This window comes from Arachis hypogaea, chromosome 14, assembly GCF_003086295.3.
Source record: "Arachis hypogaea cultivar Tifrunner chromosome 14, arahy.Tifrunner.gnm2.J5K5, whole genome shotgun sequence".
NCBI lineage: Eukaryota > Viridiplantae > Streptophyta > Magnoliopsida > Fabales > Fabaceae > Arachis > Arachis hypogaea.
In genome coordinates, this window is record NC_092049.1 from 122993571 (window position 1) to 123065659 (window position 72089).

The window sequence follows — 72089 nt, forward strand, 5'->3', positions numbered from 1 at the left end:
TGCATAAAGCTCTAATTCTCATTATTCGAATAAGACTACCTAAACACTCAGAGTATGCAATTGAAGCATAATCGGTCCATTCCTCAGGCTTTATAGAAAAGGTCGCTCTGATACCACAAATGTAACACCCTCACTATCAGAATGTGGCGCTTCCAGCTGCGCTACTCTGATAGCTTGAATATTACGACGACTCTAAACATATTTAATATAAAATATGAGTCTATTTAAGCTTAAAATCGCATAACTTTTCAAAACCCTTTTTAATTGAAAACATATACATATATATGCATACAGACCAGATACAATATATATATATATATATATATATATATATATATATATATATATATATATATATATATATATATATATATATATATATATATATAACAATAACTTACAAAATATATAACTAGGATAATACAAAATATCGAATAAACAGAAAATGAATAAAACTCTTCTGAAGCTTCATCGCCCATATCCTGAAAAGGAAAAACTCTTCTCGCTGGTTCTCACCATGGGGTTACAGAATTGCTATAATAAGATACGTAAAATAAAACTATTTTTTTTGTAGAGTGATCATTGCTTGTCTTACGTGCCTTTTTGAAAGCCAAAGAGTTAACTCCAAAAATCCGTTTCAAATGAGAAAATAAGCTAATTATCCAACATTTAGAAAACCTTTTCCTTTGTTATAAAAATCTTAAAATCTTTTTTAGACAGTATGAATAACCAACCTATCCCAAGTATAGGTTCATTAAGTCTATGCTGAACTAGTTTGATTTTTCATACAGAATTAGACCTCAAGCATACCAATCACGGCCTCAGATTGAAACAACTCAATCAGCATCCAAATCACCACAGTCCAAGTAATTTTAGTCACAAACACAAGTAGAGAGGTTCAAACACAATTAAAGCAATTACATCAAGTATGACAATTAGTAGTTAAACATAATTATTCACATAGGCAAACCAATTACAATATGCACACCCGAACAATGTCACATAGATGCATATGATGAATGCCTATCCTACTGGATGTGATATCACATTGTCGGTTCAACTGCCAACCCGACACATTCTCATGGGAATGTCGCCTTTCAATCACGAATATAAGTGGGATCCCCCCCCCCAACAGATATGCCGGGCACACTACCCACGGATATAGTGTCGGGCACACTCTTGTGATCCGAAAGGATGTGAGCAGGATTATCTGTCTCCGACCTCACATAACCCACAGATATAGTGCCGAGCACACTTCTCACGGATATAGTGTCGGGCACACTATCCACAATCAACCAGGCTCAAAATCTTATTTCAAAAATCATTCTTATCCACGGATATAGTGCCGGGAACACTCTTGCAATAACCAACAAGTCCCTCATTCATCTCCAATTTCCAAAACTCATCATCAATTTTCAAGTTCTCAAATCAATTTCCTTTAAAACCAAAAATCCATTTCTTTGGTAACACTTTCCGATAACTCCAAACATTTTAAAATCATATCAATGTAATTCTCTTCCAACAGTCATCAAAATCATTCATTCTAAATCAGGATTTGGTGATAAAATTTCTCATCAGAGTCTCAAGACTTTAGGGAAGAATAACCTAACTCATTACCTAATCTCATTGAAAACCTCTAAAACCTTAGCTTCTTGATTTGAATAAATAAAATAGAATTTAAACCAAAACCACGTCATATATCCAAATATTCCGAACCAATTTCAAAACCAACTTACTTAAACTAAACCAAATCATTTAAACCGAAAACTAATTTCAATTTCATTTTAAAATCTGAAGCATTTCCAGAGGGGCTCGGAAATTGTTTTAGTTTTGCTACATCAAAATTTCAAAGAATACTTCAAACATTTTCTAAATTGTCGTAAAGTGAAATTAGTCAATCGAAATTTAAGTTTCTTTTAAATCCACTAGAACTCTTCAAATTCTGTTTATTTGATCAAATTCCAAAATACAAATAATTTCATCTTTAAATCGACTTTAAAACATAATTCTTTTCCTAAATAAATTACTTTCAAAAATATAATAATTCTCCTAATAATAAGTTCAAACATAATACATTTATCAATAATTCGATTCAAAGTATAATTCATTATTTTCAAAATAATGTTTCAAACAAAGTCTCGAATTTTATAGAAATTTCGGCAGTATCTCTCCTAAAACTTGGACTTTGCCACCCTTTTCGGGTTCCAACCAAACCAAACCTCAACCCTTTCTAACGGGTTCAAAACCAAATCAGTTTCCAACAAAACAAAACTCAGAATTTCAAACTATCAAAATCATTTCAAATCAAACCAATCATAAATCTCCAATTTAACAAAATCAGTCAATAGTGAAATCAAACAAACAACCATATCCATCCAAGACAAACCAAACAACTCATAAGACTTGCATAATCACCAGAAATGTATTTTGCACATCATATCAATTTATAACAACTCCAATTTAAATAAATTAGTTTTTATAAAAAGCCCCTACCTTGACTCGTGGAAACCATAACCCAAATGCGTCAACAGAACTTTTTCTCTCAACCCGAAACCAACGGCAACCGAAACCTCAGTCTCTGTTCACTTTCGCAACAATCACAGCAACTTAAAAATGACATGCATTACTCTAAACACGAACCTACATTACCAAACCTCAGAGTTTATAACCAAACATAACAGAATACTAACGCAGAGATTTTCGAAACATAAATACTTACTGTAACAAGAAAAAAATAGCATCGGTCTCTAAACTAATCTGACGGCAGCCTCAGCAGCAACCCCAAGTGGCAGCGGCTACTTGAACAACATGCAATGACAATGAAGTTCCCAGAAACTCAACCGAAAGGAAAACCGACTTAAAACTCTTACCGGCAGTGGATCTCAGCGGTGGCAACTGCGTTTCTTGACGGCAGAGGTGCGGCAATGGCTGAGCACGGGTCTCCCCTCTCTCTCCTCTACTCCCAAGCTCTCTCTCTCTCTCTCTCTCTCTCTCTCTCTCTCTCTCTCTCTCTCTCTGACTCCGCCATAAGTGACGGCGACTGACTCTACGACGAGGACGACGACGGTGCGGGTACAACAGCGGCAGCGACGAGCTTCACGGCGAGGGCGACAACGGCAACACGAGCCCCGCGAAGATGACAGCAGACGCGACTCCCTCTCCTCGTAGCTCTGGCGGCGGCAGCAGTGCGACCCTCTCTCTCTCTCTCTCTCTTTTCTGTTCTTCACGCGCTCTCCCTCCTCGGTGCAACACGGCGGCGCCGCGGTAGTGACGCTCGCCAGCGCCGTCCTTCCTCTTCCCCCTTCCTTCCCTTTCTTTCTCTTCCCAGTTTCCCTTTCTCCATTCTCCCTCTTTTTCTCTGCTGGTGGCTGTGTGTGTGTATCAATTTTGGGGGAGAAGTGTTTGATGACAGGGGTGGCGGCTAGGAAGGAAAATTAGGGTTAGAGTTGTGTGTGTTGAGTTTTAGGGTTAGGGTAAAATTAGGTATAAGGATAATTTTGTAATTTTTTATAAAACTAGGGATAATTTAGTAATTAAAAACCAAATTAATCAAACAATAATCATATATAAAAATATTGTTTATTCATCAACGTGTAAATTATTTTTAATAAGCATCCTAATTTAAAATATAAGATAATATACCTAATTTTCTTTATTAACAAAACCTAAAGTATTTATTTATAAAAATATTAACATATAAAAATCTTATTATTTTACAACTACTAATTTTATAATTTAAATATAGAAAATAATTCAATAATTATTAAATTTGATAAAATTCTAATTTAAATAGCCTAACCTCATTATTTTTGAATTTCTAAAACTGTAAATCGTAAATAGAAAAATAATCTCTAATTATAAAGTTTAAATAAAAAAAAATCTTAATTCATTTCAAATTCAATTAATCAAAGTTATCTTTACTTATTTTTAATAAAACAATTTTTAAATTAGAACTGTAAATAAATATATAATTTAAAATTAGTCCATAATAAGACTTTTCAAAAACTTTGATCTTATTTGTTAATATAGAAAGACCAGAGCGCGTGAATTACTTTTCTATTTGTGTTTTACTTTAACCGTTGATCTGTTGCAGTACATGAAAACGGAGGGTCTTAAAAGGGTCAAATTTTCAACCAAAGTTCATTTAACAGTAGATACTCTTCATATGGATAAGCTATTTTAAAGGGGAAGAAATTGATAACTAATTAAAAATAAATTAATAAAAAGCTAATATTTTTTAAATTAAGAGAATGATATTTATGTATGATAAAAGCAATATATTTAATATTAATTAATATTTTATTTTATTAATTTCTACACTTATTTTTATATTCTTTATCACTTTTTTGTTGAAAAATATAAATATATGTATCTATTCTATATAGTGGTGAATATAAAAAAACACTCAAATTAATTTTTGAAGAATTTTAAATCGAAAATTTAATATTTAACAAATTTTTTATTATTTTAGAAGTACTCAATATTAAATTGACTAATTTATCTTATAATAAAATTTATTTGTTTAATATACATATATTAAAAATTTTATTAAATTTAACAAAGAATCAATTTATCTAACAAAAATAATTATCGATAATTTTTAAAATCATTTGTAGGCTTATATGTTGAATGAATTTTGAATTTAAATATTTTATTTTTATAAAAAATTCCATTTACAAATTCTTAAAGTAAGTTGTAAGACACTCGTTAATAAATTAAAATATTTACATTAATCTTATATCAAAATGGTTTTCATGTTGTTTCTTTACAATGAATTAAATTAATATTTTCTCTCCTAGTCAAAAATAAATCTCAATAAATATTTCTTTAATTTTATTGTAAATAAAATAGATATGAACAAACAAAAAAGTGTATACATTAAAGTTCTAAAATAATGATAGTTTTGAATGATTTTGTTGAATTTTTTTGTGGAATTAATTTTGTTGATGAAATTTTGAGTTAGGATTGATGATTGATTTTAACAGTGGTTGTTAATTTTGTGTTCTGAGTTAAAAATTGTTGGTGATATAATTCTGAATTTAATTTGGATGCTGAGTATGAATTCTTTGTTTATTTTTTCTGTTTTTGGATTTTCTAACTTTGGATACTAAGTTCTCAATGTTTGAATTCAAGTTTTTATTGTTAAATATATTTGATTAGAAGTTTTTGTTAAAATTTTTGTGATTCTAAATTTTTTTGTTGTTGGTGGTTTGACTTTTCATGTAAATTTGTTATTCTGAATTTTTTTTTGTGATTCTTAAACATGATCTTTTGGGTTCTGGCCTCCAAAAACAAGAAGTATATGTTGTTGCTAAAGATGTGATTAAAAAAGTAAAGAAATTGCTCTGAGATGATGAACCTAGATAAAAGAATTATGTAGCATCAGTTTATTGTTGTGCAAAAAGTCAGAGAGTGAAAGAAAATTTGAAAATGAAGAAAGAAATTAATTTAATTATGATGTGTAGGTTTTTTTTATACTAAAATGTACAAACATTTATAATAAATAAATTGCTTTAATTTCTATAACATTTACCTGTATATTAAATTTTAATAATTTTATTATATATTTAATTAAAACGATTTAATTACAATTCAATTTAGATTAAATTATTAAATTATTGAACCGATCACTTGACCGATTTAATGATCGGTTCGATTCTCGCCACCTTGGTATACACAGACGCATTCTAACATATTTTCAACACTTCAAATTAAATGGGGGCACAGTGTTGTTGAACGTAAATCTATTGCTGAACTGTATAGTATTTATATATGAACCTTTTTTTTGTAATTATTATTGATAAGTCTTTTATGCAGTATCTTTATGTAAAAACTGATTTTATTGTATTTATATTATTACTTAAAAGAATTTTCGAACATATATTAAATCATTTTACGATTAAACGTTTGTTTGAAAAACTTATAAAATAACTTGGACTTATATAAAAGATTATCAAATACAATACAAGATAGATAATTATAATCTTTAACGACGTATTTATGATCAAATATTTAATCTTTTGGAGAGCTGCATGTTGTCCATAGAGATTAATCACTGGTGTTTAACTTGGACTTACATCGGATCGATGATCATATTTGCGGTATTTATCTGAATTCGATCTAAAAACTGTGATTATGAATCTGATTCGTAAGGTTATTGGATCGGATCAAATTAAATTCACATATTAATAGGATCAGATTACAGATTTTAGGTAGGTATCCGTCAGTAGCGGAGCCACATAGTGAGAAAGGAGGGCAATATTCTCCCTAATTTTAATTTTTTACATATAAATTAGATGTAAATTTCAATTTAACCCCTCTTCAAATTTTATTTATTTTAGTATTGTTTTATTGTGTAAATATTTTTGGCCCCCTTTAATATTTCATCTAGTTCTGCCCTGGTATCCGCATATCCGCAAAAATAAAGAAATAAATAAGTAAATATTTTTTTATGTTTTATTTCAACTAATAATTATTTTATATGTTGTATTATATTAATTTATTATTTAAAAAATATGTTTAATATTATTTTAAGAGTAAACATATTTAAAATAATAGAAAAAATGAATTGTATTAATATTTTTTAATAAAAATAACCTTTTAAAAATATTTTGTATTTCATGGATATATCCGATATCCGATCTGATCCACAAATGTGTGAATTGGATTCAAGATAAAAAACTGCGGATATTGGATCCGATCCGATCCGATCCATTATTTTAGGGCAAACAGAAAAGCTCTGCATACAAGCGATTAGGGCTTGTAAGCATTACAAGTCAATTAACCCCTAACCCCCAAAGCGCATTGCAAGTGCTACGTCCCTTACATGCGCTATATATAACTACCAAATTTAAAAGATTTGTTTCCTTCTTCGTTCTCCTTCTTTCCAAATTTGCTCGTTCTTCTTCTCGCGCGTCTTCCCCTGCTTTTTTTGTCGTTCTTTTCCCCTTCTTTCTCACTGGTTTGTTCTTCGTCATTGACGTTATTTCCTCTCTCTGTAACTCCAGCTTCGTTTTCTTTTTGAATTTCTGGTTTCTGAAATCAAAGTTTGAACTCGTTTTGAAGATAATGGATGATTCAAGCTCAGATTGTCAGCTGAATCAGGGCAAAGTAGATTATGAATTTGAATCTAACGTAGTTCCTGAGGTTTGATTTACATACGATAACTCTGAATTTTGTTGCAGTTATTTGTATAGCATTGTGTAGCTGAATAATTCGTGAACATTGACTGTGAAACTAACGCGTGAACATAAATCTGTGGATTGAATCTAATGTATTAGTTTTGATTAATTATCTGCAATTTTATAGCAGACGCTCGGGTGTAGATCAGATTTTTTGGGTGTATTTTTGGGGGAAGTGTGGGTGTATTTACAGTTTATGGCTTTTTTTTTGTTATTTTAGTTGAGTTGCTGTCGTTCGGGTGTATTAGATCAGACATGATTGGGTGTATTTTTTGTTTTTGACATGGTGTATTCTGCAGCCTCTCTCTGTTGTTGATGACCAGTTTGTTCCCAAGGTTGGAATGACCTTTACCATCCTTGAAGATGCTGGAAAATTTTACAGGAACTATGCCAAGGCTGCAGGGTTTTCTACAAGAGTTCGGAGCACAAATAGGAAGGGAAACGAGATTAAGAATCAATTGATTACATGTAGTAGAGAGGAAAATGGAAATCTAAAAATATCTCCGACCGAGAAGACGAATCCGACAGCCGGTTTAAACTGTCCTGCAAGAATTTATATACACACATTGAAGGATGTTAGTGCCTGGATCATTTCAAAGGTTGTGCTGGATCATTCATACCCTTGCTGTCCAAGTAAAGCAGAGATGTTCAAACAGCACAGGGAACTAAGCATGTCCATTCGTCGTACAATAGAGAATAACGAGGAGGCTGGTATTAGACCAAGCAAAACTTACCAATCATTTGTTGCGGCTGCCGGGGGTCATCGCGAGTTAAATTTTATTGAAAAGGATGTGAGGAATTACATTACAAGAGAAGTGCGTAATGTTTCTGAACAAGAAGATGCAAAGGAATTCGGGAAATATTTGTTAAGAATGAAAGAGAAGAATCAGAATTTCTTTTTTGAGCTTGAACTCGAGGAGGATCAATCGATTAAGCTGGCTTTGAGTATTTTGGAGATGTTATTTCATTTGACACCACCTACAATACAAATAGGTAACAAACTGTCCCTGTTTATGATGCTAAATTAATGTATTTTTATGAATCTGCGGCAGAGGTGTATATTGGGTGTTTTTGGGTGTATACAAAGCATTTGTTGGGTGTAGTTAATGATTTTCCATTCTGCAATATGGTAATTTGTTTCAGGTATAATTTGGTTTGTGGTTCTTTTGTCGGGGTGAATCACCACGGTCAGTCAACACTTCTTGGATGCTCTTTGATGAAAAACGAAGAAATTGAATCATTCAAATGGTTATTTCAATGTCGGCTTCATTGCATGGGAGGAAATGCTCCGAAAGGGTTTCTCACCGATCAATGCGCATCAATGAAAAGGGCTTTAGAGGCCTGTATGCCAACAACAATTCACCGTTGGTGTATTTGGCACATCATGAAGAAGATTCCAAGCAAATTAAACGGGTACAAGGGACATGCAGAAATTGAACAAGAAATGAGCGAAGTTGTTTGGAACTCTCATAGTAAAGACTCATTTGATAAGAATTGGAATGATTTTCTGTTGAATTTTGGTCTTGTGGACAACAAGTGGCTTTCAGGTAATGTTTGTTTAAAATCTGCAGCAGAGGTGTAAATTTAATTTCTTTCGGGTGTATTTATAGTCTGTGTTTGGGTGTATTCTACAGATCTCTATGAAGACCGTCATATATGGGTTCCAATCTATCTGGATCACCACTTCTGGGCAGGTATGAGAAGCATACAAAGGAGCGAGAGCATGCATTCATTTTTTAACAAGTTTATTACCCGGAACAGCTCGCTTATTCAATTTGTCAAACAATACGATAATTGCCTCGGAAGCAAGGAGCAAGCAGAGAGAGAATCAGATGCTGCAGATTTTCATACGGTCATACCATGTGCAACCAAATCCTCCATTGAAGCTCAGTTTCAAGATGTGTACACTCATCAAAAGTTTAGGGAAGTCCAAGCACAATTCAGAGGAAAGGCGAATTGCATAACTAGATTAATGAATTCTGCTCTAGGCTATTCAGTATACGAAGTTGGAGAACAAGTTTCCAGCTCAATATTTAACAGGTTTGTGGTTACTTACGACTCAGTAGCAGCCGAGGTAAAATGCCAATGCTTATTATTCGAGTCAAGAGGGATACTGTGCCGTCACGCACTAAGCGTGTTAAGCTTTGAACAAGTAAGCCAAGTGTCACCTAGATATATATTGGAACGATGGAGCAAGAAGGTAAAGAGGCGACACACACACACATCAAGAGCAGCCACGACGAGCCACTGTTGGAGCCAAGAAGCAAGAGGTTTGATGAATTGGTTTTTCGTTCGCAAAATATTTGCGAATTTGCATCAGAATCGGAGGAGCTGACTGCAATTCTGCACCGTGCATACGATAACGTCATGGTTGAGATGGAATCATTGAAAGCCAAAAGGAAGGGCACATCTTTTTTATCTCATGAAGACGCCAACTTGGAATCCGTTAACGAGCTTCAAAGCCCTCCAAGGATTCGAACAAGAGGACGTCCAAAAAATAGGCTAGGTTCAAAGTTGGACAAACATATTACAAATGCCACAAAGAAGAAAACGAAAGGTTTAAACGAGGTAAAAGTGATGTTCTTTAAATATGTGGTGATTGAGTTTATTTTTCTCGTTAATAGTTTAGCTAATACGTGAGTTTGTTATATTCAGTTAAACCTCTTTGATGCTGCATCAGTGGTGCATTCAAATTCCAGCCAATATCAAAGACGTGTTATGAATTATCAGTTCAGGATACCAGCAGCAGCGGATAACTCTTTGGGTGTATAGTTACAGAATATGGGTGTAAAAGCAGTTTTCTTTTGGGTGTATTTTTGAATTTTTTTGCATTTCACATTTTACATATATATACATATATATACTTCAGAATCTTGTTTTTATGTTATAAAATACTGTTTGTTTTTTTTTTACAACGGTTTAAGGGTTTTAGGTATTAGGGTTTAGGGTTTTAAGGGTTAGGGTTTAGGTTTTAAGTGTTTAGGGTTCAGGGTTTTAGGGATAAAGCATCAGGGGGATAGATTTTTTGGGTATATATTCAAATTTCTTTGGGTGTAAAAAATGGCATGTTATGGGCGTATATTTGGTTTGATATTTTCCTTCATATTATAGCACCTGTAATTCATACATTTTGAATACAGCAGAGAGAGTTTAATTATTGAAAGAAATTTTACAATAAACTGGATTATAATTGGAAAATTTTTATAGCATGTGTTCAATTTGTTACAGGACTATATAACATTTACATTAATCAGTGTCAATATCCTTAGAATCCATCTGACAATATGGACTTAATAACAACGAAGATGGCTTGGACAGTCTTATTGCATTACTTCCTCTAATGGCTTCAGCTTTGTCTAGATTCATGTCATGGAATAGAATCCGGGAAGCATATTCCACTCTAAAATGGTCCACTTCGTCCTACAGTTAAAAAGAATATTCTGTTTAATCAACCATGTTAATTGAGAAATGTAATTCAGAGTTATTTAGTTTTAAACACATTTACTTGGGTCCAATTTTCGCACTCATACTTCCGCCTTTTAATGTTTGCTGGCTGAAGTATCTCAAGCCACTTCATTACATAGATAGCACAGTCATAGCTGAAAACAAAGAAAATAAATTACAAATTACATATAGGAAAGTTTAATTTTCAGAGTGAAAGATTTATACCTTGCCTCTTGGCCCGAGATGTTAAGGTATGGTGGTTCAATTTCCTTGTCCTTGTCCCTTGTCTTCAGAGGTGCCCCCCAGCATATACTTTAATTCATGAAATTACATATCCCTTAAAGTACAAAACAAATCAGTAATACATGAATAATTTCAATAAAGGGATACACCCAAAGGAGCACAAAGTTACACCTTATATTGAACAGAAATACACCCAACTTACAATGAATGTATTCAGGGAAGTTCTCTCATCGGATGGAGATTTCGTGTAATATGGGTCGACTATATAAAATTTTCGCTTTCTTGTATCAGCCAACCATAACCACCAATGTTGTGAATGGCAAACAGGTGCAAAAATCTGAAATATGTTCAGATTGAACACTGTTTTAGTTTATTTGGCACATAAGTAAAAAATAGTAATAAGAATTTTAAGAAATGAAAACTTACATAACGATGCAATGCTAATTTTTTAAGGTCCAAGAAGGGTATGAACATTGGGTAGTCTTCCACCCTGAACGGCTTATTGTTTTTAGGCTGTAAGAATACCCCTTTTGGATGATTTGCAATGGCCATGTTCTGCAAAAATTGTGAACCACCAAATGAATACAGAAAATACACCCAAACGAATCCAGAAAATACACCCAAATGAATAAACAACTAACACCCGATTGAACATAGAAAATACACCCAAATGAACACATTAAATACACCCAATATAAGACAGAAAATACACCCGAAGGAATGCAGTAAATACACCCAAAAATCGTTGAAGCAACCCTTACCACAATATCAAGTGGGAGACATTATACTTCTTCTTGAAACCTTTTAATCTTTTGTTGGTTTAGGATGAAGCACATGGCAAAGACAATCTAGAAAAAGATGCCGAAATCAATTTTACATCAATCAGCATTGCAGTTAATTTTGGAGATAAAAACATTAATATTATTGTAATGTTACCTCAGCTTCTATATGCGTTTCACGTGCGAGTGATGCAAGGTGGACTTTTGACAAAGTGTATATATCTTGGGCTTGGAGTCTGCGGACGTTGTCAAACTCATTACTTCGCCCATCTGCGTAGGTCTTCACTCGTATAGCCCAGAGGTAGTATTTCTCTTTCATCTCAGAACTATTTTGATTCGTCCTTGCAAGAGTTTCAAACTTCTCGAAACTCCCTGCCCCACTTTCCTTTGGAATCTGCGGACTTTTTTCTTTTGTTGACACCTCACCACTTGCAATTTTTTGTACCAGATCCCCTAATTGTTCTAGCAGTTTTGGGGTTTCTGGAGTTTTTGCCCTGCCTCCATCTTGTGTTGACGCTCCCTCCTGTGTTGCTGTTTCTTCTTGGCTTGAATCAGTCAAGCCAAGGCTGAATGATGGCATCGAATCTATTTTAGGAATATACGATGCTGTTCGTGCCATCAACATCAGCGCAGCAACGTCTTCTGGGGCTGGATTACTGCGTGATCATGTATAACGTATTATAAGAATTAGAATATACGGATGATAACCAAACATTGGTTTTACTCTGATGAACTTACATTTTAGATGGAGCTGGGGGAAGCGTGTGTGTGCTTTCTTTAAGTTGTTGGGGGGGTTCAGGAGTGCTGCACGGTACATAAAATTAATCATGTCCCCAACAGGGGCAATATACACCCAAACTGTAACCAAATATACACCCAACACTATTTCATACCTTTTTGTAGTTCCTTCAATTTGTAGCAGAGGGGTTGGTTCATTTTCTGTCTCAGGTGTTTGTTCATTTTCCGGCATAGTGGTTGTTTGGGACAGTGGTAGACAAACTTGAATCGGAAATCTAAACAAGAAGAAAAACAAAAGGTTAACAATGCCTTTGAAAATAAAAAGGTTATAAGGTTGAAATATTTTTGAAAAAGTTACATTGCAAGCCCTTCGGACGGTGTCTCTTCCCTCATAACCATCATATTCTCTTCAGCCGGCTCACTGGCTGACTCTTCAACCAGACTCAACCTAAAATACACCCTAAGAAAGTCAAAAATACACCTGAACAATTCAAAAGAAAGACAGGCTTTGTTTTTTGAGAACTTACATACTTGCAGTTTTTGCTTTTTTTTCCTGCCTTTTTTTCTCGAATAAAACAATAAAGGGCTTTTTTTTCTAAAAAAAATATATACAGAATTAGAAGTAGAAGGTAATAAAAGAATAAAATCAACGGTTATTTGAAAGAGAAATTACACGCTCTCTGCCAGTTTGTTTATGCTACTTTGTTCTGTGTGTCCTTGAGAGGAAGGATCATCACTTCCCAAGTTTACATCCGGTATTCTAAACATAATAGAGTACATGTTATTCACAAAAAATACCATACTGTTAAATCATGATAACAAGATTTTATCAAATAAAGCTTCTTACATTTCAGATGAGACATAGTGACCTTCCGTCGATCGCAGGTCAGCTTCCTTCTCCTTGCGAAACAAGAAACAATTATTAGCAAAGAAAACACCCCTAAAATCTGAAATATACACCCCAACAAGACATACCCCTTTGCAGCAGATTTTTCATTGTTTTCCATTAAGAATTCATCTAAATCTTCAGTTCCAATTTCAGATCTGACAGTACATGCATAAAAGAACATGTTAACAAATATACTTTTGATGATAGACGGTAATATAGGTTACAAACTACTGTACCCATGATAGGTTTGAGCTTGCTCAGGAGATGAATCCTCAACAACGATCTTTTTCTTTTTGGATTGTGTCATGGGGGGAAAAAACAAGTATGAATCAGAAATACAAAGTTAATTTGATCATAAAATACTATCCAAAGAAGTGCATACTTTTTTGGTGTTCTTTGAGTTTTTTTTCTTTGTTTTTTGTTTCTCCACTGGCGATGATTCTTCGCTTCTATAAGTTAATAAGAGACACTCTGTTAATACATGAAATCTTGATAATAAACCCAAAGGAAAGGAGTAATAATTTCAGAACATTACTCATCAGTTGATTCAGATTCTGAATCAGAATCTTCCTGAATCTTCTTTCTTTTTTTGGACTCCATTCTGGAAGGCAAACAATCATTATTTTAAAACATTCTAAAAGGGATAAAATACACCCAAATTAATGCACAAGATACACCCAAATGAATGCACAAAATACACCCAATTTGATAAACAAAATACACCCAAATGGAGAAACAAAATACACCCAAATGGATAAACAAAATACACACAAGTATGTTACTTACTTTTTGGCTTTTCGGGTGTGTTGTTTTCTTGTTGAATCCTCTAAGTCTTCTTCAGTCTCAAACTCAGAGGTAGAATGGTCACTTTCAGTTGTTTCAGTCTCAGATGATGATGTTGAACTTGCCTTTCTTTTTTTTGTTTTTTTGGTTTCTTCTTTTTTTTTTCTTTTTGCTTTATTTCTTTCATTTTTTTTCTTTGCTTCAGCCATTTTTACAATCCCCTAAAACATTAGAAATTTTAGTTAGCAGCATTCAGGTAAATAAAATACACCCAAGATATTTTGTTCACTTACCATATGTTCCTCCCTTTTTGCACTCATTCTTTCGACCAACTGCTCCTTAGTCCAGTTGGCAATCCAGGGTTCTGGAGGTCTTTCTGCCATTTTCTTGTCTTTATTTTTTGAAAGATGAAAGTAAATTATCATCAGGGCAAAGAGGTAGCCATCAATTGCCTTTTTCTTTTTCAGCTTGTAATCTGTTATGCCCTTGATGATAAAACTCAAAACATGTCCTCCCCAGTTCCGCTCTGTTATTGTGTCCATCTCGAAAATTAGGGCCAGGTGCACAGGTGAGATTTTGTTTATTGTCGTTGGTAGCAGGAATGCCATCTGTATATAGAGGATGAAAATCCTCTTGAACATGAGGCGATCCTGTTCATTATCAACACCAATAGCCATCATCTCATCTGTCAGATTTTTGAGGGTCTTACTCTGGAATCTTCTAAAAATTTGTTTGTCATCTTCAGAAAGATCCTTATAATTGATTTTCTGACGAAATAGATCTCCTACAAAAAGGAAAACAACACAGTATGAAAATCAGTTCAAATACACCCAAGCATAAATTGAAATACACCTGAATATGGCTCATATACACCTATGTTTGTAGCGAGTTACCTGACGCGTTGATGCCAAGCGCAGCCCCTATTATTTTTGGTCTTATTTTAAATGAACCGTAGCTGGTTTCCAGTCTGTTTTCCCCTAATTTGAAGGAGTTAGCCAACTCCCTTAATATTTGGTGATGCACCCTTAGCGGTGGAATGTGCATCAGGCCACCAAATCCCAATTCCCTAACAATTATTTTCTTCTCCTCGTTCATGTTTCTGAATTTCTCACTTAACAAATGTGTTGCATACTTAAGATCTTTGGTTTGCTGTAAACAAAGCAAAATTATAGTCAGATATATTTGTATTATATAAAATTGATTTCATCTAAGACATATATTTGTTCTTACATTTGTTCCGGCTTGGTTTCTGCCTGCCATTTTTTCTGAAATGAAAAATACACCCATAAATATCAGTAAGATACACCCATAGATATGAGTCAGATACACCCATAGATATCAGTCAGATATCACTCAAACATGCATTAATATACAAGGTCAAGCAACATTACAAGGTCAAGCAATATATACCCATGGACAAGCAAGTATTAGAACAGTTGCAACTATTGACTATATTACAGTATATCAGTTCAGAAATATACACCCAACAAATTATGTGATATACACCCAACAAATTACTCCATTTACACCCAGCAAATTACGCAATATACTCCCAAAAATCAGTTACCAGAAGAACTAGAACAACAAGAACAGTAATACCTAGAACAACTAAGAAGAACAGTATAACCTAGAACCAAGATTAACAGTAAAACCTAGAACAAGTAGAACATTAAAAACTATAAAATGAGACCTAGAACAAGAAGAACAGTAAAACCTAGAAGAACGTAGAAGAACAGTAAAACCTAGTTCTTCGATTTTGAAATGTGGAAAATATACAAGATGAGTAAAATAGTAACGTAACGTACCTTGAGTATTATAACTTCATTTTTTCTGGAGATTCTTGATGGAGAGTTCTATGTTGTGTTGATGGAGAGTTCTAATCTGCGCGACGAGTGCTATATCTGCAGTTTGGAATGTTGCTCAAAAATAGACGGTTTGTGTTTTCTTCGAACGGCTTGGAGAAGTGGAAGAGTGCGCCATTATGGAGCGTTATTCGCGAAGAGCAACCGTTGAGTGGGGCGCGTGTAGTTACGCTCCATTCAAAGTGAGTCAGTGCGCGTGTGAATGAAGTGTGGGCTGGGAACTTGTAAAACTTGTAGGGCCTTTTTGCTTGTATATGTAGCAAGCCCATAGTGTAAATTGAATCGAATGGTCACATCCAATTCAATTCGATCCAATCCGCGTTTATCCCTGCTAACAAGAATTTAATACATATGTATTATAAAATTAATAATTATTTGTTGAATTTTATAAAAGTGACAACATAAAAATCCTTTGAATATAGTGTACTTTTTTCAAGAATAACGGTATCTGAAAAATTAAATAAATGGCTCTATTTGCATATATTAAAAAATATATATTTGGGTCTTGTGGTTTTTGGTCTGTGACTTTTCCATGTTAAAAAGAAGCAAAATTAACTAGATTTTTTTTTGTATTTTTTTTTCAAAATCCTCCCCTCTTACTGTTGGCTGAGCGTTACACTTAGAGATGTTAATGGAGCAAGGCGGGGGCGGGGGATGCCTCCCTGCTTCCCATTCCCGCCCTCATATTTGCTCTCCATCCCCATCTTCATTCTCCACCGTGGGGGAATATTGCTCTCCATCTCCATTTCCCACAGGGCTCCATTCCCCGCGGATACCCCATTCCCCATCTACATAATAGTTCTAACTAAATATTAATTTTCATATGAATAGCACTGCAAGTATCTATCTTATACAAAAATTGCAAGATTTTATACAAAAAGTCTAAATGACACGATGGTGACTTCTTTTGAAATGATGCAATGGGGGGACGCAACGACGAGCCAAAGGACAAAGCAGTGGACGAGGTGGGAGACGCGGCAACAGAAAGGAGAATGGACATGACGGCAGAGTTACGAAAAGGAACGCGACAAATAGAAATTATGACGCGGTAAGGGTGATGGCACGGTGAGGTGTGACGATGCGGTGAGAAGGGTGGCGAGGGAGTGGCTGCAGAGAGGTTGGATGGAGTATGGACAGTGTTAGGATCTCTGAATTGAAGAAGGGTTATGCAAATAAAGATTAGGAGTTTTGGGTTTCTATATATATGTGTGTGTGAGAAATGACTAAAAAACATATATGAGAAATAAACTATTACGGATAATTCAGGAAATTCTTAAATTTCGGGGAATAGCAGGGATGGGGCGGGGATCCCCGCTCGGGTCCCCGCACCTGCTTCGGGGGAATTTTATCCCCCATCCCCATTCCTGCGGAAAAAATTCTCCACAATCGGATTCCCATTCAGGACAGTCCCCGCAGGAATTCCCGCGTCTCGGGAAGTTTTGCCATCCCTAGTCACACTATTTTGTTTTCTTTAGTTTTTTTTTTTAAATTGGGAGAGAATATTTACTTATTTTGTGCCTCCAATCATGCCCTTTGCTTGTTGTGTTCCCTTTTTTATGAATTTTTTCCCCATTTTCATTCATTATTGACCATTAAAACACAAGAGGCGAAGATATATTAATAAATTAGATTAATAAAAAAGAAAAAGAGATATATGTTTTGACCATTTTCTTAAAAGAATTTTCAAAGCAATAATAAATCAAAAGGAGAAGATTATGGGAAATCAATCACTCGTGTATTGTGTATCTTCAAATCCACTAATATTGCGTTTCGATATTTCTTTGTTATTAATATTGGTAGGAATTGAAAGTAGTAAATCCATTACACAAGTCTAATAATACTTTTAATTTATATGATATATATGATAAAGATATACAATTTTAAGTTTAATTTTTGTGGGCTAATTAACCAGATACAAATATGCTTTAATATTAGTTTATGCTAGTATTTTTACCATAATAACATTACGAAAATATAACTTTTTAAAACTACAGTCTAGCTACTTTGTCCTAACAATATAGATTATGTATGACACAAAAGATTTATCGAATCAAACTACTTTTACAAAAAAAAATCGTAGGTTGACAAAAGTCTCCGACTAAGAAAACCAAGGTCTCTGTAGATAAAAAAAATCAAATAATAAAATTTTTAGTTATTATTTTTATATGAAAAATGTAATAGCCCAAACCACCCACTAGCACGATATTGTCCGCTTTGGCACACAAGGCCTCACGGTTTTGCATTTGACGATAGGGATGATAGCCGAAGCTCCCCACACTCGCTCGTCAAAACGCGTCATGCTAGAAAGAGGTATCCACACCCTTATAAGGCATGCTTCGTTCCCCTCCCCAACCGATGTGGGACCTTACAATCCACCCCCAAAAGGGAGTCCACCGCCCTCGCTGGCACATCGATTCGGGCTCCAGCTCTGATACCATCTGTAACAGCCCAGACCACCCGCTAGCACGATATTGTCCACTTTGGCACACAAGCCTCACGGTTTTGCCTTTGACGATAGGGATGATAGCCGAAGCCTCCCACACTCACTCGTCAAAACGCGTCATGCTAGGGAGAGGTATCCACACCCTTATAAGGCATGCTTCGTTCCCCTCCCCAACCGATGTGGGACCTTACAAAAAGTATAATTTTTTGTTAAAAATTAATTTTAACATTCGTTATCTAAAATTTGAAATAATTTAACGTGTATATTTTTACATTTAATTAGGTGTTAAATCTGTTGCATAAATAGAAATAATTAATTTTTATACTTGCTATAAAAATAATATTTTTTCTCTCTATGTATATAAAAATATAATTAGATATTAATATAAAAATTATATTGATAGTTATAAAATTAATTCAAAATTAATTTTTTTTAAACAATTGAATCTTGATTCTAACTTTTAATTATAACCTTAGTATTTTTTCTAAATTTTATGTAATAAATATTTGGAAAAAGAGAAATAAAAATATAAATTAAAAAGATAAGCGGTGAAAATTTAAAACTAAATAAAAATTAAAAAAATATGTATATAATAATATTTTTTATTTGAATTATATTATTTTGCTTATTTTGTGTTTTGTAGAACAGAAATGTGGAAAAAATAGATAATGAGAGAAAAGAGAGAGAAAGATAAAAATGAAGAATGAGAGTGAGAGTTTGTTAATTTTGGAGAAAAAATTTATTTTAATTGTAATAAAAAAATATCGGATGACATATTTTGATTTGTCTAATTACTAATCTAAAGTATAAATTATATATAGAGTGAAAATGGTAGAGAGAAATAGAAAAATAGAGAGGGGTAGATGAGAGAATTTAGGAAGGGAGTTTATTAGAGTTGATACTCATTTTGGCCCCTGAAATTTTCGAGGGGCCTCAATTTGGACCCCGAAATTTATAGTTGCCCAATTAAAACCCTCAAATATTGAATCGTGACCCACGTTTGTCCTTGTAGCTATCTCCATTAACGGAGATCTGATGTGGCACGTTAAATTGACACGTAGGAAACCCTAAAACGACGTCGTTTTATGTTCTCTCCCAGTTTTAACTCAATGTGACGTCGTTTAAGGGCTTCGTTCGGTTAAAAAAGTTAGGCCAACATGTACATGAAGATACAGATGTAACTTAGCCCTTCTTCTTCCTTCTCTTTTTCTTCTATTCCTCTTCTCCACGTTTTTGTTCTTCTCGCATGCTTGACTGTGAGAAAGGAGAATCAGAGTAACATTAGTGGTGTATTACACTGCTGGGTGAGGCTGCTGACGAACTAACATAGGAGCGGAAAGAAACGACGAAGATCAGGTTAGGAAGTGAAGTTTTATTTTATTTTTTCACAAATTTTTTAATACTCTGTTTTTGGCTTTTGTTTAGGTTTTTGTATTGCATTGTTATTGTCGAAGCAAGGTGCTGGTTATATTTAGGGCATTGGAAATTGTTGCATGTGAATGATGCTAGGGTTTTTTTTTCCTTGTTAAAGAAGAGAATGTCGATTTTATCTTTTGCTGTCTGTGGAAAAATGTTATTATGTGTGTGTTATTGCTTGTTTTTAAAAAATTTATTGTTTTAAAATGAATGATGACCTATTGTCCTGTTTGGAGTTTGAAGTCATTTAAGTCAGTATGTTTTATTTTTTAAAATTATTGTTGAGATTTTTGTTATTTTGCAATGTAGATGGATGATGATATAACAATTGTCATCCACCATGGAGGAAGTTTTGAGACAAAAGAAGATGGAGAAGTCGTATATGTCAGAGACCAAATTGAACAGTTATTTGGACTAGAAAAAGATACATTGGATGTGTTCTCAATAAGAAATTATTACAAGGTTCTAGGATATGACAACTTGAAGGAGTGCTGGTAGCTAGCTCCTGGGAGGCCCTTGAAGACTGGATTGAGAGCACTGTCACATGACAAGGAGCTCTTGGAGATGTGCTTTCACGCAAAGAATAATGAAGGTGTAGTGCATGTGTACAGCATGAAAATTCTGAACGTGAAGGTGACGAGGTTCCACAACTGGTCCCTATGACCCCCAATCCAAAAATCATGGTATCTAACACCACCTCAAATTCATCTTCATGTATTCTAGACACACCCCTTGAATAAAATACAATCACATTTCCTGAAGCAAACTCTGCACTCCCAGGCCAACTGAACTCTGCTCCTCCAACTCAACCCCACTCTAAACCTCAAACCAAACCCACCTCAAATCATCCAGCCCAACCCACCTTTGAACCTGTAGCCCAACCCAAGTCAAAGCTTGCAGCCCAACCCAACTGTTCACCTGCAGCCCAGCCCACGTCCACACCTCCAGCCCAGCCTAAACCAATGCCTCTTTCCAAGCCATGTTCTTCTAAACCAAAAACCAATAAATCTGAGAAGTCTATTCCACCCACCACTACAAAGAAATCCACAAAAAGTGTCAAAAAGAATTCAAAGTCTACCCCAAAGAAAGGTGCTGTCAAAAAGGTACCAATACCACCACCAAAACTAGTGACATGATCAGCTTCAAGATTTGCACCCAAAGGGAAAAAGGTTGTTGGTGAGGCCCCATCCGTGACATTAAGCAGTGACAGTAGTGACTCATATGAGAGTGCGGAAGATGAACTCTATAGGCCTGGACCTGAGGCTTTTGAGAATTCAAGTGATGATGATTCTGATTCTGAAGTTGCTATAGCAAGACCCAGGGGGTTGAAAATGAAAAAGAATAAGGCAAAAGGTAACATATGTCTCGAAGACTTGAGTGAAGAAGATGAGCTGATTGTTCAGAATTCTGATGAGGAAGTTGATCTGGGCCAAGTGATTGGAAAATCTACTGACGTCCAGCCACCATATGACGCCTTTGATGCATACCACGATGATTCTGATGGAAATGACTCATAGAAATCTGAGGAAATGAAGACGCCACCTAATTTGGACGAAGAATCTGATGCGGATGATGACGATGCTTTTCCAATGTTCATGGAGGGAGCAAGATTTGGAGAGCTAAAGTTGGAGGTCAGGATGAAGTTCAATAGCAAACATGATTTTATTGAGGCGGTAAGAGAGTTCACCATACAAGAGGTGAGGCAAATTAATTTCAGAAGAAATGAGAGTTATAGGATGAGAGCAATTTGCAAGTACAAGAAGGAGGGTTGTAAGTGGGTTGCATATGCCTATATGGATCATGAAAAGACTTGCTGGCAGATGAAAACATTCAACAACAACCATATATGTGCAAGGAGGACTAAAAATAGGGCAGCAAACAGGAAGTGATTAGCCTCAAAGCTGGTAAAGAAAATAAGAAAATACCCTAACCTGAAACATGGAGAAGCGTCTGATTACTTCAAGAGGAAGTGTGATCTTGACTTGAATAAATCCTCTCTGACTAGAGCCTTAAGTGATGCAAGGAACATTGTATATGGAGATGTGGCAGCATAATACACACTTCTCAGAGACTATGCAGAGACACTTGGTGCACGAAATTGCAATTACACTTTCACAACTCCGATGCAACTAACCAGCAAATGCACTGGGTCGTCCAAGTAATACCTTACGTGAGTAAGGGTCGATCCCACGGAGATTGTTGGCTTGAAGCAAGCTATGGTCATCTTGTAAATCTTAGTCAGGCGGATTCAAATGGTTATGAGTTTAAATAATTAAAAGATAAATAAAATATAAAATAAAATAAAGTTACTTATGTAATTCCTTGGTAGGAGTTTCAGATAAGCGTTTGGAGATGCTTTGTTCCCTCTGAATCTCTGCTTTCCTATTGTCTTCATCCAATCATGCATACTCCCTTCCATGGCAAGCTATAGGATCCTCTCAGTGAAAATGGTCTGGCTACGGTTTCTGTACGGCTAATCAACTGTCGGATTTCTCGTCTCGGATGAAAAATACCAGGCACAGCTACCGCAGAGCTAATCATCTGTCGGTTCTCGCTAGTGTCGGAATAGGACCCTTATCCTTTTGCGCACTGTCACTGTGCCCAACATTCGCAAGTTTGAAGCTCTTCACAGTCATCCCTTCCCAGATCCTACTCGGAATACCACAGACAAGGTTTAGACTTTCCGGATCTCAGGAATGCTGCCTATTGGTTCTAGCTTATACCACGGGGATCCTAATCACAGATTCAGATGCTCTGTTGTCAGGAGAGACGATGCGAACCCATGGGTTAGAGATCCAAGAGATTATACTCCAGCTGGCGTCCAATGACTATGTTGAACATCATGTAGACCGCTTTGTGGTTGTCAGGCACGCAGATCTTGGCTAAGCGAGTAATGAAGATTGGGTGATTGTCACGGGTCACCTCTTCATTCTGAATTAACTGAATTAAGTACAAGAATATATCTTAGAGAAGAAGTAGAAGTGAATTGAATAGAAAAACAGTAGTAATTGCATTAATTCTCGAGGAACAGCAGAGCTCCTCACCTTAATCTGTGAGGAGTAAAAACTCCACCGTTGGAAAATACATAAGAAAGAGGTCTCCCTAACAGCATAATAATTCGAAAAAGGGTTCAAAGACTAAAAAAAGCTCCTTTTACAATAGTAAAAAGTTCTATTTATACTAAACTAGTAACCTAGGTTTACAGAAAATAAGTCTAAGTGCAAAAATCCACTTTCGGGGCCCACTTGGTGAGTGTTTGGGCTGAGCCTTGAAGCTTTCACGTGCATAGGCCCTTCTTGGAGTTAAACACCAGCTTGAATGCCAGTTTCGGCATTTAACTCCAGCTTTGGTGCCAGTTCTGGCGTTTTTACGCCAAAAAAGGGTCTCAGGATGGCGTTTGGACGCCAGTTTGGGCCATCAAATCTCGGGTCAAATATGGACTATTATATATTACTGGAAACCCCAGGATGTCTACTTTCCAACTCAATTGATAGCGCACCAATTGGGCTTCTGTAGCTCCAAAAAATCCACTTCGAGTGCAGGGAGGTCAGAATCCAACAGCATCTGCAGTCCTTTCTCAGCCTCTGAATCAGTCTTTTGCTCAGATCCCTCAATTTCAGCCAGAAAATACATGAAATCACAAAAAAACATACAAACTCATAGTAAAGTCCAGAAATGTGATTTTTGCATAAAAACTAATAAAAATATAATAAAAAGTAACTAAAACATATTAAAAACTACCTAAAAATAATGCCAAAAAGCGTATAAATTATCCGCTCATCACAACACCAAACTTAAATTGTTGCTTGTCCCCAAGCAACTGAAAATCAAATAGGATAAAAAGAAGAGAATATACTATAAATTCCAAAACATCAGTGAAACTTAGTTCCAATCAGATGAGCGGGACTATTAGCTTTTTGCTTCTGAACAGTTTTGGCATCTCACTTTATCCTTTGAAGTTCAGAATGATTGACATCTATAGGAACTTAGAATTCAGATAGTGTTATTGATTCTCCTAGTTTAGTATGTTGATTCTTGAACACAGCTACTTTTATGAGTCTTGGCCGTGGCCCTAAGCATTTTATTTTCCAGTATTACCACCGGATACATAAATGCCACAGACACATAACTGGGTGAACCTTTTCAGATTGTGAGTCAGCTTTGCTAAAGTCCCCAGTTAGAGGTGTCCAGAGTTCTTAAGCACACTCTTTTTGCTTTGGATCACGACTTTAACCACTCAGTCTCAAGTTTTTCACTTGGACCTTCATGCCACAAGCACATGGTTAGGGACAGCTTGATTTAGCCGCTTAGGCCTGGATTTTATTCCTTTGGGCCCTCCTATCCATTAATGCTCAAAGCCTTGGATCCTTTTCACCCTTGCCTTTTTGTTTAAAGGGCTATTGGCTTTTTCTGCTTGCTTTTTCTTTCTTTTTCTTTATTTTTCACAAATTTTTTTTCGCAAGCTTTGTTTTTCACTACTTTTTCTTGCTTCAAGAATCAATTTTATGATTTTTCAGATTATTAATAACATTTCTCCTTTTTTATCATTCTTTCAGGAGCCAACAATTTTAACATTCATAAACTTCACTATAAAAAATATGCACTGTTCAAGCATTCATTCAGAAAACAAAAAGTATTGTCACCACATCAAAATAATTGAACTATTTTCAAGATAGAATTTGAAACTCATGTACTTCTTGTTCTTTTGTAATAGAAACATTTTTCATTTAAGAAAGGTGGAGAATTCATGGAATTATTCATAGCTTTAAGACATAGACACTACATACTAATGATCATGTAATAAAGGCAAAAACATAGTCAAACATAAAGCATAAAAATAAAAAATAGTAAAGCAATTAGACAAGGAGATTAAGAAACGGGTCCACCTTAGTGATGGTGGTGTCTTCTTCCTCTTGAAGAACCAATGGTGCTTTTGAGTTCCTCTATGTCTCTTCTTTGCCTTTGTCGTTCCTCCCTCATGGCTATTTGATCTTCTCTAATCTCATGGAGAATGATGGAGTGTTCTTGGTGCTCCATTCTTAGTTGCTCCATGTTGGAACTCAAATCTTCTAAAGAAGTATTGAGTTGTTCCCAATAGTTGTGTGGGGGGGGGGGGAATGCATCCCTTGAGGCATCTCAGGAATCTCCTGATGAGGGACTTCCTCATACGCTTGTTGAGGTCCATGAGTGGGCTCTCTTGTTTGCTCCATCCTCTTTTTAGTGATGGGCTTGTCTTCTTCAATGAGGATGTCTCCCTCTATGACAATTTCAGCCGAATTGCATAGGTGACAGATGAGTTAGGAAAAGCTAACCTTGCCAAAGTGGAGGGCTTGTCAGCCACCTTGTATAGTTCTAGAGGTATGATCTCATGAACTTTTACTTCCTCTCCAATCATGATACTATGGATCATGATAGCCCAATCCATAGTTACTTCGGACCGGTTGCTAGTAGGAATCATGGAGCGTTGAATGAACTCCAACCATCCTCTAGCCATAGGCTTAAGGTCCGGCCTTCTTAGTTGAACCAGCTTGCCTTTGGAATCTCTCTTTCATTGGGCTCCTTCCACACAGATGTCCTTGAGGACTTGGTCCAACCTTTGATCAAAGTTGACTCTTCTAGTGAAAGGATGAGAGTCTCCTCTCATTATTGGCAAGTTGAACGCCAATCTCACATTTTTCGGACTGAAATCTAAGTATTTCCCTCGGACCATTGTGAGCCAATTCTTTGGGTCCGGGTTCATACTTTGATCATGGTTCTTAGTGATCCATGCATTAGCATAGAACTCTTGAACCATTAAGATTCTGACTTGATGAATGGGATTGGTGAGAGCTTCCCATCCTCTTCTCCTAATCTCATATTGGATCTCCGAATATTCACTCCTTTTGAGCATGAAGGGGACCTCGGGGATCACCTTTTTCTTGGCCACAACTTCATAGAAGTGGTCTTGATGGACTTTTGAGATGAATCTCTACATCTTCCATGAGTCAGAGGTGGAAGCAATTGCCTTCCCTTTTCTCTTCCTTGAGGTTTCTCTGGCCTTAGGTGCCATTAATGGTTATAAAAAAATAAAAAGCAAAGCTTTTTTTCTACACCAAACTTAAGAGGTTTGCTCGTCCTCGAGCAAAAGAAGAGAGAAGAGAGTAGAAGAAGAAGAGAAGTGGGAGATAGAGGCGTGAGAGGGTTCGGCCAAGGGGTTGAAGAAGTGTTTGTGATGTGTGAAAGTGGAGGATTAATTGAGGTTATTTATAGGGTAAGAGGAGGGGGGGTCCGTATGGATTTGGGTGGGTTTGGGAGGAAAATGGTTTGAATTTGAATGGTGGGTTAGGTGGGGTTTTATGATAGGAATAGCAGATGGATGTGAGTGGTGAAGAGAATATGGGGGAGAGGGTAGGATTTGATATGTGAGTGGTGTTTTGGATAGAGTGTTATAGAGATGTGTGAGGAGGAGAGAGAGTGAGTTGAGGTAGGTGGGGATCCTGTGGGGTCCACAGATCCTGAGGTGTCAAGGATTTCTCATCCCTGCACCTCCTTGGCGTTAAACACCCTCTGTATGCCATTCCTGATGTTAAACACCAGGTTGCTGCCTATTTCTGGTGTTTAAACGCCAGTCTGCCTGCCAGTTCTGGCATTTAAACGCCAGACTGCTGCCCATTTCTGCCGTTTAAATGCCCAGAATGGTGCCAGGCTGGGCATTTAAACGCCCATTTTGCTTCCTTTACTGACGTTTAAACGCCAGTTTGCCTGCCAGTTCTGGCGTTTAACGCCCAGAATGGTGCCAGGCTGGGCATTAAATGCCCATTTTGGTATCGTTACTGGCATTTAAACGCCAGTAAGCTCGTCCTCCAGGGTGTGCTGTTTTTGATGCTGTTTTTTTTTTTTTAATTTTTGTAGTTGTTTTTGTGTCTCCACATGATCATGATCCTAAAGAAAACATAAAATAAGATAGATAAATAAAATTGGGTTGCCTCCCAATAAGCGCTTCTTTAATGTCAATAGCTTGACAGTGAGCTCTTTACAGAGCTTCACAGATGTTCAGAGCATGATTGTGGCCTCCCAACACCAAACTTAGAGTTTGAGTGTAGGAGCTCTGCTTGACTCTGTATGGAGAAAATTTGATGAAGCTTTTCATGCTTCTTCTCCATGTTTACAGAGGAAGATCCTTGAGTTTTAAACACAAGGTAGTCCTCATTTAATTGAAGGACTAACTCTCCTCTGTCCACATCAATCACAACCTTTGATGTGGCTAGGAAGGGTCTTCCAAGGATGATGGATTCATCCTCATCCTTCCCAGTGTCTAGGATTATAAAGTCAGCAGGGATGTAAAGGCCTTCAACCTTCACTAAGACATCTTCTACAAGTCCATAAGCATTTTTCATTGATCTGTCTGCCATCTCCAGTGAGATTCTTGCAGCTTGTACCTCAAAGATGTCTAGTTTCTCCATTACAGAGAGTGGCATGAGGTTGATGCCTGACCCCAGGTCACACAGAGCCTTTTCAAAGGTCATGGTGCCAATGGTGCAAGGTATTAAGAACTTTTTGGGATCCGGTTTCTTTTGAGGTATCTTCAGCTGAACCAAGGCGTTTAGTTCATTAATGAGCAATGGAGGTTCATCCTCCCAAGTCTCATTACCAAATAACTTGGTATTCAGCTTCATGATTGCTCCTAAATACTGAGCAACTTGCTCTTCAGCAATGACTTTATCTTTTTCAGAAGAAGAATATTCATCAGAGTTCATGAATGGTAATAGGAGGTTCAGTGGAATCTCTATGGTCTCTGTATGAGCCTCAGATTCCTTTGGTTCCTCATTAGGGAACTCCTTAGTGGTCAGTAGACGTCCATTGAGGTCTTCCTCATTGGGAACCACTGCCTCTTCTTCTTTTCCAGGTTCGGCCACGCCAGGTATGGTTATGGCATTGCACTCTCTTTTTGGATTCTCTTCTGTATTGCTTGGGAGAGTACTAGGAGGAGTTTCAGTGACTCTTTTACTCAGCAGACCCACTTGTGCCTCCAAATTTCTAATGGAGGACCTTGTTTCATTCATGAAACTGAGGGTGGCTTTAGATAGATCAGAGACTATGTTTGCTAAGTTAGAGGATTTCTACTCAGAATTCTCTGTCTGTTGCTGAGAAGATGATGGAAAAGGTTTGTTATTGCCAAACCTATTTCTTCCACCATTATTATTATTGAAGCCTTGTTGAGGCTTCTGTTGATCCTTCCATGAAAAATTTGGATGATTTCTCCATGAAGGATTATAGGTGTTTCCATAGGCTTCTCCCATGTAATTCACCTCTTCCATTGCAGGATTCTCCGGGTCATAAGCTTCTCCTTCAGAGGAGGCTTCTTTAGCACTGCCGGATGCAGCTTGCAATCCAGTCAGATTTTGAGAAATCATATTGACTTGCTGAGTCAATATTTTGTTCTACGCCAAAATGGCGTTCAAAGTGTCAATTTCAAGAACTCCTTTCTTCTGAGTTATCCCATTATTCACAGAATTTTGTTCAAAAGTGTACATGAATTGGTTATTTGCAACCATCTCAATGAGTTCATGAGCTTCTTCAGCTATTTTTAGATGAAGAGATCCACCAGCAGAGTGATCCAATGACATCTTGGATAATTCGGACAGACCATCATAGAATATGCATATGATGCTCCATTCCGGAAGCATGTCAGAAGGACACCTTTTGGTTAATTGCTTGTATCTTTTCCAAGCTTCATAGAGGGATTCGCCTTCCTTCTGTCTGAAAGTTTGGACTTCCACTCTAAGCTTGCTCATCTTTTAAGGTGGAAAGAATTTGGTCAAGAAGGCATTGACCAGCTTGTCCCAAGAGTTCAGGCTTTCCTTTAGGTTGTGCATCAAACCATGTCCTAGCTCTGTCTCTTACAGCAAAAGGGAAAAGTATAATCTTGTAGACCTCGGGATCAACCCCATTGGTCTTAACAGTATCACAGATCTGTAAGAATTCAGTTAAGAACTGATAAGGATCTTCTGATGGAAGTCCATGAAACTTGCAACTCTGTTGCATTAGAGAGACTAATTGAGGCTTAAGCTCAAAATTTTTGCTCCAATGGCAGGAATTGAGATGCTTCTTCCATGGAAGTTGGAAGTTGGTGTAGTATAATCACCAAGTATCTTCCTTGCATTGTTGTTGGGTTCGGCCATGTCCACTTCTTTCTCGAGATTCTCTGTAAGGTTTTCTCTGGATTGTTGTGCTTTAGCTTCTCTTAGCTTCTTCTTCAGAGTCCTTTCAGGTTCAGGATCAGCTTTCAACAAGGATGTCTTTGTCCTTGCTCCTGCTCATATGAAAAAGAAGAGAACAAAAGGGAGTAATGGAATCCTCTATGTCACAGTATAGAGATTCCTTAATGTGTCAGAAGAAAAGAAGAATAGAGGAATGAGGTAGAAAGAGAAAAATTCGAACACAGAGAGAAGAGAGAGAGAGAATTCGAAAATTGTTTTGAAAAATTGGTTAGTAATTTTCGAAAATTAGAAGTGGAAAAGTAGTTAAGTGGTTCTGAAAAAGATTCGAAAATAATTTTTGAAAAGATATGAAGTTAGAAAAAGATTTTGAAATTAAATTTTTGAAAAGATATGATTTTTAGAAAAAGATTTTGAAATAAAAATTTTTTTTTGAAAAGATATGATTTTGAAAAGATATGATTTTGAAAAGATATGATTGAAAATTTATTTTGAAAAAGATTTGAAGAGGAAATTAAAAAGATTTGAATTTTAAAATTGATGACTTAACTAACAAGAAATTAAAAGATATGATTCTAAAATTCAAATATTGAACCTTTCTTAACAAGAAAGTAACAAACTTGAAATTTTTGAATCAAATCATTAATTGTTAGCAATGATTTTCGAAAACATTAAAGGAGAATTGAAAAAGATTTGATTTTGAAAAAGATATGATTGATAGAAGAAGATATGAAAAAGATAAGATTTTGAAAATTTGTGAAAAAAATTGAATTTGAAACAAAATTACCTTTCTTGTGTAGTCCTGGCGTTAAACGCCCAGAATGGTATTCATTCTGGCGTTTAACCCCTCTTGGTGGCCATTTTGGGCGTTTAAACGCCCAGCTAGATACCCTGACTGGCATTTAAACGCCAAGAATCCTTTTTTACTGGGCGTTTTTCTAAACGCCCAGAATGCTGCCAGTTCTGGCGTTTAACGCCCATAATGATATCTTTACTAGCGTTTAAACGCCTAGAATGATACCCATTCTGGCGTTTAAACGTCCAAAGTGCCTCTTACTGGCATTTTAACGCCAGTGAGCTCTTTTTTCTTTGTAATTTGGATCAAAACAAAGAAAACATGCAAGAACACCTTGAATGTCAAGATGAACACCAAGAACATTTTGAAAAATTTTTAGGAAAATAAAGACACACAAGACACCAAACTTAGAATTTGGCACTAAAATCAAACAAGAAACATAAAGTATATTTTTTTTGGTTTTATGATTTTATTGATTTTTTTTTGTATTTTTCGAAAATATTTTCGAAAAAGAAAATAAAGAAATTCAAAATTTTTAATAAGAATTCCAGGAATCATGCAATGTTAGTCTAAAGCTCTGGTCCAAAAAAGTAGGCATGGCTTAATAGCCAGCCAAGCTTTAAGTAAAAGCTTTAGTCCAAAAGTTTAGACATGGCTTGATAGCCAGCCAAGCTTCAGCATGAGGAAGACATACAACAGCCAAATTGATGGGAATCAACATCCTCCTACAATGATAGGTGGAAGCCTCGGTCCAAAAGAATTAGACATGGCTTAATAGCCAGCCAGGCTTCAACATATCATCTTGAAACTCTCGAATTCATTCTTAAAAATTTTATAATTTTTTTTTCGAAAACTAAAAATTTTCTTGAAAGATCTTTGAAAAAATTTTGAAAATAAAACAAAGAGAAAATTACCTAATCTAAGCAACAAGATGAACCGTCAGTTGTTCAAACTCGAACAATCCCCGGCAACGGCGCCAAAAACTTAGTGCACGGAATCGTGATTCGCACTTTTTCACAACTCCATGCAACTAACAAGCAAGTGCACTGGGTCGTCCAAGTAATACCTTACGTGAGTATGGGTCGATCACATGGAGATTGTTGGCTTGAAGCAAGCTATGGTCATCTTGTAAATCTTAGTCAGGCGGATTCAAATGGTTATGAGTTTTAATAATTAAAAGATAAATAAAACATAAAATAAAATAAAGTTACTTATGTAATTCCTTGGTAGGAGTTTCAGATAACCATTTGGAGATGCTTTATTCCCTCTGAATCTTTCTTTCCTATTGTCTTTATCCAATCATGCGTACTCCCTTCCATGGCAAGCTGTAGGATCCTCTCAGTGAAAATGGTCCGGCTACCATTTCTGTACGGCTAATCAACTGTCGGATTTCTCGTCTCGGATGAAAAATACCAGGCACAGCTACCACAGGACTAATCATCTGTCAGTTCTCGCTAGTGTCAGAATAGGACCCTTATCCTTTTGCGCACTGTCACTGCGCCCAACATTTGCAAGTTTGAAGCTCTTCACAGTCATCCCTTCCCAGATCCTACTTGGAATACCACAGACAAGGTTTAGACTTTTCGGATCTCAGGAATGCTGCCTATTGGTTCTAGCTTATACCACGGGGATCCTAATCATAAATTCAGATGCTCTGTTGTCAGGAGAGACGATGCGAACCCATGGGTTAGAGATCCAAGAGATTATACTTCAGCTGGTATCCAATGACTACATTGAACATCATGTAGACCGCTTTGTGGTTGTCAGGCACGCGGATCTTGGCTAGGTGAGTAATGAAGATTGGGTGATTGTCACGGGTCACCTCTTCATTCTGACTTATTTGAATTAAGTACAAGAGTATATCTTGGAGAAGAAGTAGGCGTGAATTGAATAGAAAAACAGTAGTAATTGCATTAATACTCGAGGAACAGCAGAGCTCCTCACCTTAATCTGTGAGGTGTAGAAACTCCACCGTTGGAAAATACATAAGAAAGAGGTCTAGGCATGGCCGAATGGCCAGCCTCCCTAACAGCATAATAATTCAAAAAAGGGTTCAAAGACTAAAAAAAGCTCCTTTTACAATAGTAAAAAGTTCTATTTATACTAAACTAGTAACCTAGGTTTACAGAAAATAAGTCTAAGTGCAGAAATTCACTTCCGGGGCCCACTTGGTGAGTGTTTGGGCTGAGCCTTGAAGCTTTCACGTGCATAGGCCCTTCTTGGAGTTAAACGCCAGCTTGGATGCCAGTTTGAGTGTTTAACTCCAGCTTTGGTGCCAGTTCTAGCGTTTTTACGCCAGAAAAGGGTCTTAGGATGGCGTTTGGACGCCGGTTTGGGCCATCAAATCTCGGGCCAAGTATGGACTATTATATATTTCTGGAAAGCCCAGAATGTCTACTTTCCAACGCAATTGAGAGCGCACCAATTAGGCTTCTGTAACTCCAGAAAATCCACTTAGAGTGCAGGGAGGTCAGAATCCAACAGCATCTACAGTCCTTTCTCAGCCTCTGAATCAGTCTTTTGCTCAGATACCTCAATTTCAGCCAGAAAATACCTGAAATTACAGAAAAACACACAAACTCATAGTAATGTCCAGAAATATGATTTTTGCATATAAACTAATAAAAACATAATAAAAAGTAACTAAAACATACTAAAAACTACCTAAAAACAATGCCAAAAAGTGTATAAATTATCCGCTCATCAACACTATTGAAAAGTAACCCTGGATCAACTGTTAAAATAGGAGTGAAGACACAACCTGAAGGAGAACCAACTTTCGAAAAAATGTACATATGCCTCGATGAATGCAAGAAAGGATTCAAGGCTGGGTGTCGGCCTCTAATTGGGCTAGATGGAGCCTTTTTGAAGACACACTTTGGAGGACAAATACTAGCCGCAGTAGGAAAAGACACCAACAACCATATATATGTCATCGCTAGGGCCATTGTAGAGGTTGAGAACAAGAAAAATTGGCGATAGTTTCTGGAGCTTCTGTTAGATGATCTAGGTGATGTAGCTTTTAACAACTGGTGCTTCATGTTCGACATGCAAAAGGTAACATTTAAGCTTTAAAAAATTTAACTGCTACTTTCGAGGACTCTGTTGGGACATAATTTAAATTTAAAGGTTCAGATAGAGTCATAACTGTTTATTTGGGGGACTTAATTGGGGCTCGATAACAGTAATTGCTAACTGTGCTGCATATGATGGCAGGGGTTAAGTCCAGCAGTCCGTGAATTGATGCCTGGAGTGCACCATAGGTTTTGTGTGTGGCACCTGTGGAAGAACTTTAACAAGCAATGGAAAGATCAAGAGTTAAGAACCATGTTATGGGAATGTGCAAGAGAAACAAATAGGCATGGCTTTGAACAGAAGATGGAGAAAGTAAAGAGAAAGAATGAGAATGCCTGGGCCTACTTGAACAAATGGCCAAAGGAAAGTTGGACGAAGGCATACTTTAGCCATGATCCGAAGCTGGATAACATTTGTAATAATGCGTGCGAGGTCTTCAATGCAAGGATAAAGGAGTATAGGGCAAAGCCTATACTCACTCTACTAGAGGAAATACGCATGTTCGTGATGAGAATAATTACAAAAAATAAAGTGAAGCTGCAACACCACATTGGTAGGTTACCTCCTATTCAGAGGAGCAGACTAGAGAAGATAAAGAAGGAGTCACAAAAATGGCGTCCAGTGTGATATGATGATGATGGCTATCATAGATTTGAGATTCATGAGTTTCCAACAAACATGGCTGTTGACTTGGAAAAGCATATATGCACATGCAGATTTTGGCAGATCACAGGTATAAGATTGTTTTTTTTTTCTTACTTGGTAGTAGTTATAAAATGTTTCAGAAGTACATATGAGGTCTCATTGGCAACTTTTGTAGAAAATGTAACGTTGATTGAAATAAAATATGTTAGGCATACAATTTAGTTTTGAACAAATTCTGATCTGAATGAATATAAACTGTTTGTGGCTGAACCTCCTCTCTGATTGAATATAATCTGGATTTCAGGCATGTCATGTGTCCACACATGTGCTGCAATAGCTAGACTCGATGGGAATCCTGAAGACTATTGTCACAAGTGGTTGATAATGGACTCATATAGAGAAATATATAAGCATTCCTTAAATCCCATCCATGGACAAGTAATGTGGGAGAAGTTTCAGTATAGTAGGCCCCAGGCTCCCAAGATTCAGAGGAAGCCAGGTCCTTTGAAGCAGAAACGACAAAAGGATGCATATGAAGAGCCTTCAGGAAGTAAGAAGAGTAAGACAGATGCAACAAAACTACCTAGAAAGTACAAGGAGTTTTCTTGTGCTTACTGTGGGACAAAAGGTCACACGAAGAGAAGCTGCTCCCACAGAAAAGCTAATGACATTGCAGCTGCCCTTGCTGCTGTAATAGCTAAGGAGAAAGAAAAGGGTTCTAATGCAGCAACTAATGTTGCCACTTCTGCAGCAACTAATGTTGCCACTTCTGCAGCCTCAATAAATGCTCCTTCGGAGATTGTGCTATCACAGACACCTTTTTCACAACCAGATAATGGAGATCAGGAACAAGTAGAAATCCAATATGTCCTATTATTTGTGTTTTTAACGTTTATTTTAAATATCTGTTTAATTTAATTTTTACTTTGATTGACAGGGACTTGTATTCTGCTCATGCAACCATAGGTAACTCCTGTAACGATGCCCGACAAATTACAACCTAAGAGGAAAGCATCTCCAGCCCCAGGATCATCAAGTGTTGACCCATTGCAAGGAGCAAGTGCTGGAACATCTTTAAGGATGGCTGAATTCATGAAATTTGTCCCAACACCAGGAGTGAAGCCAGCATTCAAAACTCCTAAGAAGAAATGAATTATATTTAGTTGTGATAGACTATTATAGTTAGGGTAGTTGTTTTCTTAATTATGTTTATCTTGTGTCACTGGAACATGGTTATGTGTGTCCAAATACTTGGCTATTTTGTTAAAGAATTTCTGGATGTATTTTGTTCATGACTTTCTGGATATTTGTTCAGTTGTTGGCAAGTAATGCTTTTGGATATTCACTAAATATAGACACTTTATTTCAGGTTTATGAATGATACCAATATGTTTAATATTTAGCTTTCCTTCTTTACTATTGCAACATGACATATGTACCAGAGGAGCTAACACCATGCTTCTTTTTCATGAAAATTTGAATACAATGCTTTCATTCACCTTCAGAGTACACACCTTCAGGTGCACACTTTTAATCAAAATTTAATCATACTTACACCATACATGACAGTCAGAAACACAACTAAACAAATAACCAAACTTAAAATACTAATCCATATTTTCAAACACCTAATTCAACTTCCATTGAAGTAATTCTCCATGCTAAATTCATCTTCCAACTATCATCACTGCTTGTAGGTTGTGTTTTGCCCACTAAATTTAGTTCTTCTTCACCGTCTGCCCACATAAAGAAATCACATACCACATTCTCGCAGAAGTTGGAGGGAATGAAAGAGGAAGGAAGGGAGAACTCTTAAATTTTGGAAGGAATGATTTGATTTCAAATGCAATGAGGGAATGACATGTGGTATATTTTGGGGTTGGTTGTAAAATTAGTAAGAAGGAGGGAACAATTCTTTAATTTTAGAGAAAAAAATTTAATTTTAATTACAATAAAAAAGTGATATATGGCATATTTTAGTTGTAAAATTAGTAATAGATAATAAATGTTTTAATGGCACTTGACAATTTCTATTATTGTACATTACTACTATGGCACTTCTTCTTGAAGGAAATAAACATTAGTAATGGTCATAATTAATATAATCTACACTTTTAAAAAATTCATATAAATAATTATAAAAGATAAATCATCACTTATTATTTAAAAAAAAAAAAAAAGAAAAGCTCAAATAATAGACAAATAAGTGGTTTACATTGATTGAACTTATGTCAATCTATGCATAGCTTTAATTTAACGGTGAATAAATGAATTTAAATTATTTCAAGAAAATATACATCCAAATTTTTTTCTTTTTTTTCTTTTTTTTTTTTTTTTTTTTTTTTTTGTAACATCCTGCATGATTTGTGTTAGTCCTATTTATGGAAGCCCTCACTAATCCTATTTATGTACCTTCATAGAATATAAAACATCCATGCACTAAATTAAAAAGGGTTGTTTGGGATTAATATTAGTGATTGATATATTGGACAACTGAAATGATCTTGTAGTATACATAACATTTGAAGCGTGTATTGGCTAAAATAAAAATCAACAAAAAATTAAAAGCTACAACGCTTACATTGTGTAGAAGAAAAATAGAAAAAAAGAAATGGTAAAAAATTATATTAGCTTCAATTTAAGGCTGAAAAGCAATTTCTGAAAGGTTAAGATCTATTGTTACTGTTTTAAAGTCTAGCCGGTGGCAAGAATTGTTAAAATGGAACTGAAATTAGAATTGAATATTACTAAAATTTATTTCAACTATTTATAATTAAAGAACTTTGACAACAAAATCGACTTCCTTCTGTGACAATTTACTCAAATTTATTTAATTAAAGCAAGATAATTATTTTATAAGTCATTATAATTTTATCAAAATTTCAATTAAATTTATAATTAAGTTTTTATATTAGAAAAAAATTTTGAGTTAAATTTTTAAGGACAATTACCACTAGAAATGAAAGCAGATCATGTTAGGACAAACTTCACAATTAAAAATGTTGAGTTTGAAAAATAATTTTTTTCCACGGTATCTTTAATCCTACAAGTTAAGAATTAATTTGTTGCGGTACTCAGTTCTATTTAACGATTTATCGCTGGCCAATGGGTTGTTGTATACACAAGGCGGGATTCAAACTCCCGACATTTACTTAAGCGAACTAGTGAGCTAACTAATAGACTAACCCAACTTAGTTAAAAAACAATTTAATTTATTAATGATGACAAATATGAGTTTGGTTGGGTTAAAAGCCCAATTTGTGTTTGATTGTTGTATAGTTGTGCAGGCCCAAAAGTCATTGGTGCAGCCCAAACAATGGAACCACAAGGCCAAAAAATCAGCAAGCCGAATAACAAGAACAATATGTACAAAGAGTTCTTAACAAAGACCAAACCCACAAGCCTCAAACACAAACTCCATCAGCTGCAATGTTACACACTTCCGGTAAAGCTTAAGATGAAAAATGGAGTTCACTTCTCAATCCATCATCGAAGAAAAAAGAGGAAAAAGTCAAATCACATTGGAGCCATAAATCAAATCTAGGGAAGATCAAGCATAATTAGAAAAAAAAAGTTAAAAGTTTTCCATAAACATACAAATCAATTACTTGCTTAATCTTCCTTCCCTCTGTGCATACATTTCGAATAACAAGAAGAAAAAGGATTAATTATTCAAATACTTATTATGTTAACTAATTGAGTTGTGTAATTAGAAATTTTATTTAAAGAGTTAATAGTCAAAATCGTCGTTGAAAGATACCCGATTTTCATTTTGGTCTTCGAAAGATAAAATTAATAAAAATTGTCTTCGAAAGATACATGACTTGGTCACGTTAATCCTTCCGTCAGTTGGATGATGACGTGTCACGTTAAGTGCCACGTGGCATGATGACGTGGTGGGTTAATACCACGTGTCACAAGATGATTGGTTGACGTGTGAGTTCAGTGACACCTGGCACGCCACGTGTCACTTGACATGTAAAAAAGTTATTTATAATCAAAATAGTTCTTGAAAGTTCAGACGTAAGTCATTTTCATCCCTAAAATTTTAAAAATTAATCAAATTAGTTCTTATATAATTTTTTTTAATTTTTTTTATAATATTAAATTTGAAATATTTTTTGATACTACTAATTTTAATAGAAATGTAATTGACAAACAAAAAATTAGTAATTGTATCTTTTCTTCTTAAAAATTTTTTCAATAAAATTATCTCTCTCCTTTAATTCTTCTCAAAATCTCTCTTATTCTTTTCTATTCTAAAACATTTTTCTTACATTATTACATTTTGTTTGAATATATATATATATATATATATATATATATATATATATATATATATATATATATATATATATATACTCAAAATTAAAATGTATGTATTTGCTAACCTAAACAAAGTTATATGCTCAAAATCAAAATTTATGTATGTTAACCTAAACAAAGGTATACCAATATTTTTTTCTACCACATATTTTTTTTCATTACAGTATTACTTACATATGAGAAGGAAAAACCCTAATATAGAGGTGAAGATTAAAGAAAACATCCTACGAAAAGTTAAAAGTTTTAAGTATCTTGTGTGTATCATACAGGATAATGGAGAGATTGAACAGGATGTGAATCATAGGATCCAAGCAGGTTGGTCAAATGGCGGAGTGCATCTGGTTTTATATGCGACAAAAAAGTGCCTTTAAAACTTAAAGGTAAATTCTATTGCACCGCTATAAGACCGGCTATGCTTTATGGTACGGAGTGTTGGGCGGCTAAAGGGGAGCACGGACATAAGCTGAGTGTGGCAGAGATAAAGATGTTGAGATGGATGAGTGGTCATACGCGATTGGATAAAATAAGGAACGAAGATATAAGGGAGAGAGTTGGAGTAGCACCCATTGTGGAAAAGATGGTTGAATCGCGTCTCAGGTGGTTTGGACATGTGAGAAGAAGACCGATAGAACATCCAGTCAGGAGGGTGGATGAGATGGAAGATGGATAAGGGGCGAAAGGCAGAGGAAGACTTAAAAAGACCATCCATGAGGTGGTCAAACGAGATCTACATGTAAACGGTCTCTCTGTAGATATGATACATGACAGAGCACAATGACGTCGTTTGATTCATGTAGCCGACCCCACTTAGTGGGACAAGGCTTTGTTGTTGTTGTTGTTGTACGGTATTACTTACATATAGGATGTAATGGTAGTGATATTAAAAGAAAAATTATATAATCTATCTCAAATATATGAAACACACAAAAAAAAGTTATAATCTTTGCATGTAGTACGCTTAAGAAGCAATTCCTTTAGCATATATAATAATAATAATAATAATAATAATAATAATAATAATAATAATAATAATAATAATAATAATAATAATAATTAAGCAACAAATTTTTAATATTTTGTAAAGTTTAAAATTGAAGCAAAATTTGTGAATCTTCTTGAATTTTGACTTTTAATATCACTACCATTACATCCTATATGTAAGTAATACCGTAATATAAAAAAAAAGATGTAGTAGAAAAAAATAGTAGTATAACTTTGTTTAGGTTAACATACATAAATTTTGATTTTGAGCATATAACTTTGTTTAGGTTAACAAATACATACATTTTAATTTTGAGTATATATATATATATATATATATATATATATATATATATATATATTCCAGGAAAATGTAATAATGTAAGAAAAATGTTTTAGAATATAAAAGAATAAGAGAGATTTTAAGAAGAATTAAAGGAGAGAGATAATTTTATTGAAAAATTTTTAAGAAGAAAAGATACTATTACTAATTTTTTGTTTGTCAATTACATTTTTATTAAAATTAGTAGTATCAAAAAATATTTCAAATTTAATATTATCAAGAAAAAATAAAAAAATTATATAAGGACTAATTTGATTAATTTTTAAAATTTTAGGGATGAAAATGACTTATGTCTGAACTTTCAAGCACTATTTTGATTATAAATAACTTTTTTATACACCACGTGTCACTGATCTAACACGTCAACCAATCATCTTGTGACACGTGGCATTAACCCACCACGTCATCATCCAACTGGCAGAAGGGCTAACGTGACCAAGTCGTGTATCTTTCGGGGACGATTTCGATTAATTTTGTCTTTCGAGGACCAAAATAAAGATCGGAGTATTTTTAAGGGACGATTTTGACTATTAACTCTTTATTTAAATTAGTAATTATTCATTTTTTTTCCAAAGAAATTTATATTTTTAGAGCTAGCCAACCCCTTTTTTTCACCTTGAATTGGTCAAAGCCAATAATCTAATAAATAGAAGGCAGAGAGATCAGAAAGATACGCGGACGACTTGACTATAGTATAGGTCAGATGTTTCCGTGAGCAGTAAGCAGCAGATCTCCCCTCATTGATTTTGGGAAAGCAGGTGGTTGCCTGTGAATTCTTTCAAGGCAAAGGGCGGCCTGATTCGACATTGTTGTTTACTCTGATTCGGTCGAGATGGTTTTCGTTTACCAGCGCGTAAGCGGTCTAAGTTCCTATGACATATTATTCTCGTTTCTTTGTTTAATTTCTCAATATATTATTTAGTTTGGTAAGAAAAAACTAATCTGTCGTAAATCGAAACTCTATTTAAAAATTTGTTTTAGCCAACAAATTGATATATACACAAGGCGATATTTGAACCTCTCGACACTTGTTTAGGAGCAGGTGAGTCAACCACTCGACCAATCCGAATTGATTACTATTCTCATGAGCAAAGTATATTTTTTGTCCCTGAATTTTATTAAAAATTTTAAAAATACCTCCAAATTTTATTTTATTTTAATTTGCATCAAATGTATCCCTAATAATTAGTTTTTTCATAAATTTAAAATTAATTTATCAATAATTTTACAAAGACAACTTTTAACAGAAGTGAAATGACTTCTAATTGTCAAGTATTATTAATACACAAGTCCTAAAATTTTTAAAAAATTAACTATAAAGATACATTTGATGTAAATAAAAAAATTTAAAAAAATTAAAATAAAATAAAACTTAAAAATATTTTTCACAAATTTAGAGAAAAAAACTTTTACTCAATTTTTGACTTATTTTTTTAACATGAGAGATTTGATATTCACGAGAGGCTGTGTTATTGAGCTGTTGTTCACAGTTAGTGATTTACACGCATTCTTCTTATTGAGTGGGAATTCTGGAGAAAGAGCGTGAGAGTGCATGTTAATATAAAAAGTTAAAGAGTGCGTGGATAAAAGAATCTTAAAAGGGTCAAATATATTAAACAGAGTTAGAATTTAACGGTAGATAGTAGATACTAGATACTCTTCATATGGATTAATGGATAGGTTATTTTTAAAGGGAAAGAAGTTGATAACTAGAAAAAAATTAATAAGCTAATCGCTTTTAAATTGAGAGAATGAGATTTATGTACGATCAAAGCAATACATTTAATATTAATTAATATTTTATTTTATTAATTTCTACTTTTCAAGTTTTTTTTTTACTTTTATATTTTTATCATTTTTTTTGAAAAATATAAATATATGTATCTACTCTATTTAGTGGTAAATATAAAAAAATACTCAAATTAATTTTTGAAGAATTTTAAATCGAACATTTTAATATTTAACAAATTTTTTATTATTTTGAAAATATTCAAGATTGAATTGATCAATTTATCTTATGATAAAATTTATTGGTTCAATATACATATTAAAAATTTTATTAAATTTAACAAAGGAATCAATTCGTCTAACGAAAATAATTATCAATAATTTTTAAAATAATTAAAATTTATTGAGATTTAAGTAGCCGATGTAAAATTTGTTAGAAACCAATTCAATAATTGTTTACCCCAAAAAAATATATATGTATATATGTCCTCAAGGAAAAATAGGTTTAAGATAAGAAAATGAAGGATTGATATAATCTGTAGATTATAAAATATATTACATACATATTCTAAAATGACTCAAATAAAAATAGTTTCTTAAATTTTTCCGTTAAAAGGCATATTCTTTATAATATTTATAGCAAAAAGATTTTTTCAATATTTACTTAAAAGAGTTCCAACTTTTAGAGTTTATTCATTTGAATACATTAACAAATTTACATTGACTGCATCAATTATATATTATATTGCATAAATGGCCAAATTCGTAACTTATATATATTATAGATTAAATATATTTTAGTATATTAATACACTAAAAAAATTTACATATTAGTAACTTAATATGTATAAATTATAATGTGTATTATAATATATTAGTAGTAATTAATAAATAGGTTAAAAAAAATAAAAATGTATAAATATATAAATAATTAAAAAGTTATTAAAAATATAGGTTTGTATTAATGTAAAAAAATAACAACTATAAAAAAATTTCTTATTTTGATTCTTTCTATGACAATAAAAATAATTAAATAGACTTTTTAAATAATAAAAATTATTAAAATAAGACTTTAAAATAAGATAAAAGATAAATTTTTAGCAGATTATATGATTATATATGTTAAAGAAGAGAATGCTTCAAAATTTATTTCAGATGATAAATTTATAATTTTAGTTATATAAAATATCACAGAATAAATTTAAAAATATAAAAATTCTAAAATATGTAGTTAAATATTAATTTCTATATAATATAATTATTAATGTTAACTTATATACTATAAATTATATTTTGTTGATTTTTTTATTTTACTATATTTTAATTTATTTTGTATTTAATTTGGCCCCTCTTATAAAATTTCTAAATCCACCACTGTATACTTATAGAAGTATGTAATTAATAATACAAAATTTATTCATAGTTCATCTATCATACATATTTTTCAATTTTTTTTATTTGAATTTTTGTTGTATTAAATTATTTTAAATTATAATTTTTAAAGCATGATTAAAAAAAATAGACTTTGTAACTAGTAAAGCTTTTTTTTTGAAAAATACTGGTTTAATATTTGATAAATTAAAAAAGCTTATTATAACTATTTTGTTAATTTATACAATAATAATAATAATAATAATAATAATATAACATTTCATTATAATATCTAAATTAAATTACTACACTAAATAAATCAATATTAATTTTTTTTATCAGCAATACCATAATCCTAACTACTAAAAAAAACAATAATAATAATAATAATAATAATAATAACAATAATAACATTAATAATAATAATAATATTGTGTATAATTTGTGATTCATTCGGTGCATGTATCAGTAGGATCTCTCCTTAGAAGAATTGATGGGATCCATTAGAAGTCAAAAAAAAGATATAGGGAAGAGAGGCTACTAAACTGGGTAATTATGGTGGCCTACCTATATAATCACAATCACCTCATTAATTATTTTGCAGTTAATTGGATGTATTACTGTTTTAGTTTAAAATTACATTGGTCAAGTATGTTAATAAATGCCAAAATTTTCCAATTATAGTAAATTAATTGAATGTATTTGGCAGGTACTGAAGTGTGGAAAATTTCCAACTACTATATGATCTGATCAGTTAATCCCCCCTTTAAATAATGACACTATTGAAACATTCTTACAATGTGTCAAAATTACCAGTAAAAAATTCCTACAACGTGTATGAAAAAATTTTATCATCTAAGACCGGTTAAACCGTTAAAGATTAGAATTAATGAGAATCAATTAAAACCGATAAAATCCAATTTAACTGAATCATTTGAGAAAAAAATTTAAAATTAATAAAGATATAATTTAAATTTGGATTCTCTTTAAATTTTTGTATTACATATTTTTCTTGCCACCAAATTATATTATCTTTTATTATTTTATATGCTACTTAATAATTATATAATAAAATTGTACAATAATTTTTTAAATATTATTTTAATTCTATATTCACTTATATTTAAATTGATTATATTTTTATTATTCATAATTATTAATATAAATATTATCAAACTAGTATAAATAAAAATATCAAATATTTTTATTAATTAGAATATAATTATTTTTATATGATTATATAATATTTATTAGGGATAAGTACGATTTTGGTCCCTCACGTTGAGGGTCAGAATCGAATCCGTCCCCGATGTATATTTTGATTTAAAATCGTCCTTAAAGTCGCATTTAAATTTAAAATCGTCCTTTATAACTTTTTCGGACGCAAATGCCCTTGCGTCGTTATGAGGCCGTTATGATCATCGAAAATAATAATAAATATATATATATATATGTATAGGAAATTAAAATGAATGGAAAAGTTTAATAATGATACGTTGAATTGAGAAGAGGAAAGGGTAAAGCAGCGTGGAAGCCATTGTTGCAGAGCTCACCCTGAGGACCTGGTGGAGGGAGACAGCCATGGCTGCACGAAGCTCAACCTCGTCTCGAATCCCATCTTCGTCACAAGGTAGGCTGCTACTTTGTTCTCACGGTGAGAAGCCGGTGTTGCGAATTTTGGGGACCAAGGAGAACCCAGGTCGCAGATTTTGGGGCTGTGTCTACTTTGAGGTTTGTTTATTTACTTTTTCGCTGAAATCGGTCTTCTGGGCGTTGGAAGGGATGGTGATCTCTGTGGGTATGTGCAGGTGAAAGAAGGCTGCAATTTTTTTCGTTGGGCAGATCCAGATACAGAGGTGGAGTATTCAGAAATTGCTAGGTTAAGGAAGAAGCTTTCGATGATGAAATCAAGAACTCAAGTGGCAGAGTGGAAGCTGAAGTTCGTTGCAGTGTTAGGGTTTTTTGGGTGGGTTGGGTTTGTATATTTGCTGTTGCAGAGTTGGTCTAAGGCAACGCAACAGTGTCTCATTCCGTTGAACCTGGTTTGAAACATGTGTAGGTATATTTTGCTGTTGTTTTTGGTGGTGAGTTGGTCTGGGTGGGGTTTATGTATTGGGGGAGTTCTTGTCTGTGGCATGTTGAATGCATTTGAAGATGTAATATGACTGTCTTGTAAGCATGGTTGGATATTGATATGAGAGTGAAAGTTTTCAGTGGCAAAACATGATTTACATGACTGAACAATAATATTAACAGTGTCATTTAACTGGCAACAAGCTACAGTGTTTGACATGAAAATGGTAACAACCTTAATACATAGCAACCATAGTGTTTGACATTACCAGCACCTTAATATAAACTTAACTCAAAACAAGCTAACCATCAAAAGGATTGGCTGGGCTGAGAGCCAATATTTCACTACAACCAACAGTAGCACAAAGGCAACATATAAGCAACAAAAAGTAACAAAATATCCAAGCCAGTATTTCAGTACAACCACACTGGATTAACCAGAAGCTTAACACCAACATAAAACAAAATAAACAAACATGCTAAGTGTTCTGATTTCCCTAAAGCAATCCCCATTTTCTTGGAGGCAACTTTGCCATTAACTTCAGCTTCCTGGGAGAAACATGAGGTCCTCCAGTACAGCTAACAGAGTAGTGCCTAGTGGGTTGGCTTGATGTTGTGGCAAAGGATGGCTGAGATGCTGGAAGAACAGTGGAGGCTGGTTGTGATGATGAAGTTGGTGGATCAGGGTGGGCTGAAGGTGTGGGCTTCAAGGTCCCCTTGGGCCTGCCTCTAGGCCTTTTTGGTGGTGCTACAGTGTTGGACTGGGCTGAGCTTGTTGGCTGTGTTGCTGAAGCAACTTTTCTCTTCACAGTGAGCTTGGAAGTGGGCTGTGTAGATGCACTTTTCTTTCCTCCCTTAGCAGCTGGAGGGATAGAGTTGTTGCTTCCCCTGGATTGGTTGCCCTTGCTTTGTTTCTTGGAATTTTGGGCCTATGAAACATTTGCAGTCAATACAGAAGAACATAAGGCATGAGTAAAAAATTCTCAGACATGCAATGTAAAAAAATTTGATGAATATACCTCATTCTCAATAGGTTTAGGGCATCTGCTTTTATTATGCCCAACAACACCACATATAGAGCACCTCTGTTTCTCCCCCTTCCTGGACATGTGAGTGCGGCTGCTTTCTTCTTCATCTCCAGCAGCTGCCTTCCTTTTTTTGACTGGCCTGTGACTAGGTCTTCTGTATGGGGGAGGCATTACATCAGGATGTGGTGTAATCTCCCATAGGTCAGGGCCATTCAATGGGTGAATTACTGCCTCGTAGCACCTCAAGTATGCTTCTCTCTTGTAGCAGTCAGCCACATAAGGTTCCAACGGAAGCCCTTTGAATTTGATGCACCCAATTGCATGGACACAAGGTATTCCACTCAACTGCCACCTTCTACAAGAGCACTCACAGGATCCTAAGTCAACAGTAAACTTATCTAACCCATTCATAACCTCATATGTCTGAGCAGCAGACCAATATGGACGCCAATCACCAGCAGATCTAGACCTCTTCTCCAATTTGATTCTAATCCTAGGTAAGATTGTCCCTGCATACTTCTGAGCCAACTCCCTATTCTCTGCCCACCTAGTCATCAGTTTAACCCGGATCTCCTCTAACATTGTTAGTATAGGTTTCTCTCTAGCATCAACTATGGCAGCATTAAAGCTTTCAGACATATTGTTAACCAGTGTATCTACCTTAGAGTTATAGGTAAACCTAGATCTAGACCAATACCTAGGGGGGATAGCAATTAGGTACCTATAGGCTTCCTGATTCACAGCCTTTAGTTCGGCCATGTTCTTCTCCCAGTCCCTCCAGTGAGTAGCCTTAGCACACCTCCACATTATTTGCTTCAAATGTAACCCTGGAAACCGTTTCCTGAAATTGCTGTATAGGTGCCTCACACAGAATCGATTCTCCACACCTGGTATAACAGTTTCGTATGCTGGCAACAAACCCTGTAAGCAGAAAATGGAAGACCAAATAGTCATTGATACTTGAGATAAAGTAATTCAGAGTTTCAATGTACATAAGTTAAATTTGGTTTAGGATTGCTTACTTTCTGCTGGTCAGACATAAAAGTAGTTCTTCCCATCTTCTCAACACCAATGTCAGTTGCAAGATGACTAAGGAACCAAGTCCATGAGTCCTTGGTCTCAGCCTCTACAACTGCATAGGCAACGGGCAACATTTGATCGTTTGGATCCCAACCAATGGCAGTGAGCAGTTGTCCCCCCTGTGGTGTCTTCAAAAAACAGCCGTCTAGACCGATAAAGCTCCTACAATGGTTGAAGCTCTGCTTGCATGCTTCCAAGCAGATATATATCCTCTGAAAGATAGAGCAGCTGGTTTGTGATGAGGCAACCTCGTTTTCAACTTCAGGGTACCTTTGCACTTGTAAGCGAACAGATGTCCCAGGATTTGCCCGCATCAGCTCATGTGCATAATCATATATCCTCTTATACTGTTCTCGAAAGGTTCCCTGGATTTCATCAAGTGCAATCTGCTTTGTCCTCGTTGCCATTGACTTGGTGACAGTCAAGTTCCACTTTTTTTGAGCCTTTGAAACTAACTCCCTAATCTTCACCCTCGGATTTGATTCCACTTTCTTCTTGAATGCCTTCCCTAGCCATCTAGAGTGCAAAATCCCCACCCTGTGTGTTTGTGTACACGTGTGAGTCAAGTTCATGCTACGAAGCTGCCAACTATCCTCTTCTTTCATCTTCGCAGCATACAGCCAAAACGGACACTTGCCAGTGCAAACTGCCCTTACCCTCTGCAGATCACACTTTCTAAATGTGATTGCCCGAGCCCTCTGCACAGCATATGCAGTCACAGTGTCCTTGAACTCTTCCCTTGTAGCATACACTGTGCCCACTTCCCACTTGTACTGGCTCATGTCTTTTTGATGCTTGTGAACTGGATAACTCTGTCCCTGGTGGTCTGAGTCTGACCCTAAACCTCCAACCTCGTGGTCATCCTCTACTTCATCACTCCCTGCTCCATCTTCATCCTCAAAGTTTTCAGTTGCAACCCTCTTATTTTTCACTGCCCGACTTTTTTCATTCAGCACATTAACATCTTCAAATCCACTGACAGCAGGATCAAGCTCATCTTCACTGCTGGTAAAGTGTAAATCATCTTCAGTCTCTTCCTCTTCCTCAGATGGTTCGTACTCTGAATCAAAGCTATCACTATCACTATAGTTACCCATATTAGCATCCAGATTAGCATCATCACCACCCTCTGTATTCTCGGCCCCAGAGATATCAGCAGCTGCATCAGATTTTTTTGAACCAGCATCTTCTCCTCCATACACAACCAGCTGTTGTCCCACATCATCCATCCTATGACCCCCCCAACATCAATGTATCCACAAGCAGGAAACACCTGCTCTTCCTCAACCTTGTGCACTACATACAACTCAACATAATCCCTTACCTCAGCTATTTTGCACATAGCAATAGAATCTGCATCAGACTTAAACAGCTTCAAATTTTTCTCCAAGTCTTCATGTGTTGGATCCTTGAACCATAACGAAGGGATATTCTCCTCCACATATCCAAACTGCTTTAACTCCGCATAAGCTTCAAATACAGACCACCGATCACCATCAATTTCTTCTATCATTGTGGTTTCTCCCCCCACATACTCTAACGGCCCATTCCGATAGGTAAAAAACCCTCCATGGTAGACTTTCAGTTTAAAGTACGCCATTGGCTTCTCCAACAACCTATACACAGTGCCATATCACAGAAATAGAAGAAAAAATTAAAACCTAAACCACACAATGATCTTTATTACTACTCTCAGAAACTGGTAAACAGCTACACATACCTGACAGAATGTGCACGACCCTGCCTTTCAGTAGACCAGACTCGGCTGCGATCTTCACTCCAAGAGCACCTTCTAGCGTTTCTGAATCTTCCCTAGGGCACGGTGGAACAACATTGGTGAGATGAGACGTTATGATTAATGTTGGGTTTAAGTTGAGGGTTAGGAAGCATATGAAGCGGTGAGGTGTTTCGCGCGAAACACAAAAACTTCAGAAGGGTATCATCGTCATTTATAAAAAATTTACTTCTTAAAGGATGATTTTAAATTTAAATGCGACTTTAAGGACGATTTTAAATCAAAATATACATCGGGGACGGATTCGATTCTGACCCTCAACGTGAGGGACCAAAATCGTACTTATCCCTATTTATTAATATTATTTTTAATAAATACATACAATATATAATAATATAATAAATATAAAAATACTTTAATACAAAAATAAAATTAAAAAATATTTATTATGAAAAATATTAGAATTTTATATACTTATTAATAATAACCGAATTATAATTTGTTGATTATAATATAATGTGTTAATTATAATTTGTTGAAACTTGATTGTTTTTAAAATATTAGTAAAAATATGTATTTTAAATTTTAGTTTTAAGTTTTTGACTATTTTATATTTTTTATTTATATAGTAGCGGTTCTACCGGTTTAACTAGTGACCCACCAGTTGAACCAGTAATCCAGTGACCCAATAGCCTAATCGGTTCGATCATCGGTTTGGTTCTGACAATTATGCTTAGCACCATAGTTGTCAAAACCGAATCGGTAATCGAACCGGTTAGGTAACTGATTTATTGGTTTATTAGTTCAAATGATGAGTTACTGGTTGAACAGGCAAAACCGGTCTTACGTAAATAAAAAATATAAAATAGTCTAAAACTTAAAACTAAATTTTAAAATATATATATATATATATATATATATATATATATATATATATATCTTCATTAATATTTTAAAAACAATCAAGTTTCAACAAATTATAATCAACAAGTTATAATCTAGTTATTATTAAATAAGAATATAAAATTCTAGTATTTTTCCATAACAAAATTTTTTTAATTTTATTTTTTTAGTAAAGTAAATATTTTTTATTTTAATAACTAATTAATTAATTTATATTTATTATATTATTATATACTATATGTATTTATTGAAAAATAATATTAATAAATATCATATAATCATAAAAAATAATTATATTATAATTAATAAAAATATTTGATATTTTTATTTATACATATTTAATTACATTTATATTAATACTTATGAATAATAAAAAATATAATTAATTTAAATATAAATGAGTATAAAATTAAAATAATATCTAAAAAAGTTTTTGTACGTTTTTACTATATAATTAATAATTAGTATTTAAAATAGAAAAAGTCTAGGGGCCAGCAACTTTTGTATTTTGTAGCCAGCACTTAACCATCAAAAGAAAAGTGAGTGATCTCCCACCATTGGATGTAATCTCACACCATTAAAAATACTATTAATGGCCAATTGATTGTTACAAAACACAAAAATTGCTGGCCCCTAGCACTCCTCTTTAAAATAATAAGGATCAACATAGCTTAGTGGCAAGGAGAGCATGTAAGTACAAAGAAGATCCAGGTTTAAACTACATCTTCATCAATATTATTTTCACCGACTTTAACCGGTTCTTATCCACTTTGATTGGTTCTATTTCTTAAGCGATTTAAAGATTGGACCGAACCAGTTGAGAGTTCGGTTCATCGGTTTACTGGTCGAACCGATCGGTTTGGTCTGGTTCTTACAACTATGCCTAAACTCCTATAAATACCCTCCAAAGCCAAAGTTAAATCAAAACAACTTCATCATTCTTCTTCTTAAAACTACTTTATCATTCTTCTACTTCATTATTCTTAATCACAATGCCTCGTAACAAAACCTTACCAACATTCTTCTTCTTTATCATGTGCGCATGTGTCTTGTCCCATGATAAGATTAATAATAAAGAAACCGTATACCTCTTGCAGTTTAGGGAAGCCATACAAAATCTTCCTTCTAATTGGTTTGACAACAGTACAACCATATGCCAATGGACTGGCGTGGTTTGTGGTTACACTCCACAAAATTTCCGTTTCGTAGAACAGATCGAACTCAAGTCAAGGAGGCTCAACGGAATACTTCCTTTAAATCTCAATGAATCTCTTGTCACACTTTCCTGCCTCGATCTTTGAGACAACTTTTTCAGTGGTCCTTTGCCTTCTTTTTCGGGCCTCTCCAACCTCGAACAAATATTTTTGTCCAGCAACAATTTCACTTCCATCCCTCATGGTTGCTTTCAGGGTTTAGAAAGTTTGGCGCTCATTGACTTGGGAAACAACCCCAAGCTCCCACCTTGGATATTCCCCACCGACTTAAATAACTACTCACGCCTTGTATCCATCGGACTCTCGGCTACAAACCTCATGGGCTTCTTGCCAAACACATTTGATTCTTTTTCCATATTGACTCTTCTTTATCTCTCAGAAAACAATCTCACTGGAGTGTTTCCTGAGTCTTTTTCAAAACTAACCAAGCTATAGAGATTGGATCTCAGCAACCAAAAGCATAATAACAAGTTGTCGGGTACGATTCAATTTCTTTCATCCATGCCAAAATTGGTTGAAGTGAATCTTGAGGGGAATTCCATCGAGGGTTCTATCTCAGACTTATCCAATTCCACCAGCTTGCAATATCTATTTCTTGCAAACAATCGGTTAACGGGTGTAGTTCCACCTTTTCTGGGATTGCTCAATAATATCTCTCAAGTATCATTGGAAAACAACTGGTTGCAGGGTCCTCTTCCTGCATTTAATAAGAGTCGGGCTCCAAAGCTAAATTTCACTTCTAATGGATTCTGTTTAGACCATCCTGGACCTTGTGATCACAGAGTCACCACTCTGCTTCAAGTTGCTCAGACACTTTATTATCCATTTCTGTTGGCACAATCGTGGCGAGGAAACAATCCGTGTCAAGATTGGAATTTTATCACCTGTGATGATAAGGGCAACATCAGAACCGTAAATTTGACCAACTTGAATTTGACGGGAACAATATCTCTCTCATTCAAGAATTTAACGGTTCTAGAAGGATTGTATCTTGGTGGAAATAGACTGAACGGTTCCATACTAGATATCTTGACAAGTCTACGACAACTCAAGATTCTGGATGTGTCTAACAATAATTTATCGGGAAGTCTTCCACCGTTCTCAAAAAAAAAACCATTGTCATTACCACAGGCAATGCTTTTCTCCAGTAGTCTCACTCGCCGAAAACCTCGCTCTCTTCTACTTTCATTATAGGTACGCTCATTATTATCTCTACATTGAGCAATGTTAAACTTATGGGAAACAAAAAAATAACAAAATTAAAACTATGTTAAACTTAAAAATTTATAGAAATATATATATATACTAGATTAAGATCCGGGCATAAAGAGCTAAATTAATTATATTATATAGTATAAATCTAAAACGCTATATATATATATTGTTTTGGGATATATTAGATAATATGTGAATTAATATTAAACTTAAAAGTTAATTTGTAAAAAATATTGTACAATACATTTATTTAATTTGGCATTTTTTTAATCTAAATTTTTATTTTGTAATTATTCCTCACTTCAATGTATGCAAACAGGTATATCAGCTGGTGTTGGCGTTATTGTAATGATCTTTGTTGCAATTTCTTATTATTGCAAGAGGCATTTCAGTAGGATAATGCTGAACAAAGAAACATCTCTTGTTCGACAATTTGGGGAGCAAATAAATAATGCAACACTAGTGAGATATACTTATGCAGAAGTAGAACAGATGACAAACTCATTTCAAGAAGAGTTAGGAAAAGGAGGATTTGGTATTGTATACAAAGGAAGTTTAAATGATGGTTGTCAACTGGCAGTGAAGATACTTAAGGAGATGAAAGGAAGTGCAGAAGAATTTGTAAACGAGGTTGTTACTATCAGTAGAACATCTCATGTGAACATTGTTTCACTTTTGAAATTTTGCTATGAAATGAATAAACAGACTCTTATTTATGAATTCATGTCTAAGGGCTCTTTGGATAAATATAAATGTAAAGAGGGATCTTCCGAGTTAGATTGGAAAACACTACTTCAGATTGTAACTGGCGTTGCTCAAGGGTTAGACTACTTACATCGAGGGTACAATACAAGAATTTTGCATTTTGATATCAAACCCCAAAATATGCTTCTTGATGAAAAATTTTGTCCAAAAATTGCTGATTTTGGACTAGCTAGAATATGCAAAAAGGATAAAAGTGTTGTGTCTATATTAGACAGAAGAGGGATTCCGGGTTATATTTCACCAGAAATGTTTAGTCGAAGGAATGGTAGAGTTTCTCACAAGTCAGATGTATATAGTTATGGAATGCTAATTCTTGAAATGATTGGAGGAAACGATAATTATGATATTGGAGAATCTCATAGTACTGAATACTTTTCTGATTGGATTTTGAAGGATATCAAAGAAGATAAAATTCGTCTATTGAGATTTGCTTCTGGAAAAGATGATGAAGATATAATAAAAAAGATTTTATTTGTCGGTTTATGGTGCATCCAAATGAATCCATCAGATAGACCAAAAATGTGTAAAGTGGTGGAAATGTTACAAGGAAAACTTGAATCAATATCACTAGAGTCCATCATATCTTCTCCGACAGTACCTCTCTTATAGCATTCAGATGCATCTCATAGCTGATTATATGACACAGCAAATTCGATAATTGAAGAACTAAATGATTAGGTTCACCTAAACAAAAGGTATGTGTTTATAATTTAAAACTCAAAAATTCTTCTTAGTTTTAATTTTGTTGTTCAGATTTAATTTAAATTTAATTGGACCTAAATTTTTAGGTTTAACTTAATTTGAAATTAGAATTAGCTTTAGCTAGTGAATTTTAAATATATTATTCTAATTATTGAGATTGGTATTGTTGATGGTTTAGATAATAAATTTTGATTGATTTTAATCTCTTGTGCTTAAAATTAAAGAATTACGTACATTTAATTTAATTGGATTGTTATAATTATTTTTTTTTTTAATTCATGCACGTCAAGTGCCTTTATAACACTTTGAATTTTGAATTGCATGTTTACTTGTATATTATGTTTGTATATCTCTTAAGTAACAATTGAGCTAAAAGATTATTGATTCTGTTTAGAAATAATTATAAATCTTAAAGTAATTTTACTTTTCTGCATGTAATTAATGATTTTTTTGGCTGACTTAGAGAGTTATTTGCTTATTTATTGAAGAAACAATACAAGATCATTATGATGATTATATAAAGGAAATATTTGAGTTTCAATTCTGACAACTATTGAAATGTTCGTTTCTTGTTTTATTGCTTTAAATCAATCATATATAAATGAGTAGTGTAAATTATAATTATTTTTATATGTTATTTTTAATTTTTATTTTGGTTTGTCATATTTTCAGCAGTGCTAAAATGGTAATCACATAAGAGTGTCAAAATGATGACCACAAGACTTAAGGATATTTTGATCTATTGATAATATTAATCTATATAAAACTTTAATTTATGGTTAAACTTATAGAATTAACTTTTTTGTTATTGCACTTTAAAATAATCTTAGTTAAAATAAAAAATGTTTAAATTATTTATGTTATTATGTATTATACAAATATTGACTTCGTTAGTAAATTAGTTAATATATTAATTAAATAAAAAATGAATATAATTTGCTAAATTGCGTGTGTAATTTATATTAAAAGAAATTATTGCAAAATGAATGTTGTGTTTTTGTATCTAATTAATGAAATAGCTCTAGATAGTTGCTTATCCAATTGAAAGATATATAAATAATATTAAGGCATATTTGTATCTGGTTAGCCCACAAAAATTAAACTTAAAATTGTGTATCTTTATCATATATATCATATAAATTAAAAGTATTATTAGACTTGTGTAATGGATCTAGTACTTTCAATTCCTACTAATATTAATAATAAAGAAATATCCAAACACAATATTAGTGGATTTGAAGATACACAAGTGATTGAGGTCTCATAATCTTCTCCTTTGTTAATTTATTATTGCTTTGAAAATTCTTTTAAAAAAATTGTCAAAATATATGTCTCCCTTTCTTTTTTATTAATCTAATCTATTAATATATCTTCTTCTCTTGTGCTTTAAGGGGCAATAATGAATGGGAAATGGGAAAAAATCATAAAAAAGAGGGAACACAAGTATACAACAACTCCAAATATTCTCTCCCAATTAGAGGGGAAAAAAAACTAAAGAAAACAAAACAGTGTGACGCTCCGCCAACAGTACAACAGTAAGAGGGGAGGATTTTGAAAAAAAAATTAAAAAAATAAAAAATTTAGTTAATTTTGCTTCTTTTTAACATGGAAAATCACGGGCCAAAACCCACAAGATTCAAATATATATGCTTTTTTAATAAAATTATTAAAAATTATTACAAACATATCAACAGCCATACTAGAACAAGAATTAATTTTGAAAATTGAAGATGAGCGGTGGAGTGAGCGGGGAAGAGACTTTGAGGGTGAAACACGGTGAGGCAGCCGATAATGTCGGCAGAAGAGATAAGGGGGAGAGCGGGGGAGGGCTTGCATCAGGAAAAAAGGAGGATCATACTTCGGGAGGGGTTTCTAAGCCTTTGAAGGTTTCTTTCAGGGATAAAGTTGTGGGTTCTAAGATTGCTAAAGCTTTTTCACTCGTTGAAACTTTGTTGGGAGATAACATTGCAGTAGTTTCTGGGAAGCAAGGAGATCTCTTGCCACCGAGTGTCACGTTTACCCAAGAAGCTAAGAATTGTTTGGCAGAACCATATAAGGATGCTATAGTGATTAAGGTGTTAAGTAAACATTATAGCCACACTGCATTGTCTCATAAACTCCGAACGGTATGGCGGATTAAGGGAGGTTTTGATTTATTGGACGTAGGGTTTGACTACTTTCTTGTGAAGTTTGATGTGGCTGAGGAGCGAGAAAAGGTTCTCTTAGGAGGCCCATGGATAATTGAGGGAAATTATGTGGCAGTGAAGCCTTGGGATGAAGAGTTTAGATCAAGTGAAAACTGTTTTGGAGCAACTTTAGTGTGGATTAGAATTTCTGAATTACCAATTTGGTGCTACCAAGAAGATGCAATGCTCCGTGTTGCGGCTGTAGTTGGCATTCCCGTCAAGATTGATTTGACAACAAAATTAGCTGAAAGAGGACGATATGCTCAAGCCTGTGTTCAGATAGATTTAGGATTTCCAATGACTAAGAAGATTCTTGTTGAAGGTGTTGAATATGAGGTTGAATATGAAAGTCTTCACCTTATTTGTGGCTCCTGTCTCAAGTTTGGTCATGATATGAAGGTGTGCAAGACTGCCAGCAATGCGGGAGGAGGAACTAATGCTAGGGTGGTCGGCGATGTAGCAAAGCAGCCAGAAAGTTCAAATTCAAAAAATCCAGTGCATGTGGAAAAGGAAAGTTTTAATTTTGGCAAGAATCTTGGAGATGAGACTGTAAATGTTGCTGTCCTGGATTTGGTGGAGAGTGATTTGCATGCTGTTCATGTAGACCATGCACAACATGAGGATTTGGAAGGCTGGACTCAGGTGATTAGGAAAGGAAAATATAAAATGGGTCAAAAGCCTTCTCCTAGCACCCATCAGGTCCAACCAAAAGCAAAGAAGACTCCTAACAAGGCTACCAATACTTGGACAAGGCCTAATCACCAACGTACAACACATGCTACTGGATCCAAAGTAAAATTAAGCAGGGGCATCAATATTGGAAAACCGGTTAGTGTGGCTTCTTCGGGGACCCGACACAACGTTCACCATCAGCAGCAAGGTGAGACAACAAATGGCATTGTGCGAAAGCGTCCTCGCCCAAACTCTTTGCAGAATTCACCAGTAGATAAGGATGGAGCATCGACGATGGGTGTGGCGCAAGTTTCAACGGCGAAAGTTGTGCTGCAACTTGAGAGTCCATTAAAGGCGGGATCGTTGGAGACAGGGACATCATGTTGAGTCTCGGGTTTGTTATTGGAGCTCCCTTTTTACTGTTTTTTATGGATAGTTTCAATATCATAGCCTGGAATGTGAGGGATGCGTCTAACAAGATGGCCCGTGTGCATTGCAAAAATTTGGTGAGAATATATAAACCATCTTTCTTCTTTCTCTTTGAGACTCATACCATGTTTAATGATTTGAAGAATTTTTGGGATAAGTTGGGTTTTCATTGTGTTGGTATTGAGGAAGCAGTAGGACACAGGGGTGGCATTTGGTTTCTATCTTTTATTGCTAATGCTTCTTGTGTGGTTATTGACCAAATTGACCAATGTATCATAGTGAAAGTGAGTGTGGGTAACTTAGTTTGGCTTTGTAGTGCAGTGTATGGGAGTCCTCAATTCGAAAAAAGAAGTATGCTTTGGGATCATTTGCGTTCTATTAATTCAGGCCATAATGGACCGTGGATGGCCGTTGGTGATTTTAATGAGATTGTGGCGCCAGAGGAGAGTACATGTGCTTATTTTTCTTCTCACAGAGCTAGTCTATTAGCTGCTACTCTAGATGACTGTGAGCTCTTTGATCTTAAAGTGACTGGTAGGAGATATACTTGGTATAGAGCAGTTCAGGCTGGCAGGAACTTGGCTAAAAAGTTAGATAGAGCTCCAGTTAATGAGGCGTGGATGACAATGTTTCCTGAGGGTTATTCTAAAATTCTTAGCAGGCTTCATTCTGATCATTGTCCTATTTTAGTTCATTGTCATGGTGGCCCCAGAGTGAAAGATTCTCGTCCTTTTAGGTTCCAAGCTACGTGGACAACACATCCTTCTTATAAACATGTTATTAGTAAGGCTTGGAATCAAGAGTTTGGAGGCGTTACTGAAAGGCTTAAGATGGTTCAACAGGCTTCTTTGGACTTCAACTCAAAGATTTTTGGAAATATTTTTGTGCAAAAAAAGTAAGCTGGAATATCAGATTGATCAGATTCGACGACGTTTGGAGGTTAGCGATGTGTTATCTCTGAGAATTAAAGAAGCTGAACTGAGGGAAGATTACAATAGGCTTTCATTGCAAGAAGAACTTTTTTGGTACCAGAAATCTAGGGAGCATTGGGTCAAGTATGGGGATAGAAACACTAAATTCTTTCATCTTCAGACTTTGGTGCGTAGAAACCATAATAGAGTACATGGATTATATGTTAGAGATGGGTCTTGGTCTACTGATCCAGATATTCTCCAGGAAGAAGCCCTCTCTTTTTACAAGAAACTCTTTGGTACAACGGAAGAGGTTGAGGTTGATTGTTTAGGGGATGTTCCGATACCCACTCTAAGCACCGAGGCTTGTGCTAGGTTAATTGACCCTGTCTCTTTTGCGGAAGTCAAGTCAGCAGTATTCAGTATGAGCCCTTTTAAGGCTCCTAGTCCAGATGGCTTTCAAGCTTATTTTTTTAAAGAATATTGGGAGATAGTAGGCACTAAGATTTGGAATATTGTCCGGAGCGCTTTCTTGGGAGGGTACTTAAATCCTAGCATCATGGAAACTCTGATTGTGCTTATTCCTAAAATTGATAACCCTACCTTTATGAAGGATTTCAGGCATATTAGCTTGTGTAATGTTGTTTATAAAATTATCACCAAAGTATTGACTAATCGACTTCGGCCTTTTCTTCCAGATATTGTTAGTCCTTTGCAAGGAGGTTTTATTCCGGGTCGTGGTGCTCCTGATAATATTATTGTGGCCCAAGAAATTCTGAATTTCATGAAGCACACAAAATCCAAGAAAGTTACTCTTGCTTTTAAAATTGATCTTGAAAAAGCTTATGATAGGATGGATTGGAGGTTTTTGGAGAGTACTCTCATTGCTTTTGGTTTTCCTATCATCACTGTTAATTTGATTATGAATTGTGTCCGTGCATCATCTCTTTCTATTATGTGGAATGGGAATAGATTGGATAGTTTTGCTCCTAGAAGGGGGCTTAGACAGGGCGATCCAATGTCTCCTTACTTATTTGTGCTTTGTATGGAAAGACTTGCTTGCTATATATCTCATAAGGTGGTCGAGGGTGTGTGAAAACCAGTTTCTATCACTAGGGGTGGCCCAAAATTTTCTCATTTAATGTTTGCAGATGATCTCTTACTTTTCCGTCAGGCTACAAAGAGTCAGGTCCAAATGGTCATACATTCTCTTAACCTTTTTTGCAAGGCATCTGGCATTAAAGTGAATCTTGAAAAGTCTAAAGCTTTTTGTTCTAAAAATGTGACTGCTCGTAGAAGAGATATTTTTACTAGTGTTTCTTCAATACGTTTTGCTTTGGACTTAGGAAGATATCTTGGAGTTAACCTTAATCATTCCCGTACCAGTAGGGCTTCTTTTCATTCGATGATTGAAAAGGTGAGGGGAAGATTAGCTAACTAGAAAGGAAGGCTTCTAAATAAAGCAAGGAGACTTTGCCTGATCAATTCTGTTACAGCATCCATTCCTGTCTATCATATGCAGGTATCTTTTTTTCCAAATTAGGTTTGCGATAAATTGTCTTCTATGATGAGACAGTTCCTTTGGAAGGGTCAAGTTGATGGTAGAGGTCTTTCTCTTGTTAATTGGAGGACCGTGATCACTCCAAAGAAATTTGGTGGCCTGAGTGTTAGAGATCCTGTGTGTGTTAATATATCTTTACTTGATAAATTGGTTTGGCAACTTTTTCATTGTCAGGACAAGCCTTGGGTTGCTCTATTGAGGGCAAAGTATCTGAGGAATGAGGGAGTTTTAGATGGCCCTGTTCCTTGCAACGCTTCTCATGTTTGGAAGAGTATCTCAAAGGTTTTTGGTGCTCTTAAGGATGCCTTCTCTTGGTGCGTTGGGTCACTTGATCAATCTTTTTGGTTTGACAATTGGAGTATTGAGGGCCCAATTGCTCAAGATGTCCCTTTTGTATATATATCTGACTCTGATTTAACTGTTAGAAACGTTTAGAAAGATGGTCAATGGAATCTCCATGATATTTTCTCTATCATTCCAGAAGATGTCAAACAGTGTTTGAATGCTTATAATCCGGATTTGAATGCTGGAGAGAGTTCGGGTTGGTCGTGGGGTATGGCATCTTCTAGACTCTACTCAGCTAGGAGTGGGTACAGTTGGCTAGCAAAAAGAAAGTTTCCTTGGAATGAGCATGATAATTGGTTGTGGGTATGGCGACTGCATATTCCTAAGAAGTACAAGTTTTTGATTTGGCTCAGTCTTCATAATGCTATTCCTACGACAGAGTTTCGTTTGGGTCGTGGCTTAGCTTTATCTAGCACCTGCCATCGGTGTCAGAATGGTTCTGAATCCATTCTTCATTGTCTTCGGGAGTGCCCTAGTGCCAAGGAGGTCTGGAACCTTTTAGGCCTGTATTCAGATAACTCATATTTACGTGATTGGCTCTACAAAGGTGCAAGGAGTGGAGATGTTTTTCTTTTCTTTTCGACCATCTGGTGGATTTGGAGAAGCAGGAATCATGACTTATTTAATATAGATGATTCTTGGAGTGCTAGTAAAGTGGTGAGTTTGATTCGTAGTTCAGTAAGGGAGTTTCACACTATTTTTGCTATGCATCAATCTTTGTCTCCTCCTTCACTTTGTTTGCATTGGGTTCCACCTCCAGTTCATTCTGTTAAATTGAATTGTGATGCTAGTTGTTTTGCTCCTTTTGGCTTTGCTGGTTTTGGTTGTATCATTCGCAGTCCTGATGGATGTTGGTTGAAAGGTTGCACTGGAAAAGTCGAAGTGTGCAGTATTCTTTTTGCTGAATTGTATGCAATTTGGAGAGGTTTACTTCTTGCTTGGGAGAGTGGATTTCGTGAGGTTATTTGTGAAACAGACTGTTCAGAAGCTCTTTTCTTGGTAAACCAAAGAATGCTTGGTAAGGATATTCCGGAATGGGATTTGGCAAAGCATATACAGGAGGTTATGAATTGGAATTGGAGAGTCTCTATTCTTTTAATTCAGAGGAATGCAAATAGTGTTGCAGATTGTATGGCTAAAGCAGCTGCTTCTGGCGCGGACATTTACTCAAATTGGAGCCAACCATGGAGTGAGCTTCAACATCTAATATATTTAGATATGAATCTAGCCAATTAATTTGGCTTTGTCTCTATTTTTTTCTTTCTTTTCTATTTAGTCACAAAAAAAAAAAAAACCAGAACAAGAATTAGAAGAATAGAAGACACCTCAACATACAGTCAACAAGGAAAAGCTAAGGAACATACCAAACTCAAGAACACACTAAACTCAAAAAATTAACAATCAACAATAACTACCTCAGCAAATCAACTCAGACACACAAGAATTAACTCAGAAAATAAGAATAACTAAAAATAAATTTCACAGCATAGAGCACAAAGGTGAGGGAGAGGGAGCACGACGCACACACAAGATGGAGCGTGGCAAACTGGAGCAGGGAGGGCCATCCCTCCTGAAATTTCCTTATGCCAGTTCTCTCTCTGCAGCAGTCTATCTTTTGGAGTTTGAGTGGAAGTTGTCCCGGTTCAAGTACCGCCAAGATGAACCTTACCCCCAAGCTTCGAAGAGCCCAACAAGCTCAAATTGGTCAGCCTTGGAGCGCGGCAGAACAGGGACTGTGCGACGGAAGAGACAGAGGAGACGAGTAGTGGCGATGGCAGAACAGGGGAGATAGAGGAGACAAGTGGCAACGCGAAACGCGTTGCAACGGAGGAGACGAGCTTGAGTAGTGGGGATGGCGACTGGAGCATATGCGACAGCAGCGGTGAGACAGCGGTGGACGTGAGTTTTTGGCGATGGAGAAGGCGGCGGGTGAGTTTGAACTTAGAGAGAGAGAGAGAGAGAGAGAGAGAGAGAGAGGGGGGGGAGGAAGGGGTAGGGATGGGGCCGAGGCAGTAACGCACCCAGAAAAATTTTGCAGCGGGGTAAAATATAATAAAATTTAGGTATAGATATTTTTTTTTTTGGTTTTCTACAATACTCAACAAGTTAAGGACTAATCCGTTATGAATTTGAATTTCATTTAAAAGTCTGTAATTGGCCAATAAGTTGCTATACGATATGAAATTCGAACTCCCAACACTTGCTTAAGCGGACGATGACTAAGCTGATTACTCGACTAATCCAAATTGATTTAGATATATTTAAAATTTTAAATTATAACTATCTATACATATTAATAAAAACTAAAAATATACACACAGTCACTTATAATGACTATCTTTTTATTTTTAACATGACAATATTAATTTTTTTATATATATTCTTAAAAAATTATTTTATTTTTTATTATCTCATATTTAACTGTTAAGTCTATTTATTATAGTCTTTATGGTATAAATAATTTTTTTAACCAAAGTAATTACTATAATTAAGACTATTTTAATAATGAATATTAATATAAAATATTAATATATAGATAATATATTTTTTATCTTAAATAATTTTTAAAAAAATTACTAATAATTTAAGTTATATTTAATTAAAAAATTAAGTTTTAATTTAATTATCAACTAATTAACTAATATAATAAAATTAATATTATTACTAGTTTTTGAGTTCATTTATTTATTTATTTATTTTATTATTATACTAACTCAAATTTAATAATATTATTATTATTATTATTATATGTTAAGTTTAATAACAAAATTTTAACATAAAACATAAAAAAATATTTATATTTTATTTTAAAATAAACATAATATAACAACATATATATATATATGTTTGTGTGTGTGTTTTTGTTGTGTGTGTGTTTTTTTTTGTGTGTGTATATTTTAAAAATTTTATGGGGGTAAATGCCCCTTCTTGTTTCTGATATATATAAAATTCCAAACCAGTAACCTAAAAAGCGGCCCGGTTCAAAAGGTTCGTTGGTTCGTTGGTTTCTACAAAGTTTTGGGCATTATTTAGACCGGCCAAAGAATTGGTTTTTGGTCGAATCGGACGGTCGAATCCGATTTTTCAGAACTTTGATTAATTATATATACTCCTTTGTTTGTTCGTATCTGTTTTATTTACAACAAGGTTCTGAGAACTGAACCGGTTATCGAATTGCTCTAACTACTGGTTTACTGGTTTATTAGTTCATCTGATTCGACCGTAATTCAACCGAAAATATTGTTTTATAATAAAATAATAAATAAACACATTAAAACATAATTATAGTCTAATATACATTTTAAAATATTATCCAAATTAAAAATACTACATAAATCACAATGTTATTATCTCATTCAAATACAAATTCAAAAGTCAAATAACAAAAAAACCAACACAATCACAACATATGAACTGAAGCATAAAAACTACAAACATATGCATCAACACTGCTATATTTCTAGTTAACAGTCTTACCTGAAAAGTTTGAATATATTCTTGATGATGGAAAAAATATTATTTTTATTTACTTCAAAGAAAAAAGGTTAATCTATAAATTCTAACATTAAATTTAGATCATAAAAAATATTATTACTTTCTGATGGGTTGCTCTTGATGTTTTCTAGCAAAGTAAGCTCTTTGATCTTGGTTTTAGTTTCCTGCAAAGTAAGAATTTTAGAGTTAATAGGCAGTTACAAAAGAGACATTACTAGTTTACTGAAACAGAATAACACTACTAATGCCTAGGCTAATGGAGATTCTAAGCAAGCTACCTTCCTTGAATTACAAATTACTAGTACACATGCATTGAAAGAAAAAGGATAATGAAACTCTATACAGATTCTCTAGTTCAAGTTTTTCAGCCATGGAAACTGCTTTGCGTTTCGACCACTCCCCCACCAACAACCACATTGATCACAACAACATCTACAGAAACAAGTCATAAAATCTTATCAACAATAATCCAATCCACCACCATTCCCTGGGAGTAGAGTGAAAGAATCAATAAATCAAACCCTAATGAAATTGATTCACAGAAACGATACCATACCATCTTGAATTGAAGCCTGTCCCAAGAATCACAAAATTTTAAAGAAGTCACAGAAATCAAATCACAAACAATCCAGAAATATAAATTATAATGAAGAAAATCAAAATTCCAAGAATAATCAGAATCAGAAATATAAATTATAATTAACATAAATCACATAAATCAGAACAATTCTATAATAATTAACAAATTCACCAAAGTAAATTAAGAATACACAGATATATGATAGAAAATCCTAAAATCGAACTTAGAAGCTAGAAGCTAGAACAGAGCAGATACTGAACAAGAGGGGGAGCAGCGCTGACTGGTGGAACAGAGATGGCGCCGGCAACTGTGGAACAGAGCTTCGCGACGGAGGCAGGAGGTTAGCCCAACGACTGTGCTTCCACTGCTGAATCGTTAGCTGCACGAGCAGGAGTGAGGGAGTGAGCCTCGAAACTCCAACTTGCGACGGCGGTAGGAGTAGTCTAGCGGCTGAACGGAAGTGAGGGAGTGAGTGAACTGGCATTTGAAAGGAACAATGAGCTCGAGGCTGATGGGAGGGAGGGAGTGTGTGGCTGTGTACTGCTGCTGCGCCGTTGGAGTGAGTTAGGGTTGCTGTGTTGGTAATGGTTAGGGAATTAGTGGATCAGCTCACAAAACAGCAGCATTTTTTGTCAAATTCAAAAAACCGGCCAGGTTCCAATTCGGTCTGACTGATTGGTTTTCGGCCGGTTTAACAATTCAACTCTGATCTTTTATTTTTGGGGTTTTGACATATAACCGAATTATAATTCATATCGGTTTACAATTTGACCAGTTCAACCGACCGATTCAAACTGATTTTCAGAACCTTGATTTATAATAAGATTAAAAAAATATCTATTTATTGAGATTTGTTTCTCACTAGGGAGAAAAATATTAGTTGAATTCATTGTAAAGAAACAACATGAAAACCATTTTGATACAAGATTAATGTAAAGGTTTTAATTTATTAACGAGTGTTTTACAATTTATCTTAAGAATTTGCAAATGGAATTTTTTTATAAAAAAAATAAAATATTTAAGTTCAAAATTCATTCAACATATCAGCCTACGAAAAAAAATCATTGAAAAAGTAAAAAATTTAAAGATTTTGATATATATATTATATCAAAATCTTTAAATTTTTTTACTTTTTGAATATTTAAAGAGAAACCTCAAGATTATTTTTAATTTGTCAATTACATTATTCATTTGACTCTTATTAGATAAGTAGCTAAATTAAATATTTTTTTATAGTAATATATAAATATAAAGAGTAAATAGTCAAATTAGTTACCAAAAAATTACTTATTTTTTAAGTTAATTCTTAAAGATTTTTTTAATTAAATTCGTCTTTCAAAAATTTTAAGTTAGTCGGTTTAGTCCTTCTATCACTTCCGTAGTTAATGGCGTCAAAATTTATTGATATCATACATTAAATGACATCATAACATACATAATAATCCTAATTAGCAGCTAACATGATAAGTTTATGGAATTAAATTAAATCAAACCTAAATTGAGAGATTCCAATGTCTTAGATTCTCTAAATTATATTTTGATTTGATCTAATTTCATAAATTTATCATGCTAATAGTCAATTAAAATTCCTATGTGTATGTTATAGTATTACTTAGCATGCCACATTAACAAATTTTGGTGCTATCAACAAGAAAAAAATAAAAAGATTAACACGATTAATTTAAAATATTTAAAAAATAAATTTAATTAAAAAAAATTTAAAATTAATTTAATTATATAATAATAATAAACTAATAATATTAATTTTTTTTTTAAAAAATGGGACCATGACCACCTTAGCCTTCGGAGTAAATCCGCCGTTGGCTGTACACATATGTAATAACTAATAAAATTAATAATTATATGCACGTTTCGGACATTATTTTTTAAATGTTATTGTACCTTTCTTTTTATTGATGCGACTACAAATAATAATATCATGTGATAGCTGTCCTCCTCCTCCTCCTCCTCCTCCTCCTCCTCCTTATTATTATTATTATTATTTTATTTATCTTTGTTATATATGAGTAATTATTATTATGATTAGTATATTATTAATTTTTTATAATACGATTTATGATAACAATAATACTTTATTATTATTAATAAAAATATTTTAAGTATTATAAAATATTTATTATTATTATTAGTGTTTTAGTTTTGGTTGATTAATAATAATAATTAATTATTATTATTATTATTATTATTTTATATAATACTGTTTAGTATGACAATAATAATTTATTATTATGATCATGTTAATATTAATATGTATTATTCAGAAGAGCTCTTTCATATAATGATATATTATTATTATTATTATTATTATTATTATTATTATTATTATTATTATTATTTATTTTTTTTGAATATATTATTAACTGTTATTATTAATATATTATTATTATTGTAACAGTTATTGTTGTGCCTAATTATTAATATTTTTATTAATGTTATTGTTAATGCTAATAATAGTTATCAAGTAATATTAATAATTATTTTTTTAATAGGTGATTAAGATTTTGTTGTCCAAAAAATTTGATTTGCCAAAAATTTTTAACGAGATAGTTACAATACATTAGTATTAACTGAATTTTACCACGTTTCACAATAAAAATATTTTTCACAAGTTTACTTACCGAATCTTTTATCTTAACTATTTTTCACTTAATCTATTTTTTATAAAACTCACTCGAATCAGATATGAATAATGATTTTTTAATTAGTAGATACATTGTACATATATGGGTCTAAAATTCCAAATTAAAATCTCAGAAATGTGATTTTGTTCAGGAGTGGCTAGTGGGTCTATGCTATAATAACATATCGAATTTAATAAATTGTAGTTGAGGATATTGTGATAACTTAAAAATTAAATAAAAAAATATAAATAAAATAAAAAATATATAAAATGTAATAAGAAATAGTACGGTTGGCTAATATTAATTTCCACCTAAATATGACATTATTATTATTATTATTATTATTATTATTATTATTATTATTATTATTATTATTATTATTATTATTATTATTCGTTGATCTTAATTATTATATATTATATATTTTTTATAATTAAAATTAATATTAAAAATATTAAAACACTAATATATCAATACATTTTAAAATTTTCTTAAAATATGATCAACAATCACAAGATATATTTTTTTTTCTATTCATCCATTATATTGATGCTTGCTTCCTATATCTTATAATAGTGTTATTATCACGGAAAGATATTATATGTCTATTATAGATATCTATCATAACAGAGAGAAAAAATCAAAAAAGAAAAGCATGTGAATGATTGATATAATTAATGGAATAACAAAAATACCAAAATTTATATATATAATATTGTTATAATGGGTAACCGGAGATTAGTTGATTGGACTCGTTGGGTTGGCCCAATCGTCTGAAGGAGAAAGCCCTTCGACTAGTTCCGCGTCTGAGAGCCTCCGTCCGACTTGTATGTGTGAGGAAATGGGGGGTGGTACCTGCAAAGACACTCCGATGCTTAAGTTAGAAAGGGTCTAAGCAAGTTTAGAGAGTATTGGAACTTAGATATACTTAAGGGGTGTCAGTGTATTTATAATGGTGAACCAATAACCACCGTTGGAGTAGTTCCACCTTTTAAGGAAAATAACCGTCCCTTTATTTTAGGGAAGTTGGGATATGGCTCCTGGAAGTGGATTGAGAGATTTTAGGGGCAGTTATTTATTTGAATGGGTATTATCTGCCGGCCAATCTTTATTCCCGACTTCCTTAGAGCAAGTCGTGGTTAGATTCGACTTCTTGAGAGAAGGTCGGTGTCGAATGAGGACCATCCTTTGGATTGGGCCTTTTGCTTGGACCTGGGCCTTGGTGTTGGGTTAGGGTATGAACAGTGCCCCTACTCGAGTATAATCTCTTTTCTTTAAGAGTTAGACTCGAGTATTTTAACTCGGGCTTGTAGCCGATGTGGTGAGGAACCGACGTGGTTTTTCGAAACCGACGTGATTCAAAATTTCTCAACAGTCGCGTCTAATCAAACTCGCGTCCGTTAGGAGTTTTGTATTTACACGCGGGGAGCAGTTGCATTGGTAATGGCGCATCTCTTTAATGGCCGTATTGATTTTACCTTTATGCCCCTGGGGTATTTATAAATACTTTTCCCTCTCTTTCTTTGTTTTCTTTCTGAAAAACTTTTCTGCCTTCACTCTCTGAAAGAAACTTCTTCTGTTCGAAAAGAAACTTCTTCCTTCTTCGAGTCACCGTCGCATCTGCTCATCTTCGCAAGCAAAGGTCAGTTCTTTTACTAATGAATGCTTTTTTGTTCGCGTGCTTTGTTTAGGGGAGTGTTCATAGTGAGTCTAACTGTAGGCCTAGTGCTTCTGTTTTGTGGAGAAACTTATCTTGGCCCTGTAGAGACCCTGTTTTGACCCTTCCCCTTTTTTCTTTGTAGGTTTCGTCGCCCCTTTTTTACTAAAAAGATGTATTCTCTCGAGTCTCTTTCACGATGGGTGGATGTTACTGTTCTCGGGAGGAACCCCTCGTTGATACTGATTACATTACTGACCTCCGTACTCACCATAGAATTTGTGTTCTTGATGAGGATAACCCAAATATGAATTGATTGCCTCGGGTCCTAGACACCGGGTTTGTTTCGGGAAGGCTGCTGATGCTGACCCTCATTTCCTTTTTATGTATGAGAGTCTTTTTACCCACCTGGGGGTGCTCCTGCCTTTTTCTGACTTTGAGGTGGAAGTTTTAAATCATTCCAAGTTGCTCCAACTAACTCCATTCCAACTTTTGGGGTTTTATGAAAATCTAACAGCTTGTTAGTCGAGAGTTGGACTTTTCGACCTCTTTAAAGATTTTCTTTAATTTTTTCATATGACTAAGCCCTTCATGAGAAAATAATAAATAGCAGTAGATTTCCTTCCAGGCCATTCAAGGTCGGAAAATTTTCAATCTCTTTGATGAGTCCTTTCATGACTTTAAAAACTTCTTCTTTAAAGTTCAAGCTGTAGATGGTCACCACCCCTTTTTCCTGGATGAAAATTCTTCTCCCCGCTTTTTTTTATACTGGTCTGAGGCTTCTCCTGTGGAGAAGTATGGTTTGGATGATGTAGATGAGGTCGAGGAGGCTGTTGTGGGATTTCTGATGAGCGGATATTTTATACGCTTTTTGGTAGTGTTTTCATATAGTTTTTAGCATTTTTATTCATTTTTTATTATTTTTTATTATTTTTTATTCAAAAATCACATTTTTGGACTTTACTATGAGTTTGTGTGTTTTTCTATAATTTCAGATATTTTCTGGCTGAAATTGAGGGACCTGAGCAAATGTCTGATTCAGAGGTTGAGAAAAGAATGCAGATGCTGTTGGATTCTGACCTCCCTGCACTCAAACGCGTTTTTCTGGAGCTACAAAAATCCAATTGGCACGTTCTCAATTGGGATGGAAAGCTAACATCTTGGAATTTCCAGCAATATATAATAGTCCATACTTTGCCCGATATTTGATGGCCCAAACTGGCATTAAACACCAGCAGAAACCATTTTCTAGCGTAAAACGCCAGAATTGGCACACTTCTTGGCGTTAAACGCCCATTTTGGCACCCAGGGTGGCGTTTAACTCCAATTTGAGGCACATACACGTGGAAGCTTGAAAGCTCAGCCCAAACACTCATCAAGTAGGTCCCGAAAGTGGATTTCTGCACTATCTACACTAGTTACTCATTCTCTGTAAACCTAAGTTACTAGTCTAGTATAAGAACTACTTTTAGAGATTCATTTTGGAACTTATGACATTTTACATCTCATATTGTATCTTCTACGGCATGATCTCTAAACCCCATAGGTGGGGGTGAGGAGCTCTGCTGTGTTTCAATGGATTAATGCAATTACTATTGTTTTCTATTCAATCACGCTTGCTTCTGTTATAAGATACTCACTCGTACTTCAATATGAAGAATGTGATGATCCGTGACACTCATCATCATTCTCAAATTTATGAACGCGTGCTTGACAACCACTTCTGTTCTATCCGAGATCAACGTAGTCATTGGGCGACAACTTGAGTGCGTATCTCTTGGGTTTCTAATCCACAAGTTTGACTTGCATCTCCTGACAACAGAGCATTCAAACTCGTGAGATCAGAACTTTCGTGGTACAGGTTAGAACAAACGAACATCAAACTCACAAACGTTGGGCATAGTGACAGTGTGCAAAAGGACAGAGAGGTCCTATTCCGACACAAGTGAGAACCGACAGATGATTAGCCGTGCGGAAGCTGTACTCAGAGCATTTTTCATCCGAGACGAGAGATTCGACAGATGATTAGCCGTACAGAAGTCGTATTTGGACCATTTTCAGTGAGAGGAAGGATGGTAGCCATTGACAACGGTGATCCACCAACATACAGCCTGCCATAGAAGGAGCCATGCGTGTTTGGAGAAGAAGACAGTAGGAAAGCAGAGATTCAAAAGACAGAGCATCTCTGAAACCTCAACCTGTTCTCCATTACTGAATAACAAGTATCATTCATTTCATGCTCTTTTATTTTTTACAAATGAAATTATTTTTATCACTAATCTCCTGACTAAGAGTTACATGATAACCATAGCTTGCTTCAAATCGGCAATCTCCGTGGGATCGACCCTTACTCGCGTAAGGAATTATTACTTGGACGACTCATCACTTGTTGTTAGTTGTCGATTGCAACGTGATTTCATTCGTCACATTTTGCGCATTGATTGTTCGATTTGAAACCTGATTTCATTTTTTTATTAGAATTATTTTTTTTTGATCATAATTTGAGTTTTTTTTTTTTTTTTTTTTTTTTTTTTTTTTTTTTTTTTTTTTTTTTTTTTTTTGTTAAAATTTAAATCCTTGTTTCTTTTTAGATTTTCGAAAATTTTAATAAATAGATAAAAATCAATAAACTAATAATTGAGTCGTCTGTTTGAGTTTAGTTTCATGTTTTAAGTTTGGTGTCAATTGCATGTTTTTATTTTCCTTCAATTTTTCGAATTGTATGCTCTTTTTATTCTTCATATTTTCGAGTTTTATGTTCCTTGTTCTTTCTTGATCTTCAAGTTGTTCTTGTTTATTTTCCTTGTTTGATCTTTAGTTTTTCTTGTTTTGTGTCTTTCCTTGTTTTTCTTGTGCATTTTCGAATATTAGTGTCCAAAGTATAAAAATTTTTAACTTTGGTGTCCTTTGTGTTTTAATTTTCTTAAAGATTTCCAAAAATTAGTTTTTGGTGTTCATCTTGACATTCAAAGTGTTCTTGGTGTTCATCTTGACATTCAAGGTGTTCTTGGTTGTTTTCTTTGTTTTGATCCAAAATTGTTAAGTCTTGTGTCTTTTTATTGTTTTTCTCTTTCCTCGTTAAATTCAAAAAAAAAAAATCTTTTCCTTTATTTACTCATCATTTTCGAATTCCTTGGGTTGACTTAGTCAAAATTTTTAAAATTTGGTAGTTTTTTGTTAGTCAAGTCAAAATTTCAATTTTAAATTTTTTTCCTTTTTAAATCTTTTTCAAAACAAATTCTTTTTCAATTTTCTTTTTATATTTTTCGAAAATCTTTTATAAAATTTTTCAAAATCCTTTTTCTTTTTTGTATAATTTTCGAATTACTTGTCCTATTTTATTAGTTTGATTGAAAAATTTTAAGTTTGGTGTTTTCTTGTTAAGAAAGTTTTAATCTTTAAAATTTTAAAATCATATATTTTTCAAAACTTCCTAACCACTTTCTCTCTCTTCATTTTTCGAAAATCCTCATCCACAACTTTTCAAATCTTTTTAATTAATTAGTTATTTTAGTTTTCAATTTTTTTATTTATTTTTCTTCTAATTTTTGAACTTATATTCAATTTTTTATTTATTTATTTTATTTTTATTTTATTTTAATTTCGGTTGTCAAAAAAAAATTTTTATTTACAATCCACATCATCTCCCTTTCTCCATCATGGACCTAAGTGGAAATGAACAGTCCAGAAGGACTCTGAGGTCATATGCTAACCCCACTACTGCTTCATATGGGAGTAGTATCTGTATACCCCTCATCAGAGCCAGCAATTTTGAGTTAAATTCTCAACTCATTATCATGGTGCAGCAAAATTGCCAGTATTCCGGTCTTCCACAGAAAGAACCTACTGAGTTTCTGGCACAGTTCTTATAAATTGCTGAGACAGTACGTGATAAGAAAGTGGATTAGGATGTCTACAGATTATTGCTGTTTTCATTTGCTGTAAAAGACCAAGCTAAAACCCAAAGCCAGCATAAGAACATGGAAACAGTTGTCAGACAAATTCCTGAATCAATATTTCCCCCCAAAAAGGATGACACAATTAAGGATGGACATCCAAGGCTTTAAACAAGAGTATAATGAATCTCTTTATAATGTCTAGGAGAGGTACAGAGAGATGCTAAGGAAATGCCCTTCTAAAATATTTTCAGAATGGGTGCAGTTAGACATCTTCTACTACGGGTTTACAGAAAAGGCCCAGATATCTCTAGACCACTCAGCTGGTGGATCTATATACATGATAAAGATAATTGAAGAGGCTCAAGAGCTCATTGATACAGTTGCTAGAAATCAGCATCTGTACTTAAGTAGTGAGTCCTCCAGAACAAGTTTCTGAACTCAATCAGCAATTGCTTTTCATAACAAAACAGTTAGCAGAATTTAAAGAGATGCTACAAGACACTAAAAATGCTAACAAGAATATGGAAGCACAATTGGATCAGACAAGACAGCAGTTATCTAAACAAATAATAGAAGAGTGCCAAGCTGTTCATTTAAGGAGTGGGAAGATATTGAATGTCTCAACTCAAAGTAGCAGAAAGCCAAGAAAGGAACAACTGACAGAGGATGACCAAACCAATGCCCAAAATCCCTCTGAGAATAGTAAGAGCCCAGAGAGGAATAATTCTGGCGTTCAAACGCTAGAAAAGGGTGAGAA

At 34.4% G+C, this 72089-nt stretch overlaps 1 protein-coding gene and 1 non-coding gene across 2 annotated transcripts; both read left to right on the forward strand.

The window, feature by feature from the left end:
- The first annotated feature begins 28438 nt into the window (after window positions 1-28438).
- Window positions 28439-28546, forward strand: LOC112746247 (small nucleolar RNA R71). Its single transcript, XR_003174141.1, has one exon. It is a non-coding gene; the product is annotated as a small nucleolar RNA R71 (small nucleolar RNA).
- A 22228-nt stretch (window positions 28547-50774) lies between these two features.
- LOC112743089 (PR5-like receptor kinase) lies at window positions 50775-52862 on the forward strand. Its single transcript, XM_025792313.1, has 2 exons — window positions 50775-51285; window positions 51808-52862. The coding sequence occupies exons 1-2, from the start codon at window positions 50775-50777 to the stop codon at window positions 52860-52862; spliced, it is 1566 nt and encodes a 521-aa protein (XP_025648098.1).
- Window positions 52863-72089: the final 19227 nt, after the last annotated feature.

Bases quoted from the DNA above. Each gene is read 5' to 3' on its own strand.
- LOC112743089 (XM_025792313.1), top strand. From the start codon at position 50,775: ATGCCAAAATTGGTTGAAGTGAATCTTGAGGGGAATTCCATCGAGGGT. The intron at 51,286-51,807 runs GTTCCATACTAG...GTATGCAAACAG, and splicing joins TGGTGGAAATAGACTGAACG to GTATATCAGCTGGTGTTGGC.